Source organism: Poromitra crassiceps (assembly GCF_964638095.1).
Source record: "Poromitra crassiceps genome assembly, chromosome: 17".
Lineage (NCBI taxonomy): Eukaryota > Metazoa > Chordata > Actinopteri > Beryciformes > Melamphaidae > Poromitra > Poromitra crassiceps.
The window spans coordinates 22,872,457-22,944,545 of NC_139635.1; the positions used below are offsets into that span (position 1 = coordinate 22,872,457).

A 72,089-nucleotide genomic window follows, 5' to 3' on the forward strand; every position below is an offset into this window, starting at 1 on the left:
GGGGGGTGACCGCGTAAACATTTGCCTGACACACTGGAGACTGCAGTTCTATTCCCAGCATTTCCAAAGTCCACATTTCAACCATGAGTCACATTTAACGGTTATAATATGCAACATATTTTTGGTTCACAAACGTTGAGATTCAACATACCCGTGGTTTGCAGAAATGTAACATGTCAACATTTTATTTTGGTGACTATCCACCTTATTTTTGGCGGCCATTTTGCCTTACGTTGGGTTCTATTTCCGGTGTAACCAATTTAGATAACCCCCCAGCTCCCGACAAAAAAAACGTCTATGAGGATTTTACCCTTTTACAGCAGAGCCATTCTGCTCTACAGCCGTGTCGTTCGGGTGCTGGGATAACGTAATGCATTGTGGGTAGTCGGCTACTAACTGTGGCTAATGTTAGCGGCTAGCTAGCTATGTTACATGGCAGTAAAACGCCACTAAATTGATTTAACTTTTAACCATTTTGAGTAACACACATTTCGAGTTTCCATACGGAACTCCAGCGTTGATTAGTTGTTTATAACGTGACCTTATTTATAACTTTTATAACGGACTCCAGCTTCCGCTTTATAATTCTGGTCTGCAGCCAGAGTATAACAAAGGAAATGGCAAGCGGCAACAATGAGTCACGTTAAACCGGACCTTGTACCCACGATTCTTTTTTACAGTGGGGCATTCAAAAATAAGGTGGATAGGTTGATTCTGACTGGGCGTTCACACTGGCACGATGTTCACAAATCTGCGCGAGTCGATGTGATTCCGCCCCGGGGGGCGTGAAGGAGGCGAGTGATGAAGATTTCCGCTTCATCGCCCACTCGCTCGAGTTGAAATTTTCCAACTTTGGCTAAGCTCTTTTGCACCTTGGTGTACTGTATGAACGCACAGTAAAGACAAAACTCTGTAAATAAGGAAATGTGTAACACTTCAAATCAATTCCGGGTATACAACCCAGTGAGTTGTGGGCAGATATTGTATATTGGAGAAGAAAAATTATTGTGCATGTGACCAGAATATCTATAACGGTGTTCCTCATATTCAAAACAGTCACGTAATTCTTGTTTTCCAATTTGTCAGTAGGATGGATAACACATCACACTCATGTTCACCTTGACCTTGTTCTGGTTGCAGAACAACAGCAACCTTTACCTCACTGTCTATGCTGCGCACACACGCGCACACACACACACGCGCGCACGCACACGCACGCACGCACACACACACACACACACACACACACACACACACACACACACACACACACACACAGCAGTGCTGACAGCTGGTGATGAGGTGAGATAGTTCAGCTAACCTCTTAGTTTGTCTCTGGACGTCCAGGGAAAGGTCACATGCAGCTCTTCATCTGAAACACGGGCTGTGAAAGCGAGTCATCCCCCATAGGCGTTAATAAACCTGTTTACAACCTGTAAATATAGTGAATTTGTATGTGTAACTCAAGCGTTTAAATACAGTCTGGCTCCAGATTGTCAGATTGTATAGAAGTGAATGTGAAAATAACCCTACTTCTTAGCTACTTGATTTATTACCTCGGTAAACACTTTCCTAATGAGTTTGTCTCAATCGCTAGTTTCAGGTCTTACTACAGCACGATGTGGATTTTGTAAAATATGGTCTTATTTGGAGTAAAAATGGTAGAAGCAGACTATTATATGTTTTGGAGCGTGATTGACAGGTCACCTGTCCAATGATCGCACAGCTCACCATCATGGACCAATAGCAAGCCCTCTCTCTGCCTTGCAAAAAACAAGGTGACGAATGGGCGTCCATACAGTCTACGGTCTACGCACGCAATCGGCGACAGAACCCATAAATAGACCCTTTTTACGGGGGCCATTTTGGTGTCGAACAGGCAGAGTAAACACAGGTACAAGCAAAACACTAATGAGGGTTTCCAACTTCCATGATTGCAAGTTGGAAACCCTCATTACTGTTTTGCTTGCACCTGTGTTGTTTACCCTGCCTTTTGGTCACAAAATGGCCCCGCGGAAAGGGTCTATACTCGCGCTGCGCCAATTCGACACAGAATTTCACAAAACACGATTTCAGACATCAGCCCGTCTTTATTGTCACACGAACACACTACTACAACACATGCATGCGGCCACTACACACACTCAAGCTGACGGTGGCCGGTGAAATATGTCCTCTGCATTTGACCCATCCAGGCTTGTCCTTTCCTCCAAGGGGCAGGCCAGGAGCAGTGGTCGTTATTTCTTTCCAGCGCCCGGGGACCTTCATTGGACCATCATTGGACTAACTTCAGATGTTGTCGTCACTGGTCGGATGATGATATTCTGCATGTTTTTAGTGGGGGGTTATGTACGGAGGAACCCCCTGGGGGGTACGGGGAGAACATGCAAACTCCACACAGAAAGGCCCTTTCGACGACATAGCCCACCTGGGCAGTAGGCACTGAAGATATGGGGGGGTCACAACTCCAGCGCCCACAGCGTCCCAGGTGGGAATCGAACCCAGGACCTTTGAGCTGTGAGGCGACAGCGCTTACCACTGCACCACCGTACCCCCCTTTTCCGTTTCCCTTCCCCGTATTTCCCCTTAATACTCAAGCCTTAACTTTGAATGTTCTCACTCTTGCAGGCTGAGATTCTCACACCATGTCTAGTCACGCAGTACTGTCAACATGTTCATCTACCTGGGCAATGAAGACCTTGATGTTCGAGATGACATTCAATTAGTAGCAGGGGGAAAAGCGGGTCAGATCCCCCTGTGAAGACGCCAGCTGCCTCCGCGCTCACTGTGAGCCGCTTCTATTTGTACTGCTTGACTAGCCTACTGTACAGCAGGTAGGCCTAGAGGTGAACACTTTAATGAAGCTATTAAAGTGTTCGTGGTGGGAGGCTCCTTGAGGGGGTTTCCAGCAACACCAGGGATAGTTCAACTTCACTCTAATTTAATTCACTATGTCCCAATTAGAGAATGTATAAGAATAACTATAGGTTCCATTTTCATCACTATTATCTCTCCCAATGCAGCCTAGTGTACGGATAGTTCTGTGTACAATTCAATGCGGAATCAACAATTTCAATATCTCCCCCCCCCCCCTAAATCTGATCAAATGGGACTTTGTTGTTTATTGGGGGTCTGTCATGTGAAAATGTTTGAAGATAGAGTACCGCAGGAATGAGTCAGAAGAAGTGGCGAATCGCCGCCATGCTGGGTCGTAAGGGGAAAAGCTATGGGATTTTAGAATGGGGATTTCGGGTTAAACACATGAAATAAGGTCTGTGGTTAACAAAGGTTTATGGGAGTGTAAAGTTTTTAACGCGGTTTTCAGAAAACACGTCAAAAGTCATGAAAGTGGTCCTCGTTTGTGAAGATTATCCTGCTGAACACAACTTTCCACTCCCATAAGCTTGTGTTAACCACAGACCCTATTTCATGCATTTAACCGAAATCCCCAAAATCTTATAGCCTTTACCCCTCACTAGGAATCTTGCGCGCTACGTGCGCTCAATTCCTAGGGTGGAGACTCAGATGATGCGCCATGGCTGCGGTTATAGAAATCGCCCACTCCGGAGGCACCCAAAATCGTGAATGACAGACAGACAGACAGACAGACAGACAGACACTGCCCACCCACCTAGGCTTCTTCTTCTAATGGCTTTCCAGTAGACTGGATGCCTTTCGGCACACTGCTGCCTCTCACAGAATATTACAAAATTCCACTCGGGGGTCCGCCCCGTCTTCAATGTTCCTCCCTCCGGCCACCTCGCTCTCCTATTCGACCTCTGTGTGGACCTCTCTCGGTCTCGTGCAGCACGCCGACCTCCCTCGCTGCTCGACGGCTCGGACTCCGTCTCCTCCGGCGGATCCTCTCTCTAAGTTATCGTTTCGCTCGTCGGGCGATCAAGAGCCCCTCAACCCACCTAGGCACCATTGTTCAACTGTGGACAATCGGCTCATACTACATCACAGCTGCTTGAGTGACATCACTGATGACATATCACAGTTGCTCGAGTGTCATCACTGATGACAACACAATTGCTCAAGTGACATCACTGAGGACATCACTTCCGTCACAAATCGTGACTGACACCGAGCCCATAATGCGCCATGGCTGCAGTTATGGAAATCGCCCGCTCCACGCACTCCCAAAATCGTGACTGACAGACAGACACACTGCCCACCCACCTAAGGCGCCATCGTGCAACTGTGCGCGTCCGGCTCATACTACATCACAGTTGAACGAGTGACATCACTGATGACATCACAATCGTGACTGAGCCACAGACACCGCCGCCACAGACACCACTTAGCCAATTTTAACGAAAGATGAACCAGCATGGCAGTGATTACTGGGTAAGCCTGCAAAAATACATCATCCCTGCGGTACAACTCTATTCCCATCGTTTGTAGGACAGTTACGTCATTCTCTCTCCCAAAAGCAGAAACGAGAGAGCTAATAAGGCCATCATTCACGTATGAAGTTAGGTGCTCCCTATGCCCAATTAATCCATATTGTTGTACAATGTTGCTTGAATTGTATGCCTAAATGATCTGTGTTGCTGTCTTTGAATATTTCATGAACTCTGACATGTTGGTCTCCATTCTCCCTGTATGAATAATTATGCTATAATTATGTTTGTGAACCAACAGAAGCTAAATCAGACCATTGTCTGACTTTCTGCTGGCTATTATTACAGTAAACGCCCCAGACAGCGACACAAAAACAGAGAGGTCCTGTTCTCATATGACTCTCAAAGATATGGCAGGCCGTTGCCCTGGAACGCGTTTGATTGGTCCGCGTTATTTGCGCTTACAACGCGATTGGCTGGTGGGGCCGCTGTCAGTGGGAACGTGGCGACGCCACAGCCAGGCACGTACAGACCGCTGTCACTACTGTCAGCTGCGTCAAGCCAGACACAGCTGAACAGTGGCGATCGGAAGTAAGACGATTTTTCCTTCGAAATAAAGGTACATACGGTTGCATTTAGGAGGCGAATAATCAAGAATAGTGTGTGCAGAATAGTTTATAAAAAAAATATACGAACCAGATTCCTGCGCATTGCTCCCTAAATATATATCATCACTTCGAATTACTCACCATTGCAAAATGTTCGCCATTACAGGTTTAAGTTTGACGGTTCTGACCGGAAACTCTACTGTTGTATTCTGGTTGCCTTGACTGGATGACTGATCGTACAGATCGATAATTGTTTTGAAATTCAAAGCATGCACAGATAAGTAATAGTTTATGACAACTCTTCAGCAGTGTAGTCATTCACACTCCGCTGTCATTTGAGTCTGAACGACCCCACGTCTGCTGAGTTTAGCTTGCTCTCCACGCCAGGTAAGACAAGTTCCTGCTAGCTGATGTAGGCTATCCTTTAGCCCCGGGTATGAATGAACAGAACGTCACGCCAAACTCCACTCAAAAATAGAGCAATCTAATGTGGCCTTGCTTATCGGCCGTTTTACTAGTTAGAATACGAAGGAATACATTTTAAGATTTGATTGTAGCCAGTCTTCAATTCGGCATAGTCCATTACTAAGTAGCAGCATTTTGAATGAAATAGTTAACTTTCAGAAATAACTCGCTTGTGTTAGTCCCACCTTCTTCGACCCAGATAACTTTCAGTGACTGTAGCAGGTAGATATATTTCCTTTAAACAAAATGCTGCTTTGCGAATCACTTGTATGCCGTTTGTACCAGAAGTTCGTATCTCAATGTATGCCTTATCAAATAGTGTTAGGCACGTTGGGTTGGACCACAAGCAAAGCGACATTAACGTTACTACAGATGTTTGAACCTAGTTTCGCGTGTAGAGAGGCTACAGTGCCGTTGTCCACCAAACAGCCGATTTAGCAGGTGTTCGCAGACCAGGGGTATTAATTAGTTTGATTGGTCTGCTTTGATGACGGGTTAATATCGCCTGGCTTTGCCTTCAAGGACCAAAGCCAGGCTGAACCATCACATTGGATTGAGAAAAAAATAATAATGGAGGCTGTCAGTTGTTGACTCAGACTTGGCACGGTCATTGTGACACCTGTCTGTGGCAATGCAGGCCAAGCCTGTTTGGGTAATAGACCAATTTCACGGGGGCCATTTTGTGCCGAAAAGGCAGGGTAAACACAGGTGCAAGCAACACACTAATGAGAGTTTCCAAATTCCAATCATTGGAAGTTGGAACCCATCATTAGTGTTTTGCTTGCACCTGTGTTTACCCTGCCTTTTTGGCACAAAATGGCCTCCGTGAAAAGGGTCTATTAGCTGTGACTTGATTCGAAGGGGAAACTGGTGGGTTGGTCCATGAGACGCATCAGTTCATTATTCAAAATATAAAATGTAGCAGTAAAATATGCAGAGAGGAGCAAGATGTTTTTTAGCAAACAGAGGGAGGGTCACTTGAGGATCAATCAACTTTCTTCTGACCTCCCTTCCTCCGCCTGCCCTCCCCCCCCCCCTCCTCTTTGGTTACTGCACAGTTTGATGCAAATAAATACAATCAATCATAATAATTAAATAAAGTATCTAGCTTCATCGTCTTCACACAGACCGTGCCAAGTTGCCAACCGTCTTGATAGGCCACGCCAGACCACCGATAGGTTGCGTGAGGATATCACAACATACATGTTCATTGAACCTCCCCTTGTTTGGCACAAATACTTGATTTCCTATAATGGCATTATGCCAAGTCCATTTCCACACTAGTTTTCATCTGCTAAAATTCTTGCCTTGTTATTTTCAAAAGTCAGAATGCTTTGATAGTAAAACTCTGCTCATTAGCCGTCTGATGTGTTGTAGTAGATTTTTCTTTTTACACAACAGAACCCACAGCATAGTGAGCGACCACAACATATATGAGCACATCCTCTGTATGTTTACATTCAGACAAGTGTGACCCGGCATGGTCATGTGACTGCAGTCTGACCTGTCAGATTAGCATTCACATGTTCTGTGTCAGGCCTCATGGGACAGATCACTGTCGGCAGAACTCTGTGTGTCCATTTGACCGTAACAATATGGAGGACAATGACTCAGAGACATGCATATATCATGATCAACCAGTTGTTACTGTACCCGGGTCTGTTTCCTGGCCTTTGTTGAGAAACCCTGGGGAAATTCTATGGAGACCGGAAAATAAAATAAATATATAATATTAATGCCCGTTTTGTTTTTCAGTGAACGTATTCTCATTGGCAATACAACTTTTTACAATTACCGATGTTGCCAATGCCAAAGTTTTCTTCTTGAGTTCAGTTTGTTTTCAATGCCACATTTAATTTTCAATAACGACTTCAAGTCACTGTCCTATTTTCTGTTTGTGCTGTTAGTTAACTTGCCCTATGCTAGCTTGAGTGTGGTCAACTTTATTTTGGCACTCCCCTACAGGTGTCAGTAACACTTTGCTGTTGTTCATTTGCAGGAGTGTGGGTCATTTCGGGATGGATGTCGGTTCAAACTGATATCAGATATGGGTTGCTTTCAAAAATGAATGCAAACACTCACACAAAATAGGAAATGAGTGCTAAACCTTGCGGTGTCAACGCAGCAGGCCTGTTTTGACTGTTAGCTGTTGAATCACCTGCTCTCTACCCTCAATACTCTATCTCTGTCTTGTTAGGTTATCAATATGACCTCATGGATTATTCAGATGACTGTGCTGCTGCTATCTGTCTTCATCAGCAGCAGCCAGGGGAAAAGGGACACGACGCTGTACTGTTCTGGTAAGTCGCCGTAACGCGGACCTTTACAAACCTTTCAGAATAGCCACCACTTAGTCACAAATGAGCAGTAATGCATATTTGAATATGACTCTTGTGAAGCTTGTGCTAACGAGTTAAACAACTGCCGCTGTGCAGAAGGTCCAGTGTTGGACATCTAGTAGTGTATAATTGCAATGCCCAGCCTCACTAAGTTGATTTTGAGGAAGAAAATCATTGTTTTCAAAACAGTTTTTGACAAATGCGATTTTGGCACACAACATGCTCTCAAGATTTCTGCTAAGGTTTTACATTGTTTGCTATTGGACAGTTTTGGGCTAGTCACTTTCAAAATGTAATATACTACATAGTCCTAGTTACTTTCATTTGAAAGTAATACGTTACTTTACAATATTACTGTATGTGTAGAGTAACTCCTTACTTATTACACTACTTTTGCATTACTTTCACCGTAATAAGAGCAGGAGCAGAATGACCTCGCCGCCCCGGAAAACATCCCGAAAAATAATTTCAACCGTCTTGAAGTCAGTGAAAACTGTCCAAAATTCAAAATGTTGTCCTTTCCCTTTGTTATTGTCATCTATAGTGGTTATTTGCATAAACACACACAAGTTGATTAGGAAATGATTGTATCTTTATTTAAATATGTGCTTTGATAAAATAAAAAGTAACTCAATTTCTAACTTGTGTTACTTGACAAAGTAACTGGTATAATATTACTGGAATCCTATTGGTAATAAGTAATATTGCTGAGTTACTGCTAAAAGTAATATATTACATGTAATATGTTACTTTTGTAATGAGTTACCCCAACACTGCTATTGGACTCAACATGCAAGTAAATGTAAATGATAGAGTGACATCCTGAGGCCATTCGGGCTTTGGTTAGACGAGGTTACCGTTTGCTTTGCTTTGCTCAAAGTAAATGCAGAATGCAGTAGGGATGCACCAATCCACTTTTTTCACTTCCGATCCGATTCCGATACCTGAATTTGGATATCTGCCGATACGGATATTATGCCGATACCAATGTTTTTCTTGAATATACAGTATAGGCAAAGATTTGGCCAATACATTTTTTTTTTTAAATATACCTTGCAAAAAGCAGACAAAATTAAGAAAATATACAAGGCAAAGAAGGATACTATTATACTGTACATGGGCAAATTACGGCCAGCGCCCGCGCTGGAATTGCAAAAATAAATAAATAATAATAATAATTTTGGATCCGATTTTTTTCTCTCAATCCGATCCGATCCGTGAATTAGTGCCAATATCGGCACCCGATACCGATATTGGATCGGATCGGCCCCATCCCTAGAATGCAGTGTAGGGCTCATAGGGTACTCTTGGTACTTTGTTCATTTCATTCAATGGAAGCCAGGAAGTGAGCTAAAGCTGGTCTCAGTGCCACTAGTGAGGTTGACTTGCGTCTGTTCCAGCATGCAGGGCTATTGTGGATGAACTGAACTACTCAATCAGCCAGGTGGACCCAAAGAAAACCATCCACGTCGGCAGCTTCAGAATCAACCCCGATGGATCCATGCAAGACAAAAAGGTACAGTCCATCACAGTATAGATGCACTCTCTTTAGCGCTGGTCTCAGGGATTCAAGTTGGCACAGTCCATTACAGCAGTGGTTCTCAAATGGGGGTCCGCGGCACTTTGCCAGGGGGTCCGCGAAAAGTTTGCAAGTTAAAAAAAAATAAAAAATAAATATTAAAAAATAAAATGCTACATGTTACTTATTCCTTCTCAAACTACTTCCTACATGGTGCTAGTCTATCAAAATATCTTGGCTGTCATTGATTGTGTTGCATAGTGGTTTTCTGTACTGTTGACAAATTGTGATATTGTAAGTTGCTTTGGACAAAACAAAAGTGTCTGCTAAATGACGTAATGTAAATGTAATGTAATAAAAAAAAAAAAAAATTTTTTTTTTGCAAAATCTTCATAGTTCAACGAAAATAGTTTATGCTTTAAATCTAAAATGGTTCATGGATTACATTCTAATAACAAACCTATCAAATTAAAAGTCAAGCACGTTACAATGGAAACAATTAAGCTTAGCCCAAAATCACAAATCAGAATGAGGGGGTCCCTGGTATATTTTCTATCTTGTAAGGGGTCCTTGGCTGAAAAACATTTGAGAACCTCTGCATTACAGTATAGATGCACTCTCTTTAGCGCTGGTCTCAGGGATTTGTGGAGGAAAAATCCACATGTAATGCTCTGCCGATTCATCAATAATTAGATATCCGTTTTAAATGTTTATAGGAGGTTTTCTTTATTTCCACAATCATCTCTCCGTGCACGGAGGTCTCCTCTTGTCTACATTTGACAATGCAAAAGCCCCGCATTATTGTTTACTTCACATCATATACTGAAACTCAGGTACCCGCCCTCCCACCGTGGAGGGGCAGTTCTTTCCATTCATCCATGTAGCTAATCTGATGTTCGGAAGAATACATAACAAGTCCAGTCTAGAGCCACAACAAGACACAGGTTCTCACAGGAAACTCTATTCCCATAGACACTTCCCAAAACAAAACATATGTTCTCACAGAACCTTACATCTTCTGCATTGATGAAATACACAGTTCACAAAATACATCTTAGAAGGGCCATAATTAATAATTAATCAATCAATACACACTTGATCAATAATTTGCCATTACAGATTCAAGTTGGTACAGTCCATCACAGTATAGATGCACTCTCTTTAGCACTGGTCTTAGGGATTCAAGTTGGTACAGTCCATCACAGTATAGATGCACTCTCTTTAGCACTGCTCTCAGGGATTCAAGTTGGTACAGTCCATCACAGTATAGATGCACTCTCTTTAGCGCTGCTCTCAGGGATTCAAGTTGGTACAGTCCATCACAGTATAGATGCACTCTCTTTAGCGCTGCTCTCAGGGATTCAAGTTGGTACAGTCCATCACAGTATAGATGCACTCTCTTTAGCACTGCTCTCAGGGATTCAAGTTGGTACAGTCCATCACAGTATAGATGCACTCTCTTTAGCGCTGCTCTCAGGGATTCAAGTTGGTACAGTCCATCACAGTATAGATGCACTCTCTTTAGCGCTGCTCTCAGGGATTCAAGTTCTCAGCCGCTATGACGGATTTCGGTCAATTGGAGTCAGATCTGAAATATGGAAAGTACAAAAATTAAAGCCCCTATGGACAGATCCTTTCCAAAAAATTAGAATATCATGGAAAAGTTAGTTTTTTCCCATAATTCCTTTCAAAAAGGGACACTTTCATAGATTATAGATTCATTACACACAAAGTTAAATATTTTTAGCCTTTATTTGTTTCATTTTTCATCAATTTTGGCCTACAGCTCCAGAAAACCCCCAAAACAGTATTTCAGTATTTCATCTGTCACCAGACCCCTGGATCATCATCTCTCCTTAAAGTCTACCACCCCCACCCCCCCCCCCCCCCGCCCCTTCCCCCATGTGAAGCATATAAGGGGGAAATCCCCCCCCGCCCCCATTTACAAAATAACTTTTAGGCCATGTGCTCTAGAAACATTTAGTTATATTTTTAAATGTAAAATATAAAATACATTCTAATCATTTTCTGAATTGAGGTGTAAATAGCCACATTAGCTAATTGCTATATAAGGTCCCACTGTTGTTGGCTACGGTTAGGATTAGGGTTGATGGCTATGATGCCTGTCATTAGATGTCATAACTGTCGGAATGGGGGAATAAAGACATTTCAGTGACTACTACATTTTAATAGTAGCCTTAGCTAAACATAAATCTTGAAACATGCAACTTTTACAATTTAATACAAAAAATACATTTGAAAATATGTCATTTACACCCTGTTTTTAGCTGACATCTGCACTGTAGCCATGTTGCTCCAAGAACTAATACATATAAGAGCACCACTTCTTGGAGCACCTGCGAAATTATATTTAAGTTAAAAACAAGGTGTAAATGACGTCTTTTCAAGTCAACTTGGCCTCTCAGGGCTTGTGGAGTCTTGGATTATGCCAGGTGAGCAGCAGAATGGAAGCATTTTCCTTTTTCTTCTGCCCCCCCCTTCGCTTTTGCTCGTAACCCTGTTCACACTCTACTGCTCTGCCTGCTTACGGTCTCTATTTCTCCAAGCTGGGACCATGCCAGCGACATTCTACTGCATGTAGTACACTGACTGTATGCAAGTACTTCATACAACCTCACATAAAAAAATCACAACTATCCCTTTAAGTACATTTAATATCAGTACATTTAATATCAGGAAATTACTTTTGAATACGTAAACGAAGGCTTTGCTGATTTTCAACACGCTTTGTATCATAATAATCTTGGTAACATAAGCAGATGGACAGTGTTTACCTTTTCTATATGTTTTCTGCACCGAGAGAAATCCCCGTTCGTCTGCCTGCAGAAACTCCGCCCCCACCAGCTGGTATGAATCCTTAATGCTCGTTAAGGCTCTCGGTGTGATTCTACAGGAAAAAGAAAAACAAACAATCTGCAGCTCAAACAGCCGCCCTCGAGCAGAACATCTGTTCACTTCCGTCTAAGAACGACACGTTTTGTGCCTGGAATAAAGTGCAGGAAAACATGAAGAGAAGGTCAAGCTGCCAATCTGCATATATTACCCACATTGTAATGATACAAAGCGGGTTGTAAATCGCCAAAATCGTCCGTTAAGTGCAGTAAATATCAGACTAAAGACATTTACTCAAGTAATCAAATATGTAATTCGAATATGTGACTTTAACTTCTACTGAAGTCATTTTCTGGTAAGATATCTGTACTTTTACTCAAGTGTGACTTTCAGGTGCTTCATCCACCACTGCATTCTAGACATGCATTATTGGATGATTTCCTCAGTTAACTATAAATAGTACTCTGGTCAACGTATCAGTCTATAAATAGTACTCTGGTCGACGTATCAGTCTATAAATAGTACTCTGGTATACATATCAGTCTATAAATGGTACTCTGTGTGGTTGAGATATCAGTCTATAAATAGTACTCTGGTCGACATATCAGTCTATAAATAGTACTCTGGTATACATATCAGTCTATAAATGGTACTCTGTCTGGTCGGCATGTCAGTCTATAAATTGTACTCTGGCAGAAATCAGTCTATAAATAGTACTCTGGTATACATATCAATCTATAAATAGTACTCTGGTCGATATATCAGTCTATAAATAGTACTCTGGTATACATATCAGTCTATAAATGGTACTCTGTGTGGTCGAGATATCAGTCTATAAATAGTACTCTGGTCGACATGTCAGTCTATAAATAGTACTCTGGTATACATATCAGTCTATAAATGGTACTCTGTGTGGTCGAGATATCAGTCTATAAATAGTACTCTGGTTGACATATCAGTCTATAAATAGTATTCTGGTATACATATCAGTCTATAAATGGTACTCTGGTCGACATATCAGTCTATAAATATTACTCTGGCAGAAATCAGTCTATAAATAGTACTCTGGTATACATATCAGTCTATAAATAGTACTCTGGTCGATATATCAGTCTATAAATAGTACTCTGGTAAACATATCAGTCTATAAATTAGAGCCCGACCGATATTATCGGCCCGCCGATATTATCGGCCGATATTGGCGATTATCGATATATCGGTATCGGCCGATATTTATTTATTTTATCGGCCGATTTTTTTTTTTTTTTTTTTTTTTTTTTTTATATATATATATATATAAGTTATAGACAGCATGGACAGCATGTTGTGTATATTTGATATTTTTTCTTAACTATTTGTTCTATTGTGTTTTTGTATTTCTAGTTATTTATAATTATTAAATTCCCAGTTAAGTTTACTGTTTCATTGCATTGAGTTTATTAATAAGCTGTAAAATATCCTGCCTACATCACATATTTCAATTCATGTCAACTCAATCATATCTTTGTCAAGTGTTTGATATTTGAGGGTTGCTGATGTGGTGCCTCCTCTGGTCGTTAAGGGCGCCTGTTCGGAGGGAGGGGAACTCGTTGGAATATCGTGATCCTCCCACGTGCTATGTCCTACCGGTGAAGCTTCCCCTGTCAGGTGAAAAGAAGCGGCTGGCTAACTGCCCATGTGGAAGCATGGAGCCAGTTTTCGGCTCTCCCCAGATCGGCAGAGGGTGGAGCAGCAACCAGGATAAATAAATAAAAAATTAGCACTAATGGGGGATTAGCACTAATGGGGGATAAACATTTGATGATAAAAAAAAAAAAAATATCGGCCGATATTATCGGTATCGGTAATTTTTTATTCCCTAAAATCGGTATCGTATCGGTTTCAAAAATCCCATATCGGTCGGGCTCTACTATAAATAGTACTCTGGTAGACATCAGTCTATAAATAGTACTCTGGTATACATATCAGTCTATAAATAGTAATCTGGTCGACATATCAGTCTATAAATAGTACTCTGGTATACATATCAGTCTATAAATGGTACTCTGGTCGACATATCAGTCTATAAATAGTACTCTGGTAGACATCAGTCTATAAATAGTACTCTGGTATACATATCAGTCTATAAATAGTACTCTGGTCGACATATCAGTCTATAAATAGTACTCTGGTATACATATCAGTCTATAAATGGTACTCTGGTCGACATATCAGTCTATAAATAGTACTCTGGTAGACATCAGTCTATAAATAGTACTCTGGTATACATATCAGTCTATAAATAGTACTCTGGTCGACATATCAGTCTATAAATAGTACTATGGCAGACATATCAGTCTATAAATAGTACTCTGGTATACATATTCTATAAATGGTACTCTGTCTGGTCGACATATCAGTCTATAAATAGTACTCTGGTATACATATCAGTCTATAAATAGTACTCTGGTCGACATATCAGTCTATAAATAGTACTCTGGCAGACATACCAGTCTATAAATAGTACTCTGGTATACATATCAGTCTATAAATGGTACTCTGTCTGGTCGACATATCAGTCTATAAATAGTACTCTGGTATACATATCAGTCTATAAATAATACTCTGTCGACATATCAGTCTATAAATAGTACTATGGCAGACATATCAGTCTATAAATAGTACTCTGGTATACATATCAGTCTATAAATGGTACTCTGTCTGGTCGACATATCAGTCTATAAATAGTACTCTGGTAGACATCAGTCTATAAATAGTACTCTGGTATACATATCAGTCTATAAATAGTACTCTGGTCGACATATCAGTCTATAAATAGTACTCTGGCAGACATATCGGTCTTCTTCGCCGTGCTACTTACATTTCAGCAGAGCTGACAATGGCATCCCTAAGGCCAGAGATAAACTTGCTGTTGTACCTGCGTGCGTAATGCGTATGCTGCGTTTGGCGCATTGGCCATGCACGTCCTATCCAAATTAACGTTATGTGTAGTACGCTCCAAATGGATACGCGATGTAGCCATAGTGTGAACATGTACTTATTAAAGCAAGTATATCTCCACCCTAAGTGCAGACGTCCCATATGAAAACATACCTAAATGAAGCCTGTTTTCTGGCTGTCTCTCCCTTTGGGGTTGGTTGCTTACTTCTATCTTTCTTTGTTCAGTTCAGTTATGTTTATAGCCCCTTATCACTCCAGCATGTCTCAAAGGGCTTTACATAACACACAACATAGGTTATATACTACGCATTTGATTAGAGTATATCACCGGTACATCATCATTACATTACATTACGTCATTTGGCAGACGCTTTTATCCAAAGCGACTTACAATAACACATTTTTGTCAGCAATAGAGCGATCAACTATGCAACACAGTCTATGACAACTACAACTTCTGAAGGAACAGTGGTACAAGTCGGCCATCGGTCTGTGACCTTCAGCACTCACTGGATCGGATCGCAGCCGAGTGTGAAGCGGCTGGGATGAGGATCAGCACCTCTAAATCTGAGGCCCTGGTTCTCAGCAGGAAACCAGTGGATCATCTACTCCAGGTAGAGAATGAGTTCTTACCCCAAAGTGAAGGAGTTCAGGTATCTCAGGCTCTTGTTCTCGAGTGAGGGGACAATGGAGCGGGAGATGGGCCCGGAGAATCGGAGCGGTGTTGCGTTCGCTTTCCCGCACCGTTGTGACGAAAAGAGAGCTGAGCCAGAAGGCAAAGCTCTCGATCTTCGTTCCTACCCTCACCTATGGTCGTGAAGGATGGGTCATGACCGAAAGAACAAGATCACGGATACAAGCAGCCGGAATGGGTTTTCTCAGGAGGGTGGGTGGCATCTCCCTCAGGGACAAGGTGAGAAGCTCAGTCATCCGTGAGGGACTCGGGAGTAGAGCCGCTCCTCCCTCGCATAGAAAGGAGCCAGTTGAGGTGGTCCGGGCATTTGGTAAGGATGCCACCTGGGCGCCTCCCCTAGGGAGGTTTTTCCGTGCACGTCCAGCTGGGAGGAGATCACGGGGCAGACCGAGGTGGAGAGATGATATCTCCACGCTGGTCTGGGAACACCTCGGGATCGCCCAGTCAGAGCCGGCTAATGTGGCCGGGGGAAAGGGAAGTTTGGGGTCCCCTGCTGGAACGGTTACCTCCACGACCTGATCCTGGATAAGCGGTTGAAGATGGATGGATGGATGATATACTGTATGATTAATACTACCCAAACAATCTTTGGATTGTGGGAGGAAACAACCGCAAACACGGGGAGAACATGCAAAGATTCAAGATTCAAGATTCAAGATTTATTAAGTGTCCTAAAAGGGCAAATTGGATTGCAGAAAGCGTAGTACGAAGTACATACATAAAAACAAATAAGACAAAAAAAAAAAAAAAACATTGTAAAAACAGTCTAGAGCAGCAGTTTAAAGTGCAACACAAATAGTTAAAGTGCAAATGACAACAGTAGCAACGATCTAAAGTGCACAGTAGAGATATAAAGTGCATAGTAGCAAAGTGCAGTTCGCTCACAGCAGCACATTTATATCACAAGAAAGAGCTACAATGTATCATTGTATTAAAGCACAAAAGAAAAAACCTCAGTCCAGACAAAAGGGCAGACAAAGTATATAATACAGATATACTGTACTGTACCCCTAAGAATAAATAAAGATAAAAGAATAAAAGGATAAAATAAATAAATAACAAAATAACAGCAACGGCAGATGGGGAGACATTACATTTGTACCCCAGCAGCGTTCATCGCTCTGATAGAGACAGGCACAAAGGAATTTCTGTATCTGTTCTTTTTAACTATGGGGGCACGAAGGCGGAGCCCGGAAGGAAGCGGCTCATATTCGAAGTCCACACAGGAAGGACCGGGGTGGAGATTCAAACGCACAACCTTCGTGCTGTGAGGTGACAGTGCTAACTACTGAGCCACCTTGCCTGTTTGCTAAATGCTTTCTTTCTTTCTGAAAGGAATTGGTCACTCTGGACACTAGCGCCACCTACCTTCCTGGGATGACACTGTCTATGTCCTCCTCTATTTTTGTGTGTGTGTGTGTGTGTGTGTGTGTGTGTGTGTGTGTGTGTGTGTGTGTGTGTGTGTGTGTGTGTGTGTGTGTGTGTGCGTGCGTGCGTGCGTGCGTGCGTGTGTGACCCTTTGGTAATATTAATCTTTTTTTAACCAAATAAATTGTAGTAACATAAAAGTAATGGGGAATATGTCGTTATAATCTATAAAGAGTCCTTACACACCTCCCACGTCTTTGGTGCTGAGCCAAACTGTGTGTATCACAGGAATCTGCTCTGTAGAGTAAATGGCTTGCAACTCTTGTTTAAATGCTCTGAACAAATTGATTTAGTTGCACAGACAGGGAAACTCAAGACAGCCCCCTAGGAATTTACCCTCGTGGAACACCTACAGTAGACTATAAATAAATGTAACCTTTTCTCAACAGTGCATCAGAGGATGAAGCAGTAAAACGCTTGTCATCATATCGCAAAATCATTGGGTTTCTATCAAAAGTATTCCCATAGTTTGATTTCATTTCTTCATTTATGCACTTGTGACTTGCCATATCCAAAGCAAAACAACACCTCGAAAACGGGCTTGAACCGAATTCACATACTGTAGACGGTGTAGTGAACTGAATTCACATACTGTAGACAGACGGTGTAGTGAACTGAATTCACATACTGTAGCCGGTGTAGTCGATTACATCAACCAATCGTTGCAGCCCCCTTCTCGTCGGGAACGAATTGATCCGGGGTATTGCTATGCCTGTTTGTGTGCGATGCTGTGCGTCTATGGATCCAGGTTATTGTTGCTGGTCTTAATGAGGTCACATCCCAGTAGGGCCTGGACATCCTCTACTACCCAGGGAGCAGCTATCATGAGGTGTCCAGCTCCACTATTGATTTCCCAGGCTTAATCCCTGTTTAGGCTGTCAGCGGTAGCTCCAAACAGATTGCTATCTGCTAGCAAGAAAATGGCACGATTCAGCTATCATCTCCTGGTCTTCTTTATTTACGCCTTTTATCAAGTTGCACAGGTTATTCTTTGTTAGCGAAGCAAAATGCAGCTATAAATTGCAAATGTAACTATGAGTCAGAATCAGAATCTCTTTTATTGCCACAATTACAATTCAAGATTACATAGCGGTCATGTCAATATTCAGAGATAAAGAAATACCAAAAATAACTAAAAGACAATCACAGCATTGCAAGTGCAGTCCAATATACGAATATACACGAGTGGAGGAGTGTTCAGTAGGCATAAAATATAAATTGACATTGAATTTACATGAATTTACAGTCTGAGTTAAATAGGCGCTAAGTAGGCAGTGAATTTACATAAATTTACAGTCTGAGTTAAATAGGCACTAAGTAGGCAGTGAATTTACATGAATTTACAGCCCAAGTTAAATAGGCATTAAAGTAGATATGAGTTACAGTCTAAGCGGTTCACAATGTAGTTAACAAGTGTAATCTATTGGTGTAAAGTTCTGGTAGGAGAAGCGGCTATTGAAGTCCAGCTGCTGTAGCTGAAAAGTGATGTTTGGGGGGGGCTGGGTTGGGCTCATGTCAGTGTAGGGCTGCAACTATCGATTATTTTAGTAATCGAGTATTCTACCGAATAATCCATCGATTAATCGAGTAATCGGATAAGAACCCTTTTTTGTGTTTTCAAAGGCTTATCGTAAATATACACCAAAAAATAAGATAAATCTCTTCAAATAAACAACTACCGGTACATTAGTTTCTTTCTTAGAAAAAACAACATTTTTATTTTTAAATTGCATAGAACTGGCAGTGGCACCATTCATCTTTTCACTTGAACATGATGGACCCGTCCTTACAAAGCTGTCCATAGTACGCTGTGATCCGCTGAAAAAGAGGTGACATAATAATTAATATTGATATTTATTAGGTAAGTTCATAACAAAACTGGAGAATGCGCATTTACACACCCTAGACCTGTTGCCTATTATTGACACAAATATCAGAATAGCAAGATAACAGGTCAGGTGGTGTAATAATTGGAGCCTAAAATGCACCAATTAAATAGTTGTTTGCAATCATCATGAGAAGAGTCGACCGGTCTAGGGTGTGTAAATGTACATTCTCCACACACACACTCTTTCTCTCTCACACACACTCACTCTCTCTTTCTCTCTCACACACCAACAGGCTAGTGTGATCACACACACACACACACACACACACACACACACACACACACACACACACACACACAACGCTGTTAAATTAGCCGCTAACGTTAGGTTAACGTTAGGTTGAGCTTTGTATTTGTATTTCAGAAAACGGCAAGCCACATCAAAAAAATGCAGCGTGAATGCAGTTACTAATAGTCATATTGGCAACGTGGCAAGCCAGCAGCACAACTACTACTAGTCTTAATATCAAGTAGCAATCATTAGCATACATTTACATTAGCGTTGTGTATAGTTAACGTTACGTTACCTTGCTCCGCTCGACGTAGATGCGCTGGTGGATGCGTAGACTGGATGTTTACGGTTCAGGTGCTGAAGCATTGACGAGGTACTGTTGTGATATGCAAGTATCGTTACAGTACTTGCACACCACTGAGTTCGTGTCCTTTTTCAGCGTGAAATGATCCCACACTTTAGACAGTTTCGGTCGCTTTTTCGGCCCTGGTTCTTCCCTTCCCGGCTCCTCCTGTCTGCTTTCTCCGCCGCCTCGTTCCATTTTGCGGGGTCCGCTCACTATACAGTAGCTGCTCTCTGGTCTGTCTGCGAGCATGTGTCCTTCGCGGCGTGATTTCTAACCCCACATAGGATAAGCAATAACCACGCCCTGTGGCGCCGGGATTGGCCAGGAGCAACACTGGAGGGCAGGCAGCCCAGCGATTTCATGAACCAACTGAATAGCTCTTGAGAACGGACAGCGATTTCGAGAGCGGACATTGAAATGAATTATGGTCACCTACCTTCCTTAGCATAGCAATAATAATAATAATAAGTATAATACTTGTAATCTACACAATGTACACAATCTACAAAAACATGCAATAATATAAACGGTGTTGTGTTCACGTTCATTGCTCATATAATATAATGTATCATATTGTTAATTTCAAGCTCAATCCTTACCCAGAGAAAAGGTACAGCACTGAAAATGTAACAAGCAATAGTTTTTTAAACATCTTTATTTTAAAAGATGAAAAACCCCAGGTGCTTTAAGTCCCAAGCTTCAATGCTCCTGGCCAATCCCAGCGCCACAGGGCGTGGTTATTGCTTATCCTATGTGGGGTTAGAAATCACGCGTCCTCGCGTGTTTACACCGGAAGAGCGCTGTGCCACACCAGTAAGCGTCCGTGAGAAACAGTCTCTAATCTCTAAATGCCGTGTCGAGGCGAATCATTTTGGCCTCGATCATTTTAATTATTCGAGTTATTCGAGGTACTCGAGGAATCGTGACAGCTCTATGTCAGTGGGGGCGATTCAGCTGAGTTCAGGAGGAGGTAGTGCACTTTGGGGGGGGGGGGGGGGTTGTTGGTAGTGTCCTTGGTGGAAGTTGCTTTCAGGCCTTGTTGGTGAGGACGATGGCGGTTGGGGAGAAGCTGTGCTTCTGGCGAGAGGTTCTGGTCTTGATAGACCTCAGTCTCCTGCCGAGGGGGAGTGTTTTGTAGAGCTGGTGGCCAGGGTGGGAGGGGTCAGCTATATGATCTTTCGAGACCGCTTCAGTGTCCTGGCTGCATGCAGGTCCTGAAGTGATGGCAGGTTGCATCCGATCACCTTCTCAGCACAGCGGATGATGCGCTGCAGTCTTTTAATGTCCTCGAGAGTGGCAGCAGCATACCACACGGTGATGGAGGAGGTGAGGATGGACTGAGTCATCTTAATCAAAATGTTCTTGCTGCATGAGACCATAATCAGGAACTCCGGCACTGCTCATGTAGCTAAGTGGTCAACCCATCAACTGCGTTGACAGCTTCTATAATGAAAGGGTATATGCAATTTTGTCCTCATTCATTTTGTCTTCTTTTAATTTCTACCATCAGCAAAATAAGTAAATTCTCATGTTCTCCCTCAGTTTGAATCAAACTCACTTACGGATAGGCAATATTGGCAATATCAGTGGGGTATGGTATGTTTTCAAAGTTCAAACTACTGTCAGTCACAACTGGTGGCAGGATTGCCCAGGTACACTGGGAAACCCCCCCCCCCCCCCCCCCCCCCACGCAAACTACATTGTGAAGTGTAGTTTCACAATAACTATAACTAATAACAAAACCCCCAGGGGGCACGGGGAGAACATGCAAACTCCACACAGAAAGGCCCTTTTGACGGATTCTCTCGCTTGAAAGATGAGGAAGTTATCGGTCCTCCAATCCCACCTCTTCACCCGTACTTGTCAGGGAGCTATTTCATATCAGACTCTCGTTTCGTCAAACAACGCTAGAAGTCATGTAGGAGTCTCTTACGCTTCAGCCCCTCCTCAAAGGGAGGAGGTCTCTCTGTGCTCTCAGAACAGGACAGTATACAGTAACTACAGTTCAATGGGTAAAGCCAAAGAGGATCATGAACATGAACATGAATATTGCGTTATGACATCACCAGTGAGATATGACATCACTAGTAGTGACCTGGCCACCAGGCAGAGCCTTCTTGAACTATATGACATCATGGACGATTTATGACGACATCACCGTGAAGTGACGTAGTCATGTAGTGATGTAGTCATGACATCGTCTTAACAGTTTGTCATCATCACTGAGGCACCCTCCCGGAATATGACATCATCACTGTCGACGTCATCGTAACTGTAGTTATGACATCATCAAACACTCGGCATCATCACTGAGGCACCATCCGAAATAGGACATGACATCATCTTAACACGGTGACTAGGATTTCAACGCACACAGCGTCATCAGAGTCAAGCAGTAGTGCTAAAATTGCAAGTGGTTTACTGTTTACTGTTTGACCCTGATGTGTGCGTTGAAATTGCACCTTATTAAAATCATTTTCCAGTGAATCGAGTGCTCCATGATCCTCATTGGGTTTACCCGTTGAACTGTGAACGTTAGAAGTACCCTTTGCTTGACGTCGTCGCCTCTAGCGGTTGCCGCCAAGCAAACGTGGCCTTCTAACAATGTTAAAGACGTTGTTGAGGAACTGAAGTATGTCATTCGTGTTTTGGACACTGGGCTGACCGCCTGAAGAGACACGGCGACAAACAAAAGCAAACGTCCTTCACGTCGCTATTAACGCTGCTATCTGTGTCGTATTCCTATAGCTTCTCGTTAGGCAGTTTGTCTAAAGGTGGTTTAATTTAGATATGAATGCTAATTACTCTTCCTCTGCCCCCCTGTGGCTCCTGCTTAGATTCCATTTATTTTGTCCCCGAGCTGTGTGGCTGCTGTGTGCGTCTTAAAAGAGAGAGCACTGGGCTTCAGGTAAACTGACTGTGCCAGAGGTTATATACTATAGCTCGCTCCTAATCACATTGTGTAATTATAGCATATATGAAATAATGGAATGGGAATTGTTTTCAAATTACAAGGCATTAAAGGAAAATTCCCCCCTAAAACAGTTAAATGCTAAAAAGCTTGTTTCTGTGTATTTTTCTTATTCCTGGACAAATCTAGCCAAAGTGGCATCACATTGAGATAATCCAGTGCAGCTACAATGGAGTTTTAGTCTAAACTCCGACAGGAAACGTCAGGTTCTGGTGTCGGTCCCTCACAGTCAAAGAGTGAGAGGGCTTCTTCTTTCTGCGATACTGCGGCTCCAGATGAGTGGTTCTTTGGTGAAACGCCCAGGTTGGCTTTTCGGAGCAGGACAGCTCGACTTCACCCAGCAGAGATCCTTCTCCATCTCTCCGCTGAAACAAACCTCCACCTGTTGCATTGTTTGGTCAATCAAATGTTACTGAGCCAAACCAAGGAGAAGCCAAAACCTTGATCCCATGCCCTCGCCGCTCCCTCCTTTTCAGCGCCTTTTGACCTGGCGTGAATCGGAGAGGGTGGGATGTCACAGCTTAGATGCCATCACCAGGGAGGATTTGCAGGTTTTAAGTCTTTGCTCTTTGCCCCCCCATCCTCCTCCCCCATCCTCCTCCCCCCCCTTTCCTCACAGCAGGACTTCCTGGGGGTACGGCCCGGGTCCGAGCCACGCCACAAAAGTTAAACCTGCCTGCCGCTAAACAATGAGACATTTAAGGCCTCCGAAAGACATTGAACTTAGTTGGGAGCGAGCGGGCGCGCTGATCTCATGGAGACCAGTGGGAAGTCATGCATTGAGAATGAGACCGCGCACAATGGCTAAAGCTGACATGGTGACACGTGATGTTCACCGCCCCGAAAAATGTGACCGGGGTGACCGTCCGTCTTCCTGGCGTATGGGGCTGCAACTGACGATTATTTTCAGTATCAATTAATCTGTCGATCATTTTCCCCGTTTAATCGAGGTAGCTGTTTGGTACGAAAATGTTGAAAAATGTCCTCAGATCTCTTGTTTTGTCCACAACCCAAAGATATTCAGTTTACTGCCATAGAGGAGTAAAGAAACCAGAAAATATTCACATTTTAGAAGCTGGAATCAGATAATTTTGACTTTTCTTAAAAAATATATATATGTTATTTTATTTTTCCGCAGCGTTCCTATCCCTGGGTGTCTTTGGACTGACAGCCAGCCAGTAAGCACAGAGCGATGGGGCCTCACCTGTTCTCCATCCTCACATATTAAGCAGCTCTAGGCTATGATATAATGGCATTCCGAGGACGAGTGTCATCTACAGTTGCGCCGCCGCCAGCTAATTACTTATTATTATTATTATTAATTATTAATTAAATTGTCAGCAAGCCTCAGAAATGCCTCTTTCGTATCATAATGAAGTGATGTCGTATCATCAAACCTATTTTCGCGCACACTTCTTATTCCCTAATCCACCGTTTGAATGGCATAATAAAACATGGCCAAAACGACATCTCAGCTTTGCCTCTTTGATGACAATATTATTATTATTATTATTAATTTATGGGTCTTCATTGGCCCATATCGCCTCGGACAATGAGATTGAAAGGCCCCTGTCCACAGCAGAGCAATAATGGCTCTCTGTCCAATGGGAATTGAATGGAGGATAGCATCCCTGAGAAGCCTATTCTCTGGCCCGGCCGGTTGCGCCCCGCACCCCCCCGCCCCCATTCTTCAAACAACGCTGTGAGTGACAGCTCCCTTTCACGAGCCTGCGACTGGCAAGGAAGGAGTTTAATTCCAAACCATTTTGCAGCATGGCATGATAATGACTCAGACCAGAGCCCACGGGCTGGGCTGGGCTGGGCTGGACCCACGTGTTTTTGTTGTGTGGTGGGGGAGAGATTTTTTTTTTTTCAATCAAATTCTTATCTGAAAGCGTGTATTGGGGCAAGAACAGAGGCTTCAAAATAATGGATGTGGATGTCCTACCGTTTCTTCTTCCCCTAGAATTTTAAATGTGTTAAGGTTTCCATTTTTTGATCAATGACCAAATGTTGATTTGCATTTCTGACCTAATTTCACCACATTCTGATTCTTACCTAGGTGCATGGGTGAGACAACTTGGACTCAAACCAAAAATGATTATTATGAAACAATCATAATATAATCCGGGATTCGATACATTAAGCCTGCAAAGAGAAGAGAAACAAAATATGAAATCAATTTAATATCAAGCAAAAATAACGGTGGAACATAAAGACGCCTAAAAATGTAAGATGGTGAAATGCTACGTACTTTTTCACATACGATATTATAATGTGGCATCAATATTAATTGACTAACCTACAACTTTATTCTGAAGCACTGATGTCCACATTGTCGTGTTTCTCCAAATACGCTGCGCACTGACTTAGCATGTAGCTACTCTCATGGTACACAGTCAGTGACTTAGCATGCAGCTACTCTCATGGTGCACAGTCAGTGACTTAGCATGCAGCTACTCTCATGGTGCACAGTCAGTGACTTAGCATGCAGCTACTCTCATGGTGCACAGTCAGTGACTTAGCATGTAGCTACTCTCATGGTGCACAGTCAGTGACTTAGCATGCAGCTACTCTCATGGTGCACAGTCAGTCAGTGACTTAGCATGCAGCTACTCTCATGGTACACAGTCAGTGACTTAGCATGCAGCTACTCTCATGGTGCACAGTCAGTGACTTAGCATGCAGCTACTCTCATGGTGCACAGTCAGTCAGTGACTTAGCATGCAGCTACTCTCATGTTGCACAGTCAGTGACTTAGCATGCAACTACTCTCATGGTGCACAGTCAGTGACTTAGCATGTAGCTACTCTCATGGTGCACAGTCAGTGACTTAGCATGCAGCTACTCTCATGGTGCACAGTCAGTCAGTGACTTAGCATGTAGCTACTCTCATGGTGCACAGTCAGTGACTTAGCATGCAGCTACTCTCATGGTGCACAGTCAGTGACTTAGCATGCAGCTACTCTCATGGTGCACAGTCAGTGACTTAGCATGCAGCTACTCTCATGGTGCACAGTCAGTGACTTAGCATGCAGCTACTCTCATGGTGCACAGTCAGTGACTTAGCATGTAGCTACTCTCATGGTGCACAGTCAGTGACTTAGCATGCAGCTACTCTCATGGTGCACAGTCAGTCAGTGACTTAGCATGCAGCTACTCTCATGGTACACAGTCAGTGACTTAGCATGCAGCCACTCTCATGGTGCACAGTCAGTGACTTAGCATGCAGCTACTCTCATGGTGCACAGTCAGTCAGTGACTTAGCATGCAGCTACTCTCATGTTGCACAGTCAGTGACTTAGCATGCAACTACTCTCATGGTGCACAGTCAGTGACTTAGCATGTAGCTACTCTCATGGTGCACAGTCAGTGACTTAGCATGCAGCTACTCTCATGGTGCACAGTCAGTCAGTGACTTAGCATGTAGCTACTCTCATGGTGCACAGTCAGTGACTTAGCATGCAGCTACTCTCATGGTGCACAGTCAGTGACTTAGCATGCAGCTACTCTCATGGTGCACAGTCAGTGACTTAGCATGCAGCTACTCTCATGGTGCACAGTCAGTGACTTAGCATGAAGCTACTCTCATGGTGCACAGTCAGTGACTTAGCATGTAGCTACTATCATGGTGCACAGTCAGTGACTTAGCATGTAGCTACTATCATGGTGCACAGTCAGTCAGTGACTTAGCATGCAACTACTCTCATGGTGCACAGTCAGTGACTTAGCATGAAGCTACTCTCATGGTACACAGTCAGTCAGTGACTTAGCATGCAGCTACTCTCATGGTGCACAGTCAGTGACTTAGCATGCAGCTACTCTCATGGTGCACAGTCAGTGACTTAGCATGTAGCTACTCTCATGGTGCACAGTCAGTGACTTAGCATGCAGCTACTCTCATGGTGCACAGTCAGTGATTTAGCATGCAGCTACTCTCATGGTGCACAGTCAGTGACTTAGCATGTAGCTACTCTCATGGTGCACAGTCAGTGACTTAGCATGCAGCTACTCTCATGGTGCACAGTCAGTGACTTAGCATGCAGCTACTCTCATGGTGCACAGTCAGTGACTTAGCATGCAGCTACTCTCATGGTGCACAGTCAGTGACTTAGCATGCAGCTACTATCATGGTGCACAGTCAGTGACTTAGCATGCAGCTACTCTCATGGTGCACAGTCAGTCAGTGACTTAGCATGCAGCTACTCTCATGGTGCACAGTCAGTCAGTGACTTAGCATGCAGCTACTCTCATGGTGCACAGTCAGTCAGTGACTTAGCATGCAGCTACTCTCATGGTGCACAGTCAGTCAGTGACTTAGCATGCAGCTAATCTCATGTCAGTTATTCCAGGGATTACGTGGCGGCGGCGGCGTCAAAGTTGTCACAAACGGGTTTTGATTGACGGGTGAACCTCATCGTCTTTGGCCGACGTGACCTACATCCCTCCATGCTCGCCCTTTGACCTTTGGCCCGGTGCTGTAACACATTCTATTGCCCACTTCCTTCCTCCTCCACACAACAATGTTGTCAAGCTCAAGGGATCTTTTTCCTGAATGAATAAATAGTTAGCGAGCGGTGGGGTTGGTTTTAGATGGGGGGGAAGGGGGGGGGGGGGGGTGTTGTTAAAAAAAAAAAAAAATAGCGGGTTGGGTGATATGGACCAAATTATCTCTCTATTTTATACACGATATATATGTCAGTATTTTCTACGAAGTGGGATAAATGTGGGTTATATGTCACAAGCACTTTTATTAAAGCAAGACTGTGATCAAAGTCAAATGCAACAGGGTTTCCTTCCCTGACTATTGCTGTTTTTTATTTTTGATAAATAATCATTAGTAATGTGGCTATAATGAAGGCAAATAATAGAACAGCTAGAACAGTCTGGTAAGTTCAGAAAATGACATCACTTTACTGCAATGCAGCCTTTAAAACCAGGAAAAGATGACACGTATGCCGTATCAGTATCACCATACAATTTACTATATCCAAAATCTGCAGCTGTAATGATTAATCGATTACGCAATTGTCATAAAATAAATCAACAACTATTTTGATAATAGGGGGGGGGGGGGAGTCAAAATGATGTGATTCCAGCTACCTTAAATGTGAATAATTATCTTATGGTTTCTTTACTCCTCTATGACAGTAAACTACATATCTTTGGGTTCTGGACGATATAATATGGGTATGTTGGCCAGCTCTATCATAAGACAATATCTAGTCTCATATCACAATATAGATATAATATGGGTATGTTGGCCAGCTCTATCATAAGACAATATCTAGTCTCATATCACAATATGGATATAATATGGGTATGTTGGCCAGCTCTATCATAAGACAATATCTAATCTCATATCACAATATGGATATAATATGGGCATGTTGGCCAGCTCTATCATAAGACAATATCTAGTCTCATATCACAATATGGATATAATATGGGCATGTTGGCCAGCTCTATCATAAGACAATATCTAGTCTCATATCACAATATAGATATAATATGGGTATGTTGGCCAGCTCTATCATAAGATATAATATGGGTATGTTGACCAGCTCTAACATAAGATATAATATGGGTATGTTGGCCAGCTCTAACATAAGATATAATATGGGTATGTTGGCCAGCTCTAACATAAGATATAATATGGGTATATTGGCCAGCTCTATCATAAGATATAATATGGGTATGTTGGCCAGCTCTAACATAAGATATAATATGGGTATATTGGCCAGCTCTAACATAAGATATAATATGGGTATGTTGGCCAGCTCTAACATAAGATATAATATGGGTATGTTGGCTCTAACATAAGATATAATATGGGTATGTTGGCCAGCTCTATCATAAGATATAATATGGGTATGTTGGCCAGCTCTATCATAAGATATAATATGGGTATATTGGCCAGCTCTATCATAAGATATAATATGGGTATGTTGGCCAGCTCTAACATAAGATATAATATGGGTATGTTGGCCAGCTCTAACATAAGATATAATATGGGTATGTTGGCCAGCTCTAACATAAGATATAATATGGGTATGTTGGCCAGCTCTATCATAAGATATAATATGGGTATGTTGGCCAGCTCTATCATAAGATATAATATGGGTATATTGGCCAGCTCTATCATAAGATATAATATGGGTATGTTGGCCAGCTCTAACATAATATATAATATGGGTATGTTGGCCAGCTCTAACATAAGATATAATATGGGTATGTTGGCCAGCTCTAACATAAGATATAATATGGGTATGTTGGCCAGCTCTAACATAAGATATAATATGGGTATGTTGGCCAGCTCTAACATAAGATATAATATGGGTATGTTGGCCAGCTCTAACATAAGATATAATAGGGGTATGTTGGCCAGCTCTATCATAAGATATAATATGGGTATGTTGGCCAGCTCTAACATAAGATATAATATGGGTATGTTGGCCAGCTCTAACATAAGATATAATATGGGTATGTTGGCCAGCTCTATCATAAGATATAATATGGGTATGTTGGCCAGCTCTAACATAAGATATAATATGGGTATGTTGGCCAGCTCTAACATAAGATATAATATGGGTATGTTGGCCAGCTCTAGCATAAGATATAATATGGGTATGTTGGCCAGCTCTATCATAAGATATAATATGGGTATGTTGGCTAGCTCTAACATAAGATATAATATGGGTATGTTGGCCAGCTCTAACATAAGATATAATATGGGTATGTTGGCCAGCTCTAGCATAAGATATAATATGGGTATGTTGGCCAGCTCTAACATAAGATATAATATGGGTATGTTGGCCAGCTCTATCATAAGATATAATATGGGTATGTTGGCCAGCTCTAACATAAGATATAATATGGGTATGTTGGCCAGCTCTATCATAAGATATAATATGGGTATGTTGGCCAGCTCTAACATAAGATATAATATGGGTATGTTGGCCAGCTCTATCATAAGATATAATATGGGTATGTTGGCCAGCTCTATCATAAGATATAATATGGGTATGTTGGCCAGCTCTATCATAAGATATAATATGGGTATGTTGGCCAGCTCTAACATAAGATATAATATGGGTATGTTGGCCAGCTCTATCATAAGATATAATATGGGTATGTTGGCCAGCTCTATCATAAGATATAATATGGGTATGTTGACCAGCTCTAACATAAGATATAATATGGGTATGTTGGCCAGCTCTATCATAAGACAATATCTAGTCTCATATCACAATATGGATATAATATTGGTATATTGGCCAGCTCTATCATAAGACAATATCTAGTCTCATCACAATATGGATATAATATGGGTATATTGGCCAGCTCTATCATAAGACAATATCTAGTCTCATCACAATATGGATATAATATGGGTATGTTGGCCAGCTCTATCATAAGATGGTATCTAGTCTCATCACAATATGGATATAATATGGGTATGTTGGCCAGCTCTATCATAAGATGGTATCTAGTCTCATATCACAATATAGATATAATATCGGTATGTTGGCCAGCTCTATCATAAGACAATATCTAGTCTCATATCTCAATATGGATATAATGTGGGTATATTGGCCAGCTCTATCATAAGACAATATCTAGTCTCATATCACAATATGGATATAATATATGGGTATGTTGGCCAGCTCTAGCATAATATATAATATGGGTATATTGGCCAGCTCTAGCATAAGATACAGTATAATATGGGTATGTTGGCCAGCTCTAACATAAGATATAATATGGGTATGTTGGCCAGCTCTAACATAAGATATAATATGGGTATGTTGGCCAGCTCTAGCATAAGATATAATATGGGTATGTTGGCCAGCTCTAGCATAAGATATAATATGGGTATGTTGGCCAGCTCTATCATAAGATATAATATGGGTATGTTGGCCAGCTCTATCATAAGATATAATGTGGGTATGTTGGCCAGATCTAACATAATATATAATATGGGTATGTTGGCCAGCTCTATCATAAGATATAATATGGGTATGTTGGCCAGCTCTAACATAAGATATAATATGGGTATATTGGCCAGCTCTAGCATAAGATATAATATGGGTATGTTGGCCAGCTCTAACATAATATATAATACACTATGGGTATGTTGGCCAGCTCTAACATAAGATATAATATGGGTATGTTGGCCAGCTCTAGCATAAGATATAATATGGGTATGTTGGCCAGCTCTAGCATAAGATATAATATGGGTATGTTGGCCAGCTCTATCATAAGATATAATATGGGTATGTTGGCCAGCTCTATCATAAGATATAATGTGGGTATGTTGGCCAGCTCTAACATAAGATATAATATGGGTATGTTGGCCAGCTCTATCATAAGATATAATATGGGTATGTTGGCCAGCTCTAACATAAGATATAATATGGGTATATTGGCCAGCTCTAGCATAAGATATAATATGGGTATGTTGGCCAGCTCTAACATAATATATAATACACTATGGGTATGTTGGCCAGCTCTAACATAAGATATAATATGGGTATGTTGGCCAGCTCTAACATAAGATATAATATGGGTATGTTGGCCAGCTCTAACATAAGATATAATATGGGTATATTGGCCAGCTCTAACATAAGATATAATATGGGTATGTTGGCCAGCTCTACATAAGATATAATATGGGTATATTGGCCAGCTCTAACATAAGATATAATATGGGTATATTGGCCAGCTCTAACATAAGATATAATATGGGTATGTTGGCCAGCTCTATCATAAGATATAATATGGGTATGTTGGCCAGCTCTAGCATAAGATATAATATGGGTATGTTGGCCAGCTCTAACATAAGATATAATATGGGTATGTTGGCCAGCTCTATCATAAGATATAATATGGGTATGTTGGCCAGCTCTATCATAAGATATAATATGGGTATGTTGGCCAGCTCTATCATAAGATATAATATGGGTATGTTGGCCAGCTCTATCATAAGATATAATATGGTATGTTGGCCAGCTCTATCATAAGATATAATATGGGTATGTTGGCCAGCTCTATCATAAGATATAATATGGGTATGTTGGCCAGCTCTATCATAAGATATAATATGGGTATGTTGGCCAGCTCTATCATAAGATATAATATGGGTATATTGGCCAGCTCTAACATAAGATATAATATGGGTATGTTGGCCAGCTCTAACATAAGATATAATATGGGTATGTTGGCCAGCTCTAGCATAAGATATAATATGGGTATGTTGGCCAGCTCTATCATAAGATATAATATGGGTATATTGGCCAGCTCTAACATAAGATATAATATGGGTATGTTGGCCAGCTCTAGCATAAGATATAATATGGGTATGTTGGCCAGCTCTAACATAAGATATAATATGGGTATGTTGGCCAGCTCTAACATAAGATATAATATGGGTATGTTGGCCAGCTCTAGCATAAGATATAATATGGGTATGTTGGCCAGCTCTAACATAAGATATAATATGGGTATGTTGGCCAGCTCTAGCATAAGATATAATATGGGTATGTTGGCCAGCTCTAACATAAGATATAATATGGGTATGTTGGCCAGCTCTATCATAAGATATAATATGGGTATGTTGGCCAGCTCTAACATAAGATATAATATGGGTATGTTGGCCAGCTCTAACATAAGATATAATATGGGTATGTTGGCCAGCTCTAACATAAGATATAATATGGGTATGTTGGCCAGCTCTATCATAAGATATAATATGGGTATGTTGGCCAGCTCTAACATAAGATATAATATGGGTATGTTGGCCAGCTCTATCATAAGATATAATATGGGTATGTTGGCCAGCTCTAACATAAGATATAATATGGGTATGTTGGCCAGCTCTAACATAAGATATAATATGGGTATATTGGCCAGCTCTAACATAAGATATAATATGGGTATGTTGGCCAGCTCTAACATAAGATATAATATGGGTATGTTGGCCAGCTCTAGCATAAGATATAATATGGGTATGTTGGCCAGCTCTAACATAAGATATAATATGGGTATGTTGGCCAGCTCTAGCATAAGATATAATATGGGTATGTTGGCCAGCTCTAACATAAGATATAATATGGGTATGTTGGCCAGCTCTATCATAAGATATAATATGGGTATGTTGGCCAGCTCTAACATAAGATATAATATGGGTATGTTGGCCAGCTCTAACATAAGATATAATATGGGTATGTTGGCCAGCTCTATCATAAGATATAATATGGGTATGTTGGCCAGCTCTATCATAAGATATAATATGGGTATGTTGGCCAGCTCTATCATAAGATATAATATGGGTATGTTGGCCAGCTCTAACATAAGATATAATATGGGTATGTTGGCCAGCTCTATCATAAGATATAATATGGGTATGTTGGCCAGCTCTATCATAAGATATAATATGGGTATGTTGGCCAGCTCTAACATAAGATATAATATGGGTATGTTGGCCAGCTCTAACATAAGATATAATATGGGTATGTTGGCCAGCTCTAACATAAGATATAATATGGGTATGTTGGCCAGCTCTAACATAAGATATAATATGGGTATGTTGGCCAGCTCTATCATAAGATATAATATGGGTATGTTGGCCAGCTCTATCATAAGATATAATATGGGTATGTTGGCCAGCTCTAACATAAGATATAATATGGGTATGTTGGCCAGCTCTAACATAAGATATAATATGGGTATATTGGCCAGCTCTAACATAAGATATAATATGGGTATGTTGGCCAGCTCTAACATAAGATATAATATGGGTATGTTGGCCAGCTCTAACATAAGATATAATATGGGTATGTTGGCCAGCTCTATCATAAGATATAATATGGGTATGTTGGCCAGCTCTATCATAAGATATAATATGGGTATGTTGGCCAGCTCTAACATAAGATATAATATGGGTATGTTGGCCAGCTCTAACATAAGATATAATATGGGTATGTTGGCCAGCTCTAGCATAAGATATAATATGGGTATGTTGGCCAGCTCTAACATAAGATATAATATGGGTATGTTGGCCAGCTCTATCATAAGATATAATATGGGTATGTTGGCCAGCTCTAACATAAGATATAATATGAGTATGTTGGCCAGCTCTAACATAAGATATAATATGGGTATGTTGGCCAGCTCTAACATAAGATATAATATGGGTATGTTGGCCAGCTCTAACATAAGATATAATATGGGTATGTTGGCCAGCTCTATCATAAGATATAATATGGGTATGTTGGCCAGCTCTATCATAAGATATAATATGGGTATGTTGGCCAGCTCTAACATAAGATATAATATGGGTATGTTGGCCAGCTCTAACATAAGATATAATATGGGTATGTTGGCCAGCTCTAACATAAGATATAATATGGGTATGTTGGCCAGCTCTATCATAAGATATAATATGAGTATGTTGGCCAGCTCTAACATAAGATATAATATGGGTATGTTGGCCAGCTCTATCATAAGATATAATATGGGTATGTTGGCCAGCTCTAACATAAGATATAATATGGGTATGTTGGCCAGCTCTATCATAAGATATAATATGGGTATGTTGGCCAGCTCTATCATAAGATATAATATGGGTATGTTGGCCAGCTCTAACATAAGATATATTATGGGTATGTTGGCCAGCTCTAACATAAGATATAATATGGGTATGTTGGCCAGCTCTATCATAAGATATAATATGGGTATGTTGGCCAGCTCTATCATAAGATATAATATGGGTATGTTGGCCAGCTCTAACATAAGATATAATATGGGTATGTTGGCCAGCTCTATCATAAGATATAATATGGGTATGTTGGCCAGCTCTATCATAAGATATAATATGGGTATGTTGGCCAGCTCTATCATAAGATATAATATGGGTATGTTGGCCAGCTCTAACATAAGATATAATATGGGTATGTTGGCCAGCTCTATCATAAGATATAATATGGGTATGTTGGCCAGCTCTATCATAAGATATAATATGGGTATGTTGGCCAGCTCTAACATAAGGTCGAGAGAGGGAGTCGAGGAAGGTTGAGCTCGTCGCCGGAAAACAGATGGCAGAGAGACCCTTTGTCACTTAGTCACGACTGAAAGTGTGCGTGCACGTGTGTGTGTGCGTGCACGTGCGTGTGTATGTGCACGTGCGCGTGTGTGCGTGCACGTGCGTGTGTGTGCGTGTGTGTGCGTGCACGTGCGTGCGTGTGTTTATAATGTAATCAGTAGGCTTGGCCGGAAGAAGGGTCCACATAGCCAATTCTGAAAGGAGACAAAAGGGTCAGGGGATGTATCTACATCGCAACAAAATCCAGCTCATCTGCAAGATGCCCTCCCTCCCTCCCTCACCCCTCCCTCTCTCCCTCCCCCCTCCCTCCCTCCCCTCCAATCCCTGCCCTCACTCCCCCCTCACCCCACCACCTTTTGACCAAAGAAGACAAGGAAGACTTCCTCCTTTGATCATTGGAGGATGGAGGGGGGATGAATGGGCTAAAGAGAGGCACAGGAGGAAGGGGAAGGGGAGGGGAGGGGCGGTGAGAGGATGAGACTGCACTGTTTACCCTGCTGCACTTGGCTTCTGTTGAGGCCTCTGGCTTCTCTCTATCTCCTGCTTTACACCAGCAGCACCAGTAGCCCTTCACACTGTCAGGACATCAACCCCCTCCCTTTTCCCCGGGCCCCGCTCGGAGGTGTAAAGAGAGCCCCCTTTGGCCCTTTCAGCGCCCCCCCCGTCCTCGCCCCCTCACCCCTGGGCGTCACCCCTGTCACCCTATCTCCTTCCGGGGAGGGTGGGAGCAGAGCAGGGGGGCGCTGCACCTGTCTTGACCCGTCTAGACACGGCCGCCTCGCTGTTTTGTCCTCGGTCCAGGGGTGGGGGGGGGGGGGGGACGCGGACCTGGGGGTTTTGGGACGGAGAGCTGCGGAGGATATTCTTCCTGCAGGTTAAAAGTTAGAGGGCCAGGGTGACGGCTGCTTAGTGTGCATGTAGGAAACGCGACGGAAACCCACGGGTCACCCTCGCTGACCCAGAGGGCGTCCCCGCCGGGCGACAGAGCGGGGGGCTTTGACTGGAACCGGGGGCAACTCGGACACCGAGGAGGAATTTACAAACTACATCATCTACTTATGAAGTCATTTTTTTTTAGATTTCTTTTCCCACCGTAGGCTAGCCTTTTGTTGTTGTTGTTGTGTGGCTGCCGGGGCTGAGGATCTCCTGAGTTGGCCCAGGTAACATCTCAAAAACTTTGGAAGCTTATTTTCAAGATTCTCTTCATATAGATTCTTCCGCTGTTTTGCTTTATGTCCCCCTGTTGGTCGGTCCCAGGTCCACCTGACTTTACCCAGCTTCTTGGCCACCTCAGATTTATTTTATATATATATATAACATATATATAACATATATATATATATATATATATATATATATATATATATATATATTGCAGTGGCCGTGTTATTTATTTATTTCATTATTATTATTATTATTATTATTATTATTATTATTTATTTATTTGGGGGGGGTGGAAGGTAGCTTTTGTTTTGTTTTAGTTTGTTTTGTTTTTGGATTGGGAAAGAGATGAGGTTGACCCACAACAAAGGTCCCAGGGCGCATTTGAACCAGTGACGTTGAAGCTAGATATACCTTTTATATTGTGTTCCCTTCTGATTGGTCCAAGTTTCCTCTACCCAGCTGCTCAGCCACTTCAGATTCACAGGCTATTTTTGTCCGGTTCATGTTTTGTGTGTGTTTTCTGTTGGCATTTTTGCTTCATTTTCTAGTTCAGAGAGAGAGAGACAGCGAAGTTTTGGAGAGAGACACAGAGAGAGAGAGAGAGGGAGGGATGACACGACGGGCCCACTCTAAATCCGAACCCAAGAACTTGCAGGTCCACAATACTAGTTCTCTTTGGTCTGAGGTTCACATGAGTTGTTTACCAGCTGCTCGGCCACTTCAGATTCTAACGATTTCTATTTCCTTTCTTTCATTTTACATTTTTTAGATTAATTCAGGATTAATTTTAATATCCGTAATGAGTCATCAGATTACAAACAAGGAATTTGACAGGACAAATATGCAATGCAGTGCTCCCATCAACAGCAGAAGAAGATAAAGCAGGACAGAAAACAATCTTCAAATTACAAAATGCAAAGTAAAAAGATTACTTGAAAGTGCTTTTCGTAGTGTTGCTTTATTTGTGTTAGTTGAGAAAGGAAAGATTGGGAGACCGAGCAGGGGACGACATGCAACAAATGTCCCAGGCCGGATCGGAACCCCACAACATCGTGGGGTACATCACATGATAATATACGCCTTAACCGTCCACGACACACCCCAAGCTTTCTTTTTCCTGTTTTGATGTGTATTCTTTTGCTTCCTTGGCCAGGTGCCTTTCGCCCGCTCTGAGACTCACCTGAGCGAGCTGTTGGAGGGAGTGTGTGGCAGCATGAGCGACTACGCCCTCCATGTTGACCCCGACACGCAGACCAAACGCTACCGCAGGTTCGCTCCCAGGGACGGGGACTCCGCGGATTTCCCCGACTTCAAAAACTTCCAATTCGACGGCCCGGACGCTTCCAGCGAGATGAAATTCGCGGTGAGTATGCAAGTGAATCACACAGTTTCCCATCGTATTTTTTTTCCATATAAATATAGGTTATCTCGTTGAGGCAGGGTGTGCTTGTTCTACTTTTTTTCTTTTATTATTACTTTATAACATTTTAAATGAGAGTAACTGTATTTAACTGCATTACATTTTCCATTTGATTTAATTTTGGGATGTTTTTTTTAGGTTGGCTGCAGCTGCAATGCTTACATTTGCCCCTGGTAGCTTTTGCCAAAATTATGCAATGTGGTGTCATGTGACTAAAACATGAGCAGTGTGTTTTCCTGACTGAGCCTGAGATTTGGATTGTGGTTTTAGTTGGAATGTAAATGGACCCGGATCATGTTATTATATTATATAGAAAATCATCAAAAACTATTTCACAATCAGAATTGTACATCATGATATCTTCATCTAAGTTAATGCAATTTCACACAAACACTACAGATCAGATCATAGAAATTAGCATCTACGTGTTCATCTATGTCTAACGCTCTAATAAAAGTGCTATTACCATTTTATTCATATTGTATTCGCCATAACCTGTATGACATCCACAATTATGTAATTTACTCCTCCTCTAACTTATTGCTAATAATGTTTGGATTCACAGTGTTGTGATCCGCTCTTTAGACGGGTTCTTACTCAATTACCAAAGCAAGCAAAGGACACATTCGTGTTATGTTTAAAAATAACTAATTTTACCTTTTTGATTTGGGTTTGTTGGGACACATAAGGTGTATCGTCACTTTATCTGCCCTTTACTAAATGTCCTGAAGGTCCAGTCGTGGCAAAGTGAGTTAAAAGCAACAATAAAAAGTGTAAAATGATTATAAATGGTCTTAAGACGGACTGAAAAGGGAGTGTTCTATGCTTTGCTTAGCCACAATCTATAAAGGTTGCTGCTGCTCTGCTGCTACTGTTCATAACAGTGTGTTTTGGCTTCACGATTCCAATTAGTGGTGATCATTTTAGCCTTTATACATTCTTTTTATATATTTATGTTTGTCAGGACGCAGCTCTCTTGGCCACGTCTCTTGAAAACTAGATTTTTCTAATTCTCAACGGAGAAATAAAGATGATATAAAATGACCCAAATCTGTGCTCGTGTCGGAGATTTAAGGTGAGGTTTCCAGCTGATCCACTAGGCGAAAGTAGCGGGTAGCGAGGGACAAGATGGCTGCATGGTTTGGCAAACGGGGAGGGTTGGTTGGAGGGGGGGAGGGGGTTAAAAAAAAAATGGCCACCGCCCTCGAAGCTCTGTGCCCACAATTGTGTGAAAAGTCACGAGGAGCATATATGATACGGTATATGTGCTGTGTGTGTATGCATGGCTGAGCCTTCTCTCTCTCTCCACCTCTGGTCAAGTCTGTGTCTCTTACATCTGTTTCATTTGTGCTCCTCTGCCAGTGTGAGAGCGTAGTGGAGGAGCTGGAGGACGACATCATCTCTCTCTTCAGCCAGAGCACAGAGCATGTGGGGGAGGAGTTATGCAACAGACTCTCAGGTAGTCCGGCTCTCTCGCTTTCTCTCTCTCTCTCTCCCTCTCTCTCTCTCTCTCTCTCTCTCTCTGACTCTCTCTCTCTCTCTCTCTCTTTTACTTATTTATTATGGGGCTTATTCACTGTCGGGCAGAGACCTTGTATCTCCAAAAAAGCTATTTTGCACAAGGAAGAAAAAAAAAGATTCAAATTTTAACATAGTGTAATAGTAATAACAGCATTAATAACGTTAATATAACAATTTTCGCTGGTCCAAAGTACCTGAAACTTTCCCAGGTTATTTTTGGGGACCCGCCAAATCCATGTATGCGGGGAGGAGGGGAATAATATTAATAAGAAAATGGCCGAATTTGGAGATTACGAGGTTTCCAATATTGGCTACCACAGACGTGATGCGGCAGTTTCTTCTGCTTTCTCTATAATTCCACGTGTCTGGTTTTCATGGAATTGTGTTGCTAGGGAACAGTTTGGAACCTCGCTTACCGTATGTCCTGTCAGTTTATTGTACTAGCAAGCACTGCAACAGGAAGTGAACTGGGCGCAATTTAGAATGTTTATGTTGTCGAGTTCATACCCTCTCCTCCCCCCCCTGTCCCGACCAGATATCTATATTACCACTCGCATCAATGCACACATTCGAGTGGAATCAATTAGGAGAATTGCTTTAAATTAAATTAAAAAGGTGACGCATTCATAGGCACAGGATCAATTAACTGGCTAAATGAATGAATGGAAACGGCTCTATGCCAACGATTGAGATATATATTTATTATGTCGATATATTCCCTCAACATGTGCTCTATTGCAGAGGCGATTCGTAAAACGATAGCGCTTTTAGGTTGGCATCATATTTGGAGATTTGCTAGTCGCGTTGGTGTTTCTATACACGTTAATATGCCCATCTCAGTTAGCATGCGTCTCTTGGCGAAGGCGCGCAAAAGATGAGCTAAGCTGCGATAAACGTGTGCGTTCGCCTGCCAGCAGTTTGGCTGCCGCACCGTTATGTAATAGTAGAAGTGTGAGGACGCCATTTTGTCCGAGTCACTGAACCAACTGAAAGCCACTGGCTGTGCAGAGATACAAGGCGCCGTCTCATTAGGGAGGAAGAGACTGAGATATTTATATATTTATATTTATATTATATATTTATAACACAAACTACCTCAGGCTGAGCAACAGCTTTACAAACATTTACTGTACAGTGTTCAGTTCCGCCAAAATGGCACATTTTCTCAAATTAAAGTACAAATACACAATTTACAACTGAAATCCTTGTTTTTTGCCGGAAAATCTTAAACGTCCTTAACATGACAGGAGCTTAACGTTAGTTATTTTATCTATTTATGTGCTTATTTATTAACAGCTTATTAACAGATAATTTAGTAGCCTTCACAGTTAGTACAGTAGTAGTAGACTTAGCTAATATTTCTTTCTTTCTGCTTTCAATTTCAGACTACTGTAAAGGCGTCAATCTCACCAAGGAGGAGTTATAGTTGTAATAGTATTTTATATTTTCACTAGAAGAAAATGGGACCAGCATTGTTACACCTGTTTGGAAAAAAAGAGGCCTTAAACAAATGATATTTTGAAAATGAATGAATGAATTATTTTTAAATAAACTTATCGAAAACACACATTTTGTAAATTGTATTTATTTTATTTTATTGGGGCATAGTATTATCTGATGTCAAGAAGGATATTGTGTAGTTATTTATTGCTTCTTATATTACTTTATTGTTAACATTAAGGACTATTTGGTTTAGGCTCATCATATTCAAAGGTGAAAACTGAGCCAGGTCTTGGAGCTATAAGAAGGGATAGACAGAATGAGAGTGAGCTTCCAGCTATTTCAGCTAAAAACAGGGTGCAAATTATGTCCTTTCAACTTGGCATCTCAGGGGGCGTCCGGGTAGTGTAGCGGCAGATTCCCTGCCTACCAACACGAGGGATGCAGACTCGCAGGTTCACACCCCCGTGTTACCTGCGGCTTGGTCGGGCGCCCATACAGGCACGATTGGCTGTGCCTGAGGGTGGGAAGCCGGATTGGGGGTATATGTGTCCTGGCCGCTGCTCTAGCCGCCTCCTCTGGTCCGTCGGGGTGGAAGGGAACTGGTGGGAATAGCGTGATCCTCCCACCTGCTACACCCTGCTGGGGAAGCTCCCCACTGTCAGGTGAAAAGAAGCGGCTGGCAACTGCGCATGTGTCGCAGGAAGCATGGCGCTAGTCTACGACTCTCCCCAGATCGGCAGAGGGTGGAGCAGCGACCGGGGCAGCCAATAGGGCAGCGGGGGGGGGAATTGGCCAAGTACAATTGGGGAGAAAATGGGGGGAAATCAGCGGGGGGGGGGGGGGGGGGGGGAACTTGTACTACGACTCTGTGTACTACATGTATGTAGTACACTGACTGTATGCATGTATACCTCATACAACCCCACATAAAAAAAAGAACTTATGAACTTAAAGATTATGTCATAATCACTGATGATGTCATGTCATGCCCCACAAACATCAAGTGATGTCATACCCACTGATGATGTGGATGATGTGGCATGATTTGACATGAGTTTAGTCACAACCCCACCCAAAAAGTGCACCCATGGCACATCATCATCCCCAGTGTCTCCACCCTAAAAATCCATTTCTACTTTATAGTATTGAGCTGAAGCTAAAATAGTAACATGACATCTAATGAGTAATGACATAATATACAAATGTTTATTAACAAGGTCAGTCAAGAAAGATGAAAGTAGCATTTAAAAAACGATGTATTCCCGTGGCATATACATACAGTATGTATTTGGGTTGGATGGTGTGTGCTATGCTGCATTATTAGTAGGGCTGGGTATTGGCAAGAATCTCACGATACGATACGTATCACGATACTTGGTATACTACGATATATTGCGATGCGATACATATTGCGATATATTGCGATATTCTACAGAATTTACTCAAAATTAAATAATAGAGCTAAAGATACAACACACTGTGTACCACCCAGGTAGTGTAATCATATGTACATCACTTTATACTGATAAGTTAGTGGACAAATTTAGTCAAAACTACTGAGTGTTGAGTGTTACTGAACGCATCGATATGGGAAATATCGATACAGTATCGATTAGGGGTGGGAATCACCAGATGCAGAGGCCTGGCATGGCATGGCCTGCAAAAAAAAGAAATAATAATAATAATAATATCGCGATACTTGGCGTCCAAGTATCGATACAGTATCGGGAAATAAAATATCGCGATATATTGCCATATCGATTATATTGCCCAGCCCTAATTATTAGTGTGTGCAAGACAACCATTTACACGTGAATCCACATGTGGTAAATGTCAGACAAGTGTCTTCTCATACTAAATATAGTCTTATAGAAGAGCATGTTTGGTTGGACAGAAAACGCAGAAGAACCTGTTGTCTGATTGGGCCAGATATTTCAGCGGCTTGTTGATGATTGGACAGAACACTCCAGAGATTTTCAGAGTTGATTGGTGTGCTAAAGGCTGCACTCCCACATGTCAGGGAAGTGTTACAGTGTAGCAGTGCGATTTTAACAGATACTCAAACCCAGAAGACCTGTACTGACTGACCACTGGACCACTTTTTCAACAAATTGTTGCAAGGTGAACTGCCCATTCTTCCAAGTTGCTTTTTTTATCCAGAGATCTATGTGGATCGCAAAAATAGTTATTTGCTTAACAATATAGAAAACATGCAGCTGTGGCTCAAGAGGTTGAGCAGGCCGTCCACTCATCAGAAGGTCGGTGGTTCGATCCCCGGCTCCTCCAGTCCGCATGTCAAATCAACGGCCTTAGCCAAGATGCTGCACCCCCACAAATTGCTCCTGATTCAGGGATGTTGGGGTGAAATCTGCCTCAACCTGCCAGAGTTGGTAACCTACCTGGTCAATTGTAAGTGGACTGCATCCCTTATGTGGAAGAGACAGTCTGGCTTGAGAGACTAACAGGAAGTGTAAACACATTCGGAACTTCTGATCGCGTTTACACTTCCTGTGACTCATAAACCTAGTCTGACTCATAATGTGAGTCAAACTAGGTTTGACCAGGTGAGTCGGACTAGTTTGAGCAGGTAAAACAGCCGGCGTTTTGAACAGGAAGTCGTGACACAATGGGTCAAGTGGGCGGGGCTACATGAGGTGAATGTAGCACTTTACAATTCCTACAATCATTCACACACACACATCGACGGTGGCTATTGCTATTGGGACCAAGTTGGGGTTCAGTATCTCGCCCACTTTCACATGCGGACTGGAGGAGCCGGGAATCGAACCACCGACCTCTTTTATGTTGTAAATATGGCACATGGCTGGCCACTACTTTGAACCTTCCCTTCCCCCATTTTCCTACTACGCCCACAGAAAACTCCCCGAGTGTCTCCCTCCCTCACCCTGACTGCTGAGTTTCATCTTTGACCGCGGAGCGTCTATATGTCTATGTAGCAGCGTGACTTACCGCCTCTGGAAACTCCCAAAACCTTGTATACGAACTTTTAAACATGCCGTTATCGATGTAAAATGAAGACGGCTGATTTCTCGCCTCAAATGTTTTCCGAAACACATTTCAGCGAACCGTTTTCATTATGAAGAAAGTCTCCAAACGAGCCGCCTTGTTTTTTCCTCGTTTAAAATCCGAGGCTTTCATCCTGGCGTGGTTTCATCTAAACTGGGTTGGGGAAATGATAGATGCGAGCAGCATGAGGCAGCAGTAGGACCCATAGGAGGCCATTGTGTAGCTGCCTGCCTCAAAATGTCAGGCACCCCAGCTTACACCCTTGACAGATCAAGGGTTACCAAGGTGCTGGTTGGCTACCGGGTGACAGACAACCCTCAGCCCTGCTAAATGCTCATTTCCCCACAGAATTCTGATCGCAGATTAGAGTTTGAGTTTCACTTCCGGTTCACCCTAACTTGAATGTGGATAAAATGATTGAATAGTGCGGCTCTTTTAAACTTTCCAAATATTATTGGACCAAATGGAGCAAATTCTGAAGTGAAAGGAGTCATTTCTCAGGGGGTTTACAGCCAAAACGGTAGCGATGGAGTAGGCCATGGCGGCATGCTGCATTCACCTGCTCCTCGGTTGGTCGCATTTCCCGAGTTGGGAAGTCGTTCTTCCTCTGTGTGTTTTCATGGGCTTTTAATTTAAGTCATAATAGAGAGCCGCAGGAATGAGTCCGGAAGTATACTTCCGGGTTCTTCAGTGGAAAAGTCTATGGGATTTAACATGGGGGTTTCGCTTAAATGCATAAAATAAGGTCTGTGGTTAACAAAAGTTTATGGGAACGCGAATCTGGGTTCTGCATGATAATCTTGATGATACAATTTTTGGAACGTAAATGCGTTTAAAAAAAACTTGATTTTTATAAAATGCTTCAAAAGGCATAAAAGTTATTCACATTTGTGAAAAGCATCATGCTGAACCCAAATTTGCGTTCCCATAACCCATAAAAGCAATGGGTTTTAGCCTCTTTGCTTTAGCGCCCGCCTCCTGTGCCGGAGGTTGTGAGTTCGATTCCCAGCTGAGCGGGCACTACACACAACACGGGTTACACATAGACATTCCCGCTCATTATTACCTAACCCAGTGGTTCTCAAATGTTTTCACCTGAAGGACCCCTAAACTGACACAAATTAGACCACAGACCCCCATTTGATACAATTTTGTCCCGGGGTTGCCCATCTGATATGATTTTTGCTTTTGCTGCTTTTGTGTTTTATCACAGAAAGTGTATGAAACTCATGACCTTTAATAGTCATACATTCTGTCATTGTGTTACTTATGGATGGAATTATAGTGACAATAAAGGATTCCCCTTTCTTCTGGAGACCCCCTGGAACCTCCTTAAGCACCCCACTTTGAGAACCACTGACCTAACCCCCCAAAACAACAACAACAAACAAACAAAACTAATCAAAAACAATGCACCACATGTCTGAATTCAACACTAATTTGTCTGTTTGTCAATCAGTGTGTTGTTGTCAATTGGTAGATTTTTTTTGAAACAACACATAATTTTTTGTTTGTTGAGGTGCTGTCCATGGTGTTGATTGAAAGGTGCAGTCACTATAGAGAGCCAAAGTGGAACGTCACTTCCTGCTTCAGCACTGTACCAGAGATTTTCATCCGCCATATATTTTCCCATAGACATTTCGTAAAATGCTTAAAAAAATAGTTTTACTTGGTCAAACCAAACGGTTCAGATATATTTAGAAACCGGAGAGATTGCATAACCTTTGAGTCGTGACCAAAATGTAAAAAGATTTCGGATTTAAAGAAAATATTTTTTCAATGTTTTTTTTTTGTTTTGGTCCGAGTGAAATGTTCTATGGTCTCTCCCGATTCTAAGTATAGCTGAACCGTTTGGTTTGAGCTAGTAAAACAATTTTTTATAAGCATGTTATCTTGACCCAAAGGCCTAAAGCTTTTTATTCCAACCAAACACTGGATACTATGGATTTACAGGTGCACCAACATGAATGCCTTATCTGTGGACTTAGTGTATCCCATAGCTAGGTTTGTTAGAACTATTTTAACATCTATACACAAGTCTACTGATCTTTCATGATGTTCTCTCTGTGATGTTCTTTGTCATTGTTGTATATTGGCTGCTGCTTTGGACTTGCCCCAGCCAGGGCTCGCTTGCAAAAGAGATGTCGCTCTCAATGGGACTCACCTGGTTAAATAAAGGATAAATAATTTAAAAAAAAAAAATCTTTGGGTGATACTCCCTTGCCTTTAGAAGCTAACGAAGGAGGCGTGACTGCGAGATCATTCTCCAACTCTTCTTTTTCTCACAGCCCCCAACACGCACCGATGCAGGCAAATAGGAAAAACAATTTGAGAAGAATGTTGTTGTTGTTGTTCTTGTATCTTATATCCTTATACTCTTACACCATAAAGTTTGGTCACTGAGCTGCGGCATTAACTTGTATTCTAACAAGATTAAAATATATTTGTCCTGGAGATTAGCATAGTTAAGTCTCCCCCTCTCTCTCTCTCTCTCTCTCTTTTTTTTTTGCCTTTTGGGGCGGCTGCAGCAGGCTTTGATCAGCGTAGCGCGGCGAGGCCCTGGCCATCCGAGGCCCGGGTGTGAAATTGGTCTGATGTCATCCCCCCTCCGTTCTCCACCTTCCCCAGCTTTCAGCGGCTGGAATTATATTTCCGCCACAAAAGCCCCCGTCCGCTTGGTGCCATATTCCCAAGTTTGACTAAGGAAGCGTTTTCCAGAACGACGGCTAAATGTCTCAGTGGGGGGAAGGGGGGACAGGATGGACCCTCTTTTGTCTTTTTGACGGAGACACGGGGGGACATCAATACTATTTCTGATATGTACTTTTCTTTTCTCTGCTCGTCTGCCCTTTGCCTCTGCCTGTTGGAGGGGTTAGGTTTATGACAAGGGGATGTGTGAACTTATGCTCAATAATGTGTTGTTTCCCCTCTTTTCATATTCTGCTGGTTTATAGGCAGAAATGACAGGACGTGTAGCTCAAATGAATATAGGCCGACTTGTGGGTGTTTTGTTAACAGGCAAACATGACACTATACTCGCATGGAGTGCTGCTGATACTGCGCTCCTTTGAGAGTAAGTGTGGAACTTTCCTCAATATCTGAATGCATGTTTCCAGTGTGACACATATGTTCAGACTGATTTGCCCTTACAGCCAGGGAAATCTTTGTTGGAAGTCACGTTTGTTGAAATTGTTTTGAGGTCTGCTGTGTCGCAGTCCTTTCTAAGATGACTTGTGAACAGTGTTGGGCAAGTTACTTTCAAAATGTAATATACTACATATTACTAGTTACTTTCATTTGAAAGTAATACGTTACTTTACAATATTAACTAACTCGTTACTTGTTATTACACTACTTTTGCATTACTTTCACCAAAACAACAGCAGCAGCAGAATGACGAATCGCCGCCCCGGAACCATCCCGAAAAATAATTTCAACCGGCTTGAAGTCAGTGTAAACATTCCAAAATTCTAAATGTTATCCTTTTCCTTTGTTATTGTCATCTATAGTGGTTGTTTGCATAAAAACACAGTTTAATTAGGAAATGATTGTATCTTTATTTAAATATTAAATTATTTAAAAAGAAATCTCAATTTGTAACTTGAGTTACTTGAGAAAGTAACTGGTACAATATTACTGAAATCCTATAAGTAATAATAAGTTATATTACTGAGTTACTGATCAAAGTAATATATTACATGTAATATGTTACTTTTGTAATGAGTTACCCCCAACACTGCTTGTGAACTTGATTGGATGAACTGGCTATGAATCTGAAACATTGATGCTCATCCAGGGTAGAAAGCTATAACTTCATTGGCCAAGTGCCTGGTGGCATCCGACATTCACCTGCCAGCGCCATTTTAGAAGATCGTTTCCAACTTGGACTTCCACTTGGACACTTGACAGTCCACATGGACTGTTGATGCAGGACCGTAACGAGTTTGCCTGTGACATGATATGATAGTTGCTTATGGGCCAAATGACAGACCATGTAACTGAAGTGCATGCATCTCCAAAGGAAGCACATGCTAACCAACACATTGATGCTGACGTGAACAACCAATGCTATCCCACATGTTGCTTGCCCACTGTTTCTATCAAAGTAAATAATGCTAAAGAAGAAATGATTTGCGTTACTGGTAGCGCATAGGGCGTATTTCTTCAGAAATGGCAGTATATTCTTATTGTTACTATAGCTGAATACCAGTCAGGCCTCGCTCGCAGAGTTGGCATGCAGCCTCTCCTCTCTCCCCCCAGAGGCTTTTCATAGTCCACTTCACAGGCTAATTATAACTCCTCACCTGTGGGCTCCTCCACTCTGGAGCTCTCCATGGTGCTGAACCTGTCTTGAGTCATTTTGGCCACTAATTAACGTTGTTTGCCCATTGGCCCTAATTAGGCTACCCAATTAAAAGATCTGGCTCCATAGGTCACCCGCAGGGGTGCTCCTTTACGCTTCCTGAAAGATTCAGCCTGATCACACCTAAAATGACATGGCTGAGGAGAAACGATTCAGCTCACTCACTCCACAGACGTCACTTCGCATCCTTATTATAGGATTCTTATGCCACCTGAGTTACAGTGCCCTAAGGAGGTCTCAGTTCAGCTACTGACTGAGTTAGTGACTCACAGTTCAGACCACATTCATTCAGAAAAGAGAGATCTTTTTTTCTGATCCTGAATGAACAAGTGTAGCGTAGGATGGTGTGGCACAGTTCAGTCACCTACTGTAGCACCATCGGTATTGTAGGAGCTAATCAGTGGGCTAACGCGTAGCTCCCTTTGTAAAGCCAATGCGGGACTTAAACCGTCATTCTTTTGAATGGCCTGCAGGGGGCGACTCCACTGGCTGCAAAAAGAAGTCGGGTTACAATGAAGTGAAGGGGGAAATGCCCCTACTGTACTTCTCACTTGATGTATGGCCCCTGTAAACACTTATTAGTTTATGGTCTCAATCGCTACTTCCAAGTCTTCTTCAATACGATGTTCATTTTGTAAATTATGGTGCCATTTCGACGAGTGAATTAGACTATGTTTTGGGGTGTGATTGACAGGTCGCCTGTCCAGTGATCACGCAGCTTGCTGATCACGGACCAATAGCAGGCCATGCTCTTCGCGTCCAAATTGACATCACCTCTGGCTCCAAATAACCAAAATGAGAGTCCAAAAACCAATGGGTGACGTTAGCTACGTCCATATACAGGATTTATATGGAGCTAATACAGAGATGAATTCGAGTTGTGGTACAGACACTATTTTACACCCTTTGGAGTCAAGGTCATATATTTTTCAACTTGTGAATGTAACAAAAGTTTGTGAAAAGGACGCATCTCCCCTTTAAGTCATCTAGTTTTGAGAGGTATTATTACTCCAAGCAGTGAAAGTCAGGGAATGATTCAGATAAGTCACCTATTAATTAGTGCTTATTATAAGGACCTTAATATAAAGCGTTACCCAACTTATCTATGGAAAGTCAAGTAAAAGTCATGGAATCATCTTCATCTGGTTGGAGATGTTGAGAAAAGTTTTGGGAAGTTTGTCCCTATTTAGAACAGTGTATACAGCAGGGTGAACGCGTTGCCTCTCCCACTGTCCCTGAGATCCCTAAGGCCACCTTGGCAGTGCCCTGCTACCAGCCTGCTACTGTCAGTTGCTTTAAAAGCGTCAGTGGTCTCAGTTTAATGTAGCCTGCTCTATGCAAAGGATGTGTCATTGGCTCATTTTAACACACATTTCCAAAATATCTCTCTTCATGATGTCAATTAGAGCAATTTCCTTTGTGCCCTAGCTGGCATGTGGCTGCCCGAAAGGTCTTTCCCCTAAAATGACGAAATCCCCACCCCGGTACTGTAAAAAGTGATGGAATTTCACATCTGATTCTTGGTAGGAAGCAAGCAAAGAGCTCCAGCATAGTTCTGGGAATGCATGGAAACGTGACATCAGGGCCTCAGTGGGATCCAATGAGGAACAGACGTACATTTGCCGCCGATCTTGGCCGAAGTGTCGTCACCTGCTGCTGTGTGCATGGACACCCCGAGCCTTTTGACCTCCATCCAGGTTCTCCGGCCATTACAGCCCCCTCCACCCCCCCCTGCCTCCCCACCCCCCTGATTGGAAAGCCCTCTTCCAAACAGACTGCACAGAAATTCAGCTAGTATCCTTTTTTTTTTTTTTTTTTGCCTCTTCCTCTCCCAAGCCAAGAGTAGCTCAGCTCCTCGAGTCAGTGACCGTTGGGCGTTACTTCCACATACAAGCCGGCTAAGAAAGGAAATGCAGATGAGGTTCTGCAGCCCATTGAAAGAGCCCAGGTCAATGCTGCTCCTGCTGCCAATGGAGGAGTCCTCACAGATAACTCTCTGCCCTTTTGTCCACGGATCCCCGCTCTGTTTTCTGTCTTGTTTTGTTTTGCCCAGACTGTTCCTCCGCCTCTTTCAGGTAAATAGCGGACCTAGGAATGGACGGACATGTGCTCGAATTTCTGTAATTCCTGAGATTTTCTGGTACTGTCTTTTAGGTGCGTGATTATCTTTTAGCTGCATTCCAGGAAGGTATATACGCTGTATAGTATATAGGTGGACTTGGTTGATTTGGCTGCTGTCACTCGAACAAGTCTCGGAGTGAAGGGGGGAGGGTGTTTGTGTTTGCAAGATCATTTGGGATTTGAAGTTTGATCCATTGAACATTATTCAGTCTATATATTTCCTGAATATGACAAATGTGTCCAGACTGATTTGGCCTTACATCCAAAGAGATGTTTATTGAAGGATGTAATTTTTGTTGTGTATTTTGAAGTTACTGTAAGTGCCTGAATTAATTGTTTGTTGTCTGCTGTTGCAGCTTCTTTCTAAGACGACTTGTGAACTTGATGGACTGAACTATATCTGAAGCTTATGAGTAGAACGTTAACTTTTCTAGCTGAGTGGCCAAGTGGCTGGTGTCCAATATTCACCTGCCATGTTCGTAGTTTTTAGAGTGGAATTTCCAAATGTTGATTAATCACGTGCTGGAAACCTATAGCAGCATGTGGCTGGTGTTGGTGTTGCTTTTAACTTGACAGCAACTTTTAATTGAGTGTTGATCTGCACTCTTACAATAAAAGTTCCCAGATAATAGTTTATTTTAAAAGTCAGTTCATGACTTTATAGAGCGCCTTTCAGTACATAGGAAAAAAATGATTTTATAATAATGTTGTTTATCAAGGATCATTGCCTGACACTGAGTCATGACCACTTTAAAATCTTTTAAGGTTTTTTAGGGTTTCATGCAGGTTATTAAGTTTATGTTTTTGCCGTCATTAAATTGTGCAACCTTCAGTTTTTGGAGCTAATATTTGCACTTTTTCCATTTAGAGTCGCGGCCTAAAGGAGCTCCTGGTAATACACGGTGTCGTTATAGCTTGATATCAACTCGCTGCTAATTATTATTGATTTGGAACCAGTAGGGTCTTCATTCTTGCCTTATTCCTTAGTTTGTTTTTCAGACTGTGTTGATGTCAAACACGAAGGGGGAAGTCAGATTTGAAGGATGAATCTGATGTTCTCGGATTTTAAAGGAGAAGTTATGCCCAAGTCCCCGTTTTAACAAACATCATTCAAAATTCAAAAAAGGTCTGGTGCAAAAGTAGTGGTAAATCAGGAAGTTGATATGTTTGGGGTTGGTCAAATTCTCAATAAATAATTGGACATCATTGACTATGCAAAAAGAGAGCGTCCTTACAGTAATATCAGGTCCAACTATGCAATGACATGTCATATCCCAATGTATTGTCTCCAATCAAAAGAAATGAAGAGGGAAAACTGTCATAGACCACAGGGTTCCACTGGTCATGGAATTCCTGGAATATGATTAGATTTACAGGGGTGTATTCCAGACACGGAAAGTCTGATCAAATCTCTATAAAGTCCCACATTCATCATGTTAGACAAACCAGGAAGAACCGTTTTAAGTATCTCTCTAAATAATAATTATAATAATACATTTAGTTCATGGGAACCATGTCAGCAGTTTTTAGAGGGGTCCATAATAACACACTACTCTCACCAGCACATACTCAACGGCCTCTCATGTGTGAAGTTAGCCAAGAGCTTCCCAATGCACAACTGGGCACATGCTCTGGTCCCACTAGACTAGACCAACTGGGAGCACAATGTTTGACCAATTATGGTTGAAGTTTGCATGTTGCCGAGCCAGATCTTTACACATGGTTTTACATGTGTTTAATCTGTAATCATTCATCTGTTGATTTGAACTCAACCTGACTCTAGTTCCATGCAATCTATAGTGTATCGGTAAATAAAAAGGATGGTAATAGACCTCTGATCAGTGATAAAATGGATTGAACTTAATAATATTTCCATAAATGCATTAATTTATGTTTTATTCCCCTCAAAGACCCCATATAACTTTCAGCAGTTGACTATATAGGCTGCTTATGAATATTGGTCATATGTCAACCAAAAAGGTGGTTTAGGCATTATAAGGCATCGTGTGTGCATATTAATGATTATAATCAGCATGACATAATACACACAAGATGCAAACATTTTGGAAAATTCTAATGGAATATAATTAATTTGTCATTTTGTGATATTTGTCTGATGATTACAGAAAATATGCTTCTAATGGACTTAATCGTGTAATGTGTCACATTTAGGCTAAGCTGTTGACCTACATTATTAAATAGAAATACATTCAAGTACATTGAGATGATGATGTATGGTGAAGGATCCGAATGACAAACATCCTTATACATTGCACATTCCCCATACAGAAATGATCCTGTCAATTCGACAAAACTACAAATGGTATTCTCTCAGGATGGCGTTTGCCTTATAAATAGATGCTCCAAGTTAATAATAAAAGTATTTTAAAAATGTTGATTTTACAGCTTTTAAATGGAAAAGTCTGAAAGGATCATTGTTATATTTGTTGCTTCATGGCTTTAAAATAAACTAGCAATGCAAAAGAGAATGTTTTGTGTTTTGAAAAAATGCTGTATGGCTCTGCAGTGGAGAAGTGTCCTCCATGTTGTGTCTGCCTTCCTCAGCTCTCTTGATTGTTATGCAAATTATTATCAAGTTATTTCAATAAAGGCACCCTCAGACCTCTCACATGAACTTCCCAGCAAAATGCAAAACTATTTCACCCCACTGAAATGTCTCTTATTGTAAATGTTTCTCATTGTATTTAGTGTTGTCTGTTTCATTTGAGATAATAAAACATATCCCTGAAAAAACAGTCCAATATGTATTATTTTCATTTATTTACCATCACACCGTTATGATACAAATTATTTACAGGTCATATAAAAGAGTACTTCAGCTGAGAGAACAAACAATTACAAATAAAATAAAACTTTGTTCATTATCACTTATACATATCCTTAAAAATCCTGATGTCAAAATCCCATTTCCGATATAGAAAACAATGTTGTTCTTTCTTTATATCACTGTAGAGATTTTTTTTTTTTTTTTTATCTACAGAATTTTAAGGCAAAAAGCTTGTCCAGTTTTGGATGTGAATGTAACAAAACTTAACATGAACAAATAAACATATTTAAGAAATAAAAACCATTCAATGCATGGTTATATACGACCACGATTTGGTTTGGACCCATGAGTGAGACCATCATAGGCCTTTCAGACGTTGCTTTGTAAGAAAAAGAAAGAAAGAAAAAACTGACAAGTTATTGCAGGATAAATAAGTCATGTAAACACTCCAGAGCTGCATCTCCACACGCATGGCTATAGATGGTCATTGTATTATAAATAGGAATATAACGGTCTTTGCAAATAACAAATAAAACATGTTTTTTTTTTCTTGAACATTCGTTGATGCACAGAAGCATAGGTCCATGATTTGGCCGGAGGTCTCAGTGCCAAAGTCGGCCAAAAGATTGAAAACGGGAAATTCACCGTGCTGTGAAATGATAGCATCACTTTTTTAATTTTCTTTTCTTTTTTGTCAATTTTACAGCATCATTTGAATCCAAATGGACAATTTAAAATCGGTGTTTTCATATTGAATTTCAGAAAGAGGACCCCCAACATCACTGGGGGGGAGACAAAAAGGAAATAGCATGGTAATGTTGAGTCCAACTGCTAGGCCTATATCCAAATAAAGATGGGGAGTTGGGCTGTTATAGGATTCGTGACTGCATTGCCAATTCATGTGCACACCAAATGTATTATTACACACACTGTTCACCATAGCTTATTAAGCAGAACTTTAATTCCAGTAAAAAATAAAATACATTCCCAAATTTCAGTGCGCATTTTGGCGCACAATAAGCTATTTAAAAAAAGGCTATACTTTCACACCAAACAACCAGACCTAACATTCTACAAGTACATAACATAACACAAGAGATGAAGAACGAAGAGGGATAGTGTAACAGGCTATAACGATATAGAAAAAAAACGCAAGTAGGCTATTTTTTGAATTCACAGTTCTCAGAATGCAGCAGAAAAAAAATCTTTGGATTTCAGCATATAGTCTTCATTATAAAGTCCAACAGACAGACAGACAGACATGAACACGCAGGGTAGCGCTTAAAAAGATCAAACTATAACCACTTGTCTCCATGTTTAGCCTTTTCTTCCCATCATTATATTATACCAAAAAATAAAAGAAATAAAGGGATACTCAAACATCGATCTGCATTCGATTCGCAGGTCTCGGTTTGATAAAGCCTCGACATCATTTGGACCCGGTTTTGACTGGACCTCTAATGCTGCATTCCAAACATGACAGAGTAGGAAATTATGACGTCCATAACGACAAATGCAATGGAACTGCTCTTTATGTCAGAATCCCAAGTGGGAAACTATTGGCTATACTCTGTTATCTGAACCTGATGCAATATCATTTCAAAGTTACACAGCAGTAGGCCTATAGCCTATCTTTTAACTTGTTTATAATCCTCAAAGAATTTCAGCAATGCATGATCTTATCAGTATAGCCTACATTTCAAAATGCACTTATTGTTGTTTACATGGCAACTAGCAAACCTTGCCAATTCATTGACTTCTGCGAAATAAATTCTTGTCTTGTCTGCCATTGGCTGATTAAAAAAAGGGCTACGGCTATGGGTTTCTACATAATGCAATCACCCACCACCCTGACCCCACTAACTTTCTTCTGATATGCTATTTCATGCTGGGTCATATAATCAGGCACTATGTGTGTTCATTTCAAACTTCACTCATTAATAGCCTATAGCCTATGAATGTAGCCTATAAGACATCATTAAGAGCAATTAGAAGAACAGAGAACGATTGGTGCAGTTGGTGCACTTTATCTGCAAGGGACATTTTTACTTTGGTGCTTGTTGCGTGTTTACCATAGTTGCGGACGTCCATGTTTTTTTTTGTTCTGTGCTGATGATGCAACGCATGCACGCGAATTTCCGAAAAGCACGGGGCAGGGGGGGGGGGGGGGTAATTAATATTCACAAAGCACTACTCGATTGGCCGATACAACGTTCCGGCCGGGTCTGACACGTGACGTCATGGCAACCTCAAACACGCATCCAGCATTGCTTGCTTGCTCTGCTGTTGTGCTGAAATGCATATTGCAGCAGCTACAGATTTTTAGCAAACAAAATAATAAAGTTGCTGGAAGTTTATAATAAAATAAATGGACAGAATAATGAGTCATGAAATATGGTGACTTATAGTATCAACACATAATGAAAGGCTTTAGCTTGCCTTTTGTTGAATCTATAAATTGCACAACATAGTGGGGCAGATTAAAGAAAAAATAGTTCACATCTGGAATGAAGCGCCAAGATTGGCACAAATAGTCATGGGGGTTGTCCTTTTGATAAAACCTATTGCAAAAATCAAGAATTTCCCAAGATGGCCGCGGCTGCCATTGTCAACCATTTTGGGGATAACTTTGTACAATATGAATGGTTTTGCTATCAAACCATATACATTTATAACCACATAGAGAAGCCAGATTTAGTCTTGTATCAATTTAAAACTGGCTGCCATTTTAAAATATGGCTGCCATTTCAGCCATTTTTACCATAGAATTTCACTGTCCATGGCGATTTTGATGATTCTGGTGTCAAATGACAGGATTTTAACTATGGAAGATTCAAAATTATACATCAAAAAGCCTTTTATATCTTCTTCTGTCGTACAATTTTACTCTGCATTTTTTAAGCAACGTGAAAAATATGCATAAACATTATTTTAGCAAAACATTTGTTAGAAATGATGTACAGAAAATTGACATTTTATTAATGTTTTTAAGTTCATGCATATTTTTCACAATATGCAGAGTAAATGGCAGAAGGAGCTATAAAAAGGATTTCTGATGTATAATTTTGAATCTTCTTTAAAAAAAGTAATTTGACACGAATCATCAAAATCGCCCTGGACATTGAAATTATATGGTAGAAATGTCTGAAATGGCAGCCATCTTTAAAAAAAATTAGGTGGAATAAATCTGTCATGTGGTCATAATAGTTTAGCAAGATAATTCATATTGGACAATTCTACACAAAGTTGCCCCCAAAATAGTATTTCTGAGGTGAAAATGGTGGCCATATTGGACAGATTAATAGATTTGATCAAAATAACAATCCCCAGGGAGTATTTGTGCCAATGCTTCTTTCACTTGTGAATGATTTTACATTAAAAGTGCATTTAATCTGCTCCACTATATGCAAATAGGCAGACTTTAGAGGTCACTTAACATTTCCCCCATAATAGGCCTATTCATACTTCATATTTCACTGGCATTACTTGTGTCATGAGCCAGAATATTGTATCGGCCAATCGGGTAGCGCTTCCTTTATGAATATTAATGAGTGTCCCCCTGCCCCCTGCATTTTCAGAAATTCGCGGAATGCACAGAGGTTGAAGGATGTAATTGTGACCTACAAGTTGGGAATTTCCGACTTCTGACTTTGAATGGAATGCAGCAACAGGCAGACATTACTTTCAGTCGACAAAGGTGGTCTCGATTACATGTAGCTAGCCCCGAGAACACGTACACAAACAAACTGCCCGCTGCCTTGTAGGACAAAGCAAGTGCAGAACATCGTCTCTGGTTGTGTTTTAAATATGAATGCTGGTATTGACGTGGTTTTATTGCATGGTTCAGAAAGGTCGCCTCCATAACATACTGTAGGCTGTGAAAAAGAGGGAGATTTTCCGAGCTATCGGGACATTTTCTGAGCTATCGGGACATTTTCTGGGGTATCTGGAAAATTTTCGAAAATTCCCAATTCCAGAAAATTCCGATTCCCACATTACCCTATCGACAATTTTCAAAAATATAGCAAAAATATTGAGACACCCCAGAAATCGGGAGTGTTGGCAGGTCACCTCCCCTACTCATCATCGCTGTCCGAGTTTTCGCCGTCCTTGGACGTGGAGTGGTTGTACAGTCCCTGGGCCATGAGGTGCAGCGCCAGAGAGTTTTTATTCCCGGTGGCCTTTTTGATCTTGGCCCGTTTGTTCTGAAACCAGATCTTGATCTGAGACTCGTTGAGACCGAGCTCCCGGGCCAGGCCCTGCCTCCTCTGCTCTGTCAGGTAGCGGTTGGTCTGGAACTCAGTCTTTAGCCGGTGGAGCTGCTCGGCGGTGAAGGCCGTCCGCGGCCGCTTGTCCTCCTTGGTGGGGGTCGGCGCCACCGGTGCCTTCTTTGGTTTACGAGATCTGGGCCCTTGGGTGGGGGTGGAGACAAAAATAACGCTGATTAGTTAGAGACAATGGTAAGCACTTATGGGTGTTTGAGGTTTCTCACATCACTCACAGGCAGGCCTATATATAGATTAGCCTACCACAAGGAATTAGTCCTAAAACCCGGAAGTTAGCACTTCCTGGTTCCCTCGTCAATATATAAGTCAATGGGTTTTTGTATGGGGATTTAGATGCCTGAAATAAGGCCTAATATAAAAGTCTATGAGGCTGCTGGAGGTGCACAGCTTGTTTAATGGGGCACCATGGGCCTATACATTATTTGTGCACAAGTCACTATGATCAGCGCACAAGGTGCGTGACAGAGCGGCGATGTAGGACGCTGTCGGAGTGAGAACGAGCTGGAAATGTGATTGTGTTCAGCAAGATCATCTTCACAATGAACACCACTTTACTGTATGATGTTTTTATGCATTTTCTGAAATCACATTTACGCTTTCAAAAAAGATAAAAGTGGTGTTCATTTGTGAAGATTATCTTGCTGATGCAAAACCCAAGTATCATACAGTTTGTAAACCACTAGTCTCGCTGGCCAGCCTCCCCTCCCGACTCTCACGGAAGGGAGGGGAGGCTCGCCAGCGAGACTAGTAGCCTGGCTAAACCACAGACTATTTCAGGCATCTATAACAAAAACCCCATTCAAAACTCCCATTGACTTCGAGATGAGGGCACCCAGGGCGATGCCAACTTCCGGGTTGGCCTATACAAAAAGGTTGATGCTAGAATGGATCGGGGAAGGACCTAACCCCGCCTCTAACCCTAACCCCAACCAATCATAACTCCCTATGCCTACAGCCAGCCCCTATACCCAACCAATCATCACTCTGCATGTACCTCCAGCCGATCCATTCGATAGCATCGACCCTTTGGGTACCACTGCACATCAGATCAGTTATGATGCCATAAATAACCTTTAGGGAAAGTGCCATTTAACAATATGTGTTTCAAGCCATTGATTAAAGAAGCTTTGAAGAACCACACAGGTTATTTCTTGTTTGTTTCAAATAATGATATTTTTCATTATTGAACAAATGAGAAGTGGAAAAACCTGACTTTTTCTTTGTCTCTCTTCTTCTTTTTTTTTTTTTTTTTTCTTTCTTTCTTTTTTCTTTTTTTTTTACATCAAAATCAGTCATATATTCTCAAATGGAGGTCTGGGGACCTCCAGGGGTCCATCAGGGGTTCCAGGGGGTACCCCAGCAACATCAAGACTTGTTTAATCTTAATGTAATTCATTTGATTTGAAATGATCGATTATTATACGACTGATTATTGCAAACAATGTTTCAGTTTTACCATGCATTATTCTATAATCCAAATTCAGCAGCTAAAATCAACTAAAGATTCCCATAGGTGAGGTAAGAATTATAGGTTCTACATGACTTATTTTTTATTATTATTATTATTATTATTATTATTATTATTATTATTATTATTATTATTATTATTATTATTATTATTATTACATTATTATTTTAAAGTTTCGTTACTATTTGCAAATTATTATTATTTAAATTAATTAATTAATTAATTAATTTATTTATTTATTTATCAAATATTTAAAAGGATAAAAGTTTTGCCAACTCGGGAAATGGGTCCCTGCAGGTTCGGGGCCCCTAATGATCACATGGGAACATGAGAGGCCCTATAGAGTTTAGGTTATAGAGAGAGGGTAGTTTGGTAGGATGTCCTAACCAGCTCAGCCGCTGCTGCGAGGAGGACGAGGATGATGGCAGCAGGTTGGGGGTGGGGTTAGGTTAGGATGGGATGGAGGATGGGGGGTGCCTCTTTCCCTTGTTACCATAGGAACTATTTTAAGTCGTTTCTTAAAAAGGAGTGTTGAGTCTTTCGTCCACATAGCCTAACATTATTTTCTGTCATGAGGAAATAAAGGGCAAATTAATGGGAGATAGAGGACTGATATAGTTAGTTTAACAAAACGTGTTTACATTTTATTTTAAGTATAGTAGTCTGGAACTGGAACACACACCAAAAGTTGCCATCCAACCAGAGTTATAGCCTATATTTACATGCATATAGGCTAGAACAACTATATGCTTATAGGCTAAATATTTAGCTATAATGGTGGCATTTGGTTTGATGATAGTATAGGCTATTTCTATTTCTAATACTATACAAACACTTTATAAATACAACTGCCACCTACAACTTATACACTTTATTATGGCATATTAAAATGTAGATGGGTGTAATGGTAAATAGCTTATACGCTGCAGCCTTCATGACCTGTCTAAAGGCCCATTGTGTGTCATTTCCATAAACTTGGGCCTGGACCACGATGGAAACTTTTTTGTGTGCCTGGACACAACAATAAAAAAACAACATTCATGACTATTTCCATCGCCTTAAAACGCTCCTACGCGAACATAAAGCGTCTGGATGCACTTTCTGTGTGCGTTTTTTTAAGATACGTTATTTCAAAGCTTTATGCATTTAAATGCTGACAAAAGAACAGCCCCTGCGGCTGCACAAGGCTGGACCAAGCTAGCTCGGAGCGAAAGCTAACTCCCACTTTATTGATAAAACAAATAGAGGTAGAATTATTGAAATGTTGCAGTGGTAAATCAATAGGCCTACATTTTCAATATAACTAATACCGTGAAGCAATAAAATAGAAGCTTTGTGGTGGCTAGATTCAGAGTGCAGTTTTGCTATCAATAAACTAATAATCGCATAACATCAAAAATGTTCAAGATTGTTCGAGACAGGTTCTTATTTTGGTGTCTGGAAAACCTCTCAACTTACTTTGTTATGCATTTCAGATGGAATCTATCTCTCTTTTGGGATGCACAGTCCTCACTTTTTAGACTCCCTCCCATTGTCAAAAAATATGCTAATTGAATATTAACAAAGAGGACCGAGGAACAATGGCGTTAAACTTGGTTTTTACTTCTGTTTTTCCACACGATAACTTTCACCTATTTATTTTGCCTATATCAGTTATGTATTTGTTTATTTATTTCGGAGCACTTTTACCCTACGAGGCATCTTATCGACTTTGGCTATTTTGTCGCCAAATCCACATCGACTTTATTCTCTTTCAACTCGGATTAGTTCAATTTATGTTAAAAGTCGTTTCGGTTGTAAAATATGGTCTCCTAAGGTTAATATTTTAGTCTATAGGAGATAGTGATGTTTTTTTGTAGGATATGATTTGTGTAATAATTGGTTTGTCAATTGTCACCAGTAATAATGTCTCTCCATCAGGGTTGGGGGTAGCACCGATGAAAGAATAACTATATATGAACGAAATAGCATTATGCATATTAATTTAAATTAAAATGCTTCGATATGTTTTTTTTCTTTCTTTGTCAACTTGAAGATGAATGCAATAGGCTAAATGTGCTGCTTTTTCTTGATCGAGAGACGAGCTATAGGTTTTCCATTCAATCCTTTCACCATCTCCAACAAAATAGCTTTCGTTCTTTTGTTTTGTTGTGGTTATTTTCTCTCTCTCTCCATCTGAATAGCCTATATTTAGATTGGAGGAATATATTTTTGCCACCAACCTGATGAAGGGCGGTCTGAGTAGCGGGTACAATAAACCCAGGCCGGCCAGAGCATCGGCTTGGCGGCAGCCTGTGCCGAGCCCAGGTCCTCGTCGTCCCCCCGGGCCTTCGCAGCCCCATCCCCGGGTACCACCTCCGCCTTCCTGGCCTCTGTGTCCGGATGCTGGTCCTCTGTGCCTGCGTCCACAATGTCCTCCTCCTCCTCCCGCCCGGCACCACCACCTCCTCCCGGTTTGGAAGCCCTTCTCCCGGGCAGGTGGATGACTCCCTCCCGGAGGAGAGTGCCATCTTTCCGCTTGCTGCGGCCGAAGTCCGGTCTCAAGATGTTGTCGATATAGAAGTTGGTGACGCGGTGCGGCTGCTGGTTCCCAGGCTGGAGAAGAGGCAGGATGGCTCGGTTGGACTCCTCGCCTTGGTTGGAGTCCTCTGCGTCTCGACGAGCATTTTCTTCCATAATAATGCAGCCTGATAGGACTCTCCCTCTCTCTCTGGTTCCTACAAAGTAGTATGTCCACTCTTGTAAGGCGCCTGGTTCCCTTCTCTATCTCTACACCGCAATATGTTCGACCAAAACGCAAAATAAATTGAGAAAACCAAATTCCCTTTATCGCCAGCTTATATTGTTTGTGCTCTGAAAAGCCGCCTCTTGTGTTTTTGACAAAGAAAAATCATGCTTCAGTTTCTGGTAATAGGTTACTCCTAGCTTGGTGTTCAAATAAGCCTACACAATAATCTAAATGTTATCATTAGAAAATACTGAAATGAGTTTGAACTCGAGTTTATTTTCCCTGCTCCCTGCGCACAAATCTAGCTATCGATGCTTCCAGCGGCACTAAAACTACGATGATAAAGACGCCACTCAAATACTTTCACTACGGATTTTGGTTCTCATTCCTGATTGGCTACGAGGCTCCCCGGTGACGTTGTACTACGGGCTTCTCAGACACGTGCCTCGGACCAATAGAGTTGGAGAGTTGGGGTCACGTGACGTTCCCGGTGTTCCCTGGAGGCGCGTCTCGAACCAATCCACACAGTGCGTGCTGCGTTCAGGCACCATGGGGAAGATGGGAGAGAAAGGTCCTATTTAATATGTGTTCCCTAATCTGAAATGTTACTGGAAATAGCCAGCTAGAATAGCCTATTTTGCGACCATAACTCTTAAGATGCCATGGCAGCACAGAACAAATTTTCAAATGTTCCTCACTAAAAAAAGCACACGTCTGTTATGTGTGAAAGGTTTGAGAATAATTATGAGTAGGCTACCCAAAGTCTACAGAAAACTAAAATTGTAGTGTTTAATCACATTAACATGTGGACACAGAGTCTGAGCTGTCAGATAATGTTCCCCATTATGATCTGAACGAAACAGATTCCCCCAAAGTAACCAGCTTTTTTGAAATTTGAATTATTTGCCCAGTCTTTTGATTCGCTATACTTTTAATAACAAAGTGTCACTTTATAGGTTTCCTTGAAAACAAGGCCATAAGGCATGCTACATGTGGGTTGAGACCCTAATTGTATTTAGCAGATAGCATAGGTCTAACAATCCATCAGTGACATGTATGTTAACAACTTGGAAGTGGTGCTTCAAGCCGCCAAGAAACCATGATTGAAGTTTTATGTATAGACTTTAGTTTGTCTTGGTGATAGCTTAATTTATCTGATCTTTTTAACATGTAACCCACCTGATGACATAGGCCTATTTGACTGTATTCATAGCTAGCCAAACAATTGCAGTGTCAACAAAGTTTCAGACAGTTTGGCATTTTAAGCATTGTGGCATTTTAAGCATTGTGATCGACTTGATTACAAAATCGTTCGTTATTGATTTTATTTAAATTTACCTATTTTAGGCCTGTGTAGCATATTTCCTTGTTGGTGACGTCAGAAATCAGGAGAAATCAAGGTCCAGCGTCAAGCAGTATAGTCAGACCCATGCACTGTCGACCTCATCAAGCTTCCAGCGACGTCTACGGCTGGCACTGTAGTATAGGCCAAAGCAGATGACCTTTTCAAGAAGGAAGCTCGTCTTTCCCATAGGACGTGAACGCAGCATACTATCAAAAAGCCGCATGTGAATCAAAAGAACGAGCCTCCTCAACAGCCAAGATAAGATTGTAAAGCTGAATCAGCTGAAAGCCCATAACCTCTTATAAGTGCACATTATGTGGTTTATAGGTTTTTGAAGGTGACACATTGTGATGGTCCGAGCTCGGGTCACGTGATAGGCCTAATCGGCCTTAGCGGATCAATTAGGCCACGGCCTATTTTGCCTGACAACAGCGAGGCAGCGCACTGATCTACTCCTCCATAGCGCTAACAGTAGACGTAGACCTGTCAGCGGACGGAGGAATAACGCGCCTGGACCATTGGCATCAATAAACGATAAATGGGGAGACATGGGGCACAGTGTGCTCGGGGGGAGATAGCGCCATAAACTCGTTATTCTGTCCATTTATTTTATCATATTTCGGCCACCTTGCCAGAGACTGAATGTAGCCCATGCAGTACTGTGGTAGGCCTACTCAACCCGAGGCTCTAGAAACCATGCGCTCATTTATAGTTGTGGCTCGTTTAAGTCCTAAATAAATAGGCTAAGTAAATAGAAATAAAAAATAAAATAGAAAGGGTCTTTTTTTGGACGTGGCTCTTGCAAAGATGTCAATGTGGCTCCTGAGGGCAAGGTTGCATATGGGCTAGCCATTTGATCAGGTCCTCGAAATAGCCCATGATGCATAATCTTTTAAGTCTCTCCCATAGATTTGATGAGTAGCCTATAGAAGCTTGGTGAACACCGGCATATGATTAGAAACGAAGAAGCAATCCAGTATATTATATTTACCACCATATGGCTGCTGTGATGTGAACCATTATGGCTATAGGTTTGCTATAAGAATCTGAGTGCGCATGTCAGAGCAAGCGGGACCTATTGCTATAAGCAGGATGCATATTGGGGTTGCCATGACGTGGCAGAGCAGAGCCGGAACGTTCGGCCAATCAAGTAGCGCTTCATTTATGAATATTGAGTGCCACCCTGCATTTCAAACAGCGACACAAACCCCTCGATTGACCTTTTTCACATGCGGCCATTGTGTGTGTAAAAGGCAGGAAGTAACACAGGTGCATACAGAACATTATTAATGAGGGTTTCCAACTCCCAATCCGTTCTGGTGCTGGGGGCCACATTCATGTTTTGCTTGCATGCACCCTCATTCATTAATTCGTCAGTTCTCAGTCAGCATTATAGGCCTATGCAGGGACTTGTAGTATGATAAGGGATATAAGATTAAATAAATAATAAATAAATAAATAAATAAATAAATAAATAAATAAATAAATAAATAAATAAATAAATAAATAAATAAATAAATAAATTCAGTTCTGTGACACCTCTACTTTATTGAAAGAAAGTCATCAGGGGGTCAAGTGGACCACTGAAAATATTTGCGCCAAAAGGGCCTATAAGTGCACTTATGAGGCCCTTTTGGCGCAAATACTTCAGTGTGTTCAGTGTCTTGTTTTTTTATATTAACCCTGGATTGGTTTAGAATTCACACATGCCCTTCACGCGTGGTATAGGGGCTCATGAGCCCCCCCCCCCCCCCGCCCCCCGCCCAAAATGTCACTTATGCCCATCTGGTTCACACCCCTCGATATAACCATATCCACATATCAATAGGCCTATGGCTGCCCCTGTCACCATCACTATTCACGATCTGGTATGCCGACGGTGGAACCGTTTTGTGAATGTGGGCTGTGTGTGTGTGTGTGTGTGTGTGTGTGTGTGTGTGTGTGTGTGTGTGTGTGTGTGTGTGTGTGTGTGTGTGTGTGTGTGTGTGTGTGTGTGTGTGTGTGTGTGTGTGTGTGTGTGTGTGTGTGTGTGTGTGTGTGTGTGCTGTGAGGAGTCATGATTCGAATCCGGTTCATGACCTATGCCCTCGCCTCCAGTCCACCCCCCCCCCCACACACACACACACACACACACGTCTTTCCTTGAATGTTCAACAAACTTGAAATAGGCTATAACTGTATGTCGCACAAATCTCTTTTTTATATGCATTTTTTTCAACAGCATTATTTAAAAAAAACTGTATTCATTTGGAACTATAAAAGGAAAATATTTCCCCCATCATGATGTGACACGTTTTCACCTGCACTAAGATGTATTCCAGAAGTATAGGCTGATAACCCTCCTATAAAAGCTTGCAATGTTTTTATAACCTGGAATAATGTGTCAAGCTTTTTCGATGCATAAATGTGGAATTTGTAATATAGGTGTTGTCGTTTATAACGTGTTCGAAATAAAATAAACAAAGAAATAAACAATAACGAATTTGTTTTTGTCTCGTGAACAAAGGGACGAGAGATGAAAAGCCTTTTCATCATTATTAAACCCTACAGCTTTTCAAGGTGAAAACTGGCATGGTTCCTGAATCCAAACGTTGGACAGTAAATAATTGATTATTGATATATATATAAGCCTATACAATTAACCAATTAATTATTGTCATATAGGCATATTAGCCAACTGATTTATTCTATCAATTACACCGGGGTGCCCTGCAGAATCTCAACTCTCAAATTAATTAATGAAAAAAACGTATACAAATATAAGAGAAAATCAGATTGAATTGGTCTTAGATGCTGCAGGCTGCAGCTTTATTTATTTATTTATTTATTTATTTATTTATTTATTTATTTATTTATTTATTTATTTATTTATTTATTTATTTATTTATTTATTTATTTATTGTTTCAGACAGGCCGACTTGGCATGAAAGATACAGACAGGCCGAAAGTACATGCAGCATGAGCACCGTCACAAAATATTTCTAAATTCCTACCTCACTGGACTCGATTTAAACTGTAGGCTATAATTAATTAATAAATAAATAAATAAATGTTGTTAAAGCTGTTCTATCCGTTCATAATCCTCAGTCTCGTTTTATGTCAAAACGAAATGGCAACAGGCTAAAATGCCACAGATTATGGCATCAATAGCCTATTAGCAAATAGTCACATGCCAATTTCAAGTGCGTCTAACTACAGTATATGGGATAATATTAGTGTTCCAGGTTAGGCCAAAACTCTACCTGTTCTTCATTAGGTCTATACATCTACAACTATACTGATAGCTTTCTCTCTTATGTTTCCCGAAAATCTGACCAAATCATTTAAATTTCAATAATTTTGTAATTATTGAAATTGGCACACACACCTAATTCAAGTGATCTATTCCGAAAATAAATGGGGGGGGGGGGGGGGGGGGGGTGACATGATGTAAAAAAAAAATCACAAATCAAAGCATGATTAATCTTTCTCAATTTCGATTATTATTATTATTATTATTATTATTATTATTATTATTATTATTATTATTATTATTATTATTATTATTATCATTATGATACTTTTTTAAGTACTATGTGTTTGTTGTATTTTCTTTGGAAAAGAGTCTGCAACCAATTTCCATGAATGTCATTGTTCAGCTAGTCCAAGTCTGATTTTCTTGTTATTAGACTATTATTACACTTTTACAGTTAACAACATGTGACAAACAGAGGGTTCTTTGAGTTGTGATAGTGATAGTGATATTGCTAAACAAGGACCATCTTTTTCTGGTTGAGTAATGGAAGGTAAAAATAAAAGCAAAAACAAAAAAACAGCAGAAGGAGGGCACAAGGTTTAAAATAAAAATCCCACTAGGAAGGATTCAGGAACAATCTTCCTAGCTGATCATTTTGGTGACCACTCATAATTCAGCACTGACCAAATATCTCTACATTTCCATTTTAGGGTTAAATGCCACCCGGGCTTTGTGAGAAGCTATAGAACATTGTGTTGGTGCCCAGATGTGAGATGAGATGGAGACAAAGCCAGAGGTCAGCCAGGGAGCCGTCAGCTTCCTGTCCGCCTCACAAAACCTCCCTGAGGGGGACGACAGATGAGGGGAGGCCACTTCCTGTTCCCCTCTGTCTGCTCTGGCTAATAACAGACACTTTCACTTGGCAAATTCTAAAACAAGAGAGGATGGTGAACTCTAACCTCATCATAACGCAAACAAGCACCAATAATCTGAGCAAAGATCGATCAAAGTTTTTGATGCTTTTCTTCCCCTTAAAAGAGCCTGCGTCCTCATATGTCTTGAATCAGTTTGATACTTGTTATGAATTGATCTCATAAATACATGTTAACCCAAAAAGGTCAACTGAACTCAGGGGTTACCCTCAACTACATCCCTTTACAGTGAGCTTTTTGTGTTTTTACTTAGTGTTTTGTTCTTATAGCTGTTTTTGCTCTTCTACACTTTCATGTTTCATGTCATTTGGAGCATGACTGTTATTTCATGATCTGTAAAGAAGCCAGAACAAATGTTTAAAACATTTGTAACAGATTAGGGAAATGTTAACTATATTGTTTATTGACATGCATATTAGTAGTGCACTGTTTACTTATTCATTACAAACCATGTATTACCTATTCTGCACTCTGCACCCTAACCCTAACCTTAACCCGTATTCTACAAGTCTATACTTAAAGAATAATGTAGACCATTAATGCTGCTGTTCCCTCAATTGCTTCTAATTAGAGTTTATAGCAGTCATGTTATTGCACATGAGCTTTTAGTCTGCTTTTCTCATATGGTGCTCAATAATGTGCAAGTACCACATATTAATGAGAGAAATTAAACTATTGAGGGAAACCACATTAATATGTGTTCCCTATATCTAAAGTGTTACAAAATCACCCCCCCCCCCCCCCATATGCATATATGGCAACACCTTGATGCCACATCATAGTAAAATCAGACAAACTTCAAGATAATTTAAGGGAAGAAGACCTAAACAACATAAATGTCATAAATCCACAGCAAAGTTCCCCCCCAAAAGTTGAATTTCAGCCCTACCTGGATACATTCGTCCTCCACATGTCCTTCTCTCTGTCTCTGCTTCCACGGCCACTTGGTGTGTGTTTCCAAAAGGCCATCAGCAGGCTGGCTGGTATAGGCTATCCGTTGCTGTGCTGTTTTAATCCCCCGTCTGATCGTGCTGCCGTGGAGAAAGCGGCCTGCCTGCCTGCCTGAGTGAATGCAGCCTGCAGGCCAGACTGAGGCCTCCTCGGCTGGCTCCAGACCGTCCCTCCGTCCTGCATGAGTTCACAGCAAAAGAAGGTTTTGCTCCGTTGCTTTTTGATTATTTCCAAAGCCTTTCTCCTACTGAGAGAAAAAGGATGCTTCTCCAGCAGGAGGCAAACCAATGTGTTGCTTTTGAAGGCTTTGGAACTCCTAAGCCGGCCTCCAAACGTCTAGTCTGAGCAAAATGTGTTGTGTATTATAGCAGCAGGATTTTTTTCAATGTTCTTATTTTTTAAGGTTTGTATATCCGAAGCCTTTATGTAAGAACACATTTTGTGAGGTTCTCTATAGCACTGATTAGCAACCTTTTTCTGCATTATGCAAATGTGAATTAGATTAGGGGCCCTAATCTAATGCACATTTAGACCCCCTAACTTGATGAGATTTTATCTCTGAAAACTAAAATCTGGGAATATTTTTGTCGGATAGCCTTTTGTCCATGTCCATTTGAACCCCATGTATTGCAGGTAGACAGCTAACAGAGATGGTCAAAACAGTCCTTCTTCTCTCTAATTGTGTTAACTTCTTGTAATGTTACAGTTGAACAATTCTGTACATCAGATTTTTCTGCAGGGACCCCCTGGAACCCCCTCAAGGATCCCTGGTGGTCCCAGGCCAGATCTCACGTTGAGAACCTGCTCTAGCATCCTGCACAAGTGGTTCTACATATACGACCAGACCTCCTAAACCTGACTTTAGGACATACAGTCAAACAGGTGTTTTTCTTCTTGTTCTATTGCATTTTTGAGCATCACTGTGCAGAATGATGTCTGTGCAGAGTTGGACACTAGAAAGCTGTTTCCACAAACGTCTGCCGAAAGTGGAAAGTTTCTCTGTGCTCACTGAAAATCCAATTTTAGGATTCACTAATAGTTTGGAAGCCAATCCCTGTCCAATATTCAACTTACAAAAGTGTTGTGTGTGATGTCTCCTCAGCACATATACACAAGAATGAACTTTGAAGGAGACATCTTGTCTCCAGCAGGAACACTTTTGAAATGAAATATATTTGCATATTCATGACTCTGGGATTCTTTAATGAGAGATAATTCAGAGCAGATGTCATTTTCAGGATTTTAACTTTTAGATAATGTAACTTTTTGTGTCATTTGTGTCATGCACAAACGGTATTTTTGTTTCTTCAAACATGACTTTAGTTTATCATTTAAGAATACAGGAAATAATCCAAACCAGCAGGATTAAAATAACTGGATTCTTTCTTCTATGTTTTTTTAACCAATCAGATTGTTCTATGAGTTATTATGGTTCCACATACAACCACTCATGGCCGTAACTAGCTATGAGGACGGGGAGGTCCGGACCTCCCCTAATATTTCAGAGGATTTTTTTTTTTTTTTTTTTTTTTTTTTTTTTATAAAACAATCTGCATGGAAAAGCATGAAAAACACGGGATCGCTTTTATTTTGAAACGAAAGGCAGGTCAGGCAGGAAGTCATCTGACGCCGCGTCCGCGGTAACTTGATTCCGAGAGAGCAGCAGCATGGTGGTGAGTGATGACTGTCTGTCTGCCTGGCGAGATAATTGAAGGTGAGCGAGCTGCGAGACAGTGAGCGAGTGAACGACAGACAGTGAGTGACACTGACAGATTTTTTAGCAACAACCAAGAAAGTAAGTGTCTAGTCTGTCTCTTAAGTAATGTTACCTGTGTGACATGTTGGGATGCTACTGGCTAATCATGCACGATGCCAATTGCCAAGCTCCCGAAGTCAGGTATGCAGGTGGCTATATGCATGGTTTCAATTTCATGACCCAATAAGTAACAAAAAGAGGTGGTGTAAAGTTAAAAACAACATAATATATTTTATTTTATTTTTCAATCGTTCCTATCAGGAATAAATAAATGTCCCTCTGTATGTTTTTTTTATTATCGATGATGACTTTGTGTGTTGTGTACGGCTTGGGTTGTGTACCTGTGTTTGTAGGTGTCATTTTGATATGAATTTGGCTAAAACAGTTTGTGTTTGTTAGTTACAATTATGTTGACAGGAGAGCTGAGCAGGTGGTGACATGAAAGAGAATATACTGAATAATGACATCACAACAGTATAATCCTAATGTTGATTTAAAATGATATATTACTCTAAATATGGCTAAAAAAGGGGAAAAAAAACCCTCAAATTTTTTTCGACGGCGCCCTTGCGGGCGCCACCGAATGCGCCTCCCCTTGCTGGACCTCCCCTATTTCGGAACCCTGGTTACGGCCCTGCAACCACTACACTGACCAAAGGACTTGAAGAACCTTTTTTGTTTGTATAATTTAAAGTACAAAATGTTAATAAATGAATCCTTTTTAGAGTGATAGGCTGTGCTATAATTGCTATAAAACAGCGAAAAGATCTGAAATAACTTGAAACAACTCCAAATCAAAGTGTACAGTATGTCGGATTTCAAGACAATGGACTTCGTACAATTGCATAACAAATTAACGCATTTCTTTAATGAGATGTAAGGAATAGTATGAAATAGCTTGTGCAAATCAGATGCAAAACAAGTAAAAAAAAATCCTCAAATCAAAATGTAATGTAGGTTAGACGTTACAAATTACATCATAAATGAGCACATTTGTTTAATGACAGTATTACAGTATTCGTATCTGAAACATGTAGAATAATAAAGTGTTGTGCTTTAGACTTTCACCAGTGCTGTACTTTCCCATTATGACCTTGACCTGATGCAGAGGCCACATCTCTTTTCCTATTAACTTCTCCATTGCCACATTCTGACATCAGCTTTCACCGACCATCTGCTAAAGACTATTATTATTCCACTAAAATATCATAGTTTAAAATGCCCTAATTAAAACTGTGTTGCTCTCTCTCTCTCTCTCTCTCCCTCCCTCTCTCTCTCTCTCTCTCTCTCTCTCTCTCTTTTAATCTTGTATTGCTGATTGAATCTGGGTGTAAGTAAGTACCACTGTCTGTAAAACCCAGGGGAAGTTTTCTATTAGACGCTCTCTGGCTTCTCTCTCTCTCCACTTTGGCTTTTGGAGGTCATTCATCCCTTTTTCAATTAACAGCCGTTATTAAAATGTACTGCTGCCCATAATGATCTGATGGCAACATCCCATCTTCAGAGAATACATCGGCGGCTTCATTACGAAGACGAAGCCTATAAGACTTGAAAGTCTTAAGCGTCCGGAGGACGTCCAGGAAGTAACACGGGTTGCAATCAAACATTAATTGAGTGTTTCCAACTTCCCGTCCGCATTTAGGTGTTCCAGTGCCAGGGCCCTTGTTAATGTTTTGCTTGCACCTGTGTTACTTCCGGCCTTTTAGACACAAAATGGCAGAGGTGAAAAAGGCCAATGAAGAAAAGATGTTACACTTTTAAAGTGGTGATCCATAGATCCTGGATTTTCTTTTAATTCTCTCCATCTTTGATTCTCAGGGCTGTCTGTGGTGTTTCTACACTGCACTTCCCAGATCACCTGTCAATCAAACAGTGTGGGCGGAGCTTGGACTTTCTGTTGATGTATTTTGAGTTTCTGTAGGTGGCGCTCTTTTCTTTGTCTGTTCAGCCATGGTGGCTGTCGCTGCTCATGCAAGCCGCTGGAAGTTGGAAGTCAATAGTTCTGCTGACTGCCGGGACAAACATGCGTGCAACACCCTTTGTTCAGAATCAGAATCAGAATCAGAATCAGAATCAGAATCAGAATCAGATATCATTTATTCGCCATTATGTTATGTAACATATAGGAACTTGTTTTGGCATTAAAGTGCTAGTTAATGTTAACATTAGCTATCTGGCAATCTGGTAACATTAATCAACCATGCACCATCCACTTTCAAAATACGTGCAATGTGTACACTAAAATCAAATTTTGCGTGCAGTTGCGCGTATCAACTGCCAAGACCGGAGACCGGTGTGTTTTATATTATGCACACATATCAACACGTACTCAACTCCGAACTCTATAGCCCCGCTTTGTCATGCACCTTGTGTGTTGGAGCTTGGAGGTAACACGCCCGGCCGTTGTACCAGGCTGGGGGCTCCACAGGTTGGGTTTAGGCACAAACATAATGATAATAATAAAAATAAAAAGTTGGGTTTAGGCATTGGCTAGGTGGTCTTTGGGTTATGGTTTGGGTAGGTGGTCTTCAGGTTAGGGACTGGATATGGTGGTGGGCTTAGGGTTAGGGTCTTGGTTGAAGACTTTCTTTCCACGAAAGAGCTACCAGAAACTGGCGGTGTTTAAGTTAAGTTATCCTTTATTTATCCCCATGGGGAAATTCATCCTCTGCATTTGACCCATCCTCTACTAGGAACCTTCTTAGAACTAGGAGCAGTGCAGCGCACTGCAGTGCCCGGGGACCAACTCCAGTTATTTTGCCATTGACTTGGTCAGGGGCACTGACAGGAGTATTAACCCTAACATACA

The 72,089-nt window shown here is 41.3% G+C and overlaps 1 protein-coding gene and 1 pseudogene across 2 annotated transcripts; one reads left to right on the plus strand and one right to left on the minus strand.

The window, feature by feature from the left end:
* The first annotated feature begins 5,182 nt into the window (after positions 1-5,182).
* On the plus strand, positions 5,183-40,339 carry cnpy1 (canopy FGF signaling regulator 1). The gene is made up of 6 exons (XM_083653635.1): positions 5,183-5,341; positions 7,617-7,719; positions 9,159-9,274; positions 37,050-37,259; positions 38,679-38,775; positions 40,223-40,339. Exons 2-6 carry the CDS (start codon positions 7,626-7,628, stop codon positions 40,261-40,263), a joined length of 558 nt encoding a protein of 185 aa, XP_083509761.1. The 5' UTR covers positions 5,183-5,341; positions 7,617-7,625; the 3' UTR covers positions 40,264-40,339.
* A 16,316-nt stretch (positions 40,340-56,655) lies between these two features.
* Positions 56,656-61,009, minus strand: LOC310792263 (homeobox protein engrailed-2b pseudogene; annotated as a pseudogene). Its single transcript has 2 exons — positions 60,556-61,009; positions 56,656-56,990 (listed from the first exon to the last, which is right to left on the minus strand). The product of its transcript is annotated as a homeobox protein engrailed-2b pseudogene (transcript).
* Between the last annotated feature and the right edge of the window lie 11,080 nt (positions 61,010-72,089).

What these genes read in the sequence shown, in the direction of transcription:
- cnpy1 (XM_083653635.1), top strand. Translation starts at nt 7,626, where the DNA reads ATGACCTCATGGATTATTCAGATGACTGTGCTGCTGCTATCTGTCTTC. An exon ending in GATCCATGCAAGACAAAAAG is followed by an intron (nt 9,275 to 37,049) that starts GTACAGTCCATC and finishes TTCCTTGGCCAG; the next exon opens with GTGCCTTTCGCCCGCTCTGA. An exon ending in CCAGCGAGATGAAATTCGCG is followed by an intron (nt 37,260 to 38,678) that starts GTGAGTATGCAA and finishes CTCCTCTGCCAG; the next exon opens with TGTGAGAGCGTAGTGGAGGA.